This window comes from Strix uralensis, chromosome 1 (assembly GCF_047716275.1).
Source record: "Strix uralensis isolate ZFMK-TIS-50842 chromosome 1, bStrUra1, whole genome shotgun sequence".
In the NCBI taxonomy this organism is placed as follows: Eukaryota; Metazoa; Chordata; class Aves; order Strigiformes; family Strigidae; genus Strix; species Strix uralensis.
Window position 1 is genome coordinate 143,854,416 of NC_133972.1, and position 72,089 is coordinate 143,926,504.

The following is a 72,089-nucleotide window of genomic DNA, read 5'->3' on the forward strand; positions in this document are numbered from 1 at the left end:
ACAGGCTTGGGGAGGAGTGGCTGGAGAGCTGCCAGTCAGAGAGGGACCTGGGGGTGTTGATTGACATCCAGCTGAACATGAGCCAGCAGTGTGCCCAGGTGGCCAAGAAGGCCAATGGCATCCTGGCTTGTATCAGAAATAGCGTGGCCAGCAGGGACAGGGAAGTGATCTTACCCCTGTACTCGGCACTGGTGAGGCCGTACCTCGATTCCTGCGTTCAGTTTTGGGCCCCTCACTACAAAAAGGACATTGAATTACTTGAGCGTGTCCAGAGAAGGGCAACGAAGCTGGTGAAGGGTCTGGAGCACATGTCGTACGAGGAGCGGCTGAGGGAACTGGGGTTGTTTAGTCTGGAGAAGAGGAGGCTGAGGGGAGACCTCATCGCCCTCTACAACTACCTGAAAGGAGGTTGCAGAGAGCTGTGGATGAGTCTCTTTAACCAAGTAACAACTGATAGGACAAGAGGGAATGGCTTCAAGTTGCACCAAGGAAGGTTTAGACTAGATATTAGGAAGTATTTCTTTACAGAACGGGTTGTTAGGCGTTGGAATGGGCTGCCCAGGGCAGTGGTGGAGTCCCCATCCCTGGAGGTGTTTAAGAGTTGGGTCGACATGGCGCTTAGGGATGTGGTGTAGTTGGGAACTGTCAGTTTTAGTTTAATGGTTGGACTAGATGATCTTCAAGGTCTTTTCCAAACTTGATGATTCTGTGATTCTGTGATTCTGTGAATCATTTTCCTGTTTGCATACATGTCATTAGAAGGCTCTAACCTTCTACTACTTACAGTAGAATTTTTCCCAGAATTCTAGTGTATTGTATATGTCTTCTCAGTTTTATATTTAATATCTTAAATGACATGATATTAATTTCAGCTTACTTGTTCCTTTCACTAGATGTGGAAGAAGAATCTTCATTGTCTCAATACTTTCTACTCTGATCCAATAACACTACACACATATTTGCAAGGAAATCAAGTTCATTTGCATCATGACATTGTCAGCCTTTATCCTTTTTTTTATGAGTTTTCACTTGATCTCATTTGGCCATCCCGCTGTAGCTGACCTACAAAGCCACTTCAGTCTAACAGCAAGCAGCAGAAAACCAAATTATTTACTCGCTATCCTCTGCACTATTTGCGCTTTCACCAGATTCAGAGCCCCTTATTCAGTTCCACAGTCATAGCTTTCTGCTGCATATTTTGTGGGAATAAGAAGCAGGATAAACACCTTGTCTGCTTCAAGGACTGGAAAAATTAAGGGCTGGTTGTTGAAAGATGAATGTGAAAACAAAGATGAGAGCAAGTGTTTACTGGGAAAGATAGAAAAAATTGACACCAATGGGTAGAGGAGAAAGGATAAAAATTCCTGAGGCACCAGAGTTACCTTTGTAAACTGCGTGAAGGAAGTGCAAGGAAGGATACTTATACAGTGAAAAAAAAAAAAAAAAAAAAAGTAAGACTGTACAACAAAGGTCATGGTGGGAATAGATTCTGAAACAAAATTTATGGATATATGTGAAGCATAACAGATAATGGCGGACTTTGAAGGAATTAGGAAACTGAAGAACATTTGTTATTTTAAAACTCTATTTTATTCAGGGTTGAACCTCTCATTCTTCAGCAATGTTTAAATGACAACTGAAAATATCTGTCAACTTTTTTGTCTTGCAAATTTTGTCTCTGGTACAGGAGGGCTGAGGGAGAAGAACAACTTTATCTTTACCAGATATAAATCCAGACACATCCACAAAAATGTGCACATTAAATACCGTTGTGATGTCTCTCTACTCAAAAAATTCAGCAGCACAGAAATCTGCAGTCTCTGTTTTAAATTAGAAGACAGCAACTGTGTGAAAGGACACAGGAGTTCAAAAGCTAACAAGGAATCTCATTAAAATGACCCATACTGCAAACATTTTTAGTTGAAGGAAAAAAAAAGAAAATACCAAAAATAGAGTTGTCTAAGACTACTACTTTCCATAAAACCTCTCTCTGTGATGTGGATTTACCACAAAACTCGGATCACTTAGCCCTTCCTCTAATATCTAACATTGAAACATATTAAAACAGTTTCAGTCCACCTTACATCAAAGGAAGTTTCTGTTAACAAAATCTCCTCACATATATTTAGTCTTTAAATAAAGTTCTAAAGAATCTGCTGAATTTTCAGTTAAGGTTTCAGGCATACTAATAAACCCTTAAAAATAAAATCGTAATACTTCAATTACAAATACTACCTGAAAGGAGGTTGCAGAGAGCTGGGGATGAGTCTCTTTAACCAAGTAATAAGTGATAGGACAAGAGGTAATGGCCTCAAGTTGAACCAGGGAAGGTTTAGACTAGATATTAGGAAGTATTTCTTTACAGAACAGGTTTTTAGGTGTTGGAATGGGCTGCCCAGGGAGGTGGTGGAGTCCCCATCCCTGGAGATGTTTAAGAGTCGGTTTGACATAGCGCTTAGGGATATGATGTAGTTGGGAACTGTCAATGTTAGGTTAATGGTTGGACTAGATGATCTTCAAGATCCTTTCCAACCAAGATGATTCTGTGAAATTCTGTGAAATTACACAGCAGTACCAAGAGACTTAAGAGTTGTTTCAATATGAATATAATAATTCTATTATAGTCCTAATGTTTCATTACTTCATGCCTACAAGAAAGGGACTGAGCTTTTAGAACAGTGCTTCTTGCAGTCTGTGTCCGTGTACTCTGAGTCAGTCCATGGACCTAACATGTTCATGGATCTGAAAGATTAATATTTGGCATCGAAGGAAAGTAGAGTCATTATAGCTCAGTATTCAGAGGGCCAGTTCTTTACCAGGATAATAGCTGAAAAAAGTCAAAACATAAAAAGCTTGAAGACTATTGTTTAAGAGTATTTGCCCTGCTGTCTCACCATAAGATACAGGGAAGTCTCTACAGTGGCGCACCTTCGCCCCCTGCTTCCTCCTCTGTTCTTCCACTGACCTCGGTGTTCACACACATGTTCTCCTCACAGCTCCTCCTCATAACTCCCACAGCTCCTCCCAGGTTCCCCTTCTTAAATACGTTATCACTGAGGCACAGCTAATGGACCCGACCTTGGTTCAAATGTGAGTCCAACTTAGAGCCAGAGGAGCTTCGAGAAGCTTCTCACGGGGGGCCACCGCTGTAGCCCCCTTCCCTGATACCAAAACCCTGCACCACTCACTCAGACCAGGACAGATATACATCAGAAACCAATGAGGAGATAGCAGATAGGAACATGAAGACTGCTTCCTAATTATTAAAGCATTAAAGTTAAAATCAATTAAATTCTGCATAGACATGTATTATTTCTGATTTCTTTGTAACTTTGAGTTTACCAGATCTAAAAAGAAGGTGCCAGGCCACAATAGGAGATCCAAGCTGTTTTCTTCTACAGTCAGTTGAGACAGACAGCCATTTACTACTCTAACATCTCCATAAAGATTACCAAAATTTTGAATGGAAGGTACCTATGGCTTGGAAAGGGTAGAGGGTCAAAAAAGGGTCCTACCTATAGCAGGTGTTCAGACTTCCTTTCTGAAGCTTTGGCATCTGACTCAAGGGTATACATTAGATACCTTCATCCTGCTCAGGACACAGAGCTTGGAGTCCTGAGGAGAGAGCTTTAAAGAGCTTCTTGTTTAAATCACTCAGATGATATTGCCTGGGTTTTTTTCAGAAAAGCTGATTGACCATATTCACACTACAGGAGGAGAAAACCTGTGTGTTCCAGGATGCTACAGCCTCAGGTAATTTAATACCAGAATTTAATGTTCTTCTCCACCACGTAACAGGGTTATTTTTCTGAAGCTGGCCTGTATGTAGCAGATGATACAATATTTATGGGGCCAGAAGTAGGATGAATGGAAACCAACCTAATTAGCAGTCTAGTAACCAGAAGGCCCAGCTGAGAGTATGCTGGTCTGTTTTCCACTCATGACACCTTGGGATACATCTCTTTGTTCCCGCTATTGAATAATGTAAAATAGATAATAGGGAACAGTCCAAGTGCAGGGCCTAATGCTTTGATTCAGGCACTGTCAAGCTAAGGACAATCTGAAAGAGATCTTCTGCCTCAGAGAGTTTCCCTTTCATCACACAACGCTTGTGGACCAGGTGTGGAAAGGTTGGTAAGTAATCTGTTTTCAGTTATAGTTTGTTTTTACAGAAATACTATGTGATTGTACAGAATCACAGGAAGACTTGACGATTTTAAGTGAATTGTGTATTTTAGGTATCAGTATTATCTCTGAGGCTTCTCTTTACTTTACTGAACAACTTTTTCCACATTCAGATTCAATTCGTTTCCTACTCAAAAGCAATTTATTTTCATAGCAAGCTATGCTAAATTGAATAATTCTGGAAGAATTATGTGATTAAACTCTGACTTTCATCTTTAAAATGGGTGTTTAATTTATCATATTTTGTTACAGGTGTACAGATCTGTCTGGAATCACTCAAATAAGACAGGTAAGTTTTACTATCCCCAAATTTTATGTAAACAAACCAAGACCAAAATGAAATTCAGTTGCTTGCCTGAGATGATAGAGGGACCTGAATGGGCAGAATTGGAAATATTCTTTTAATTCCTAGCCCAATGCTGTTTCCGGAATATGTAAAATGGGTCTATGCATTAAAATACCATATCTGCCAGACACTCGCTGATCACAACATCAAAAGCAGGACTTTCTCACTGAAAAGGAAAGTCTGAACTAGTAATTGCAAGACTACTTGTGTATCAAGACTACAGAGTTAGGAGGGAAGCTAGATCATAGAGCTTTTTGCCTTTACGCTATACAAGATATTTACGTTGTCTATTTTCCCATTTTTTTCTTCTGAGGGTGAATAATTTCTTCCCTCAAGAAGTATACAAAGTCTTTGGTTAATCAATTCTCATAGAATGTTCTGAATATCTTCAGTGGAAGATGTATTCTCATTTGCAATGTTTCTGTACATTGGCAAAAAGTATAATTTGGACTTGAAAGCACAAGTCTTGGATTGTTTTCTGGTAACTCTTGGGCTTTGATAGGTCTTGGCCAAATTCAGCAGCTGAAAATGGGCCCCAGAAATAAGTATAACTTCTGACATCAGCTCAGACTCTTTCTTCATTATTCACAGAGAGCAGTTAGTGTTGATTGCTATAAATAATCTTAACTAATTCAATTATGTGAGCAGGGAAATCTATATCCAGTGCTTCCTTCCATATTTGCAGATGACATCAAGAAGCAGAAAAGCTTTCTAGTGATCAATAAAGCTCATTTAAACTTACTGATTACATTTATACACTTTCCCATCAAAAATGTTTAAATTAAATAACTCAAGTTTCTAAATCCATTCAAAATACTTCTGCTCACTCAGGATCTTATTAGAAGACCTATTATTATAATGGTTGGATACATTACTGGATTCATGGCCAGTGAATAAATCATCAAAGTATTGAAGAGGATGTAGATCAGAGTAGTGGACATGTCACTTAATATGAATTTGAAAAGGCTCTGCATGTGTTCACATTTTTTTCAGAGGTGATTGTTGATGGGAAATATAGATCCATAGTGTAAAAAAAATCTATGCTTATCCAGCAGCTTAATGCTTTATTATATTTATAACCTTAACCTTAATAATTTTGCATACAGCTGAACACACTGATGACAATCTCACTCCTACTGCTAATCATATTAAAATTTCTTCATATTGTCCAGTTTTTCAACATCAAGTACATCAATGCATTCCAACACTTTTCACCACATTTTTTCAGAATTTACTGTGATGAATCAACAATAGAAAGGATCACACAGTAGATCGTCAACAAGTGACAGAACTTACAGAGGCCTGGGAGTTACCACAAGTTTCCTCAGTCTATCCATGAGGTCCTGTATAATCCACCAGGACTGCAATACTGCTGACAGAGACCCTGCTATTTTGCTACACACTTTCCTTTAAATCTGCAACTTATGTGGAAATAAAATGGGAATTGTAAAGATGTCCTCAAAGATAGCCTTTCAGCTGTTTCTGCAACATCTGTGCTGGAGAAAACATTTTATGGAAGGAGATGAGGCTGTCAGAAGTTTTAGGACTGGGGATACAGATATAACAGTTTAGGCACAGAGCCCTACTGTGGGTTAAAGTATCCACAACTCCTTGTATATTTTTAAATACTGCTTTAAGTACTGTTAATACTGTGTATTCTCCCAAGTGAGACCACATGTTTTATCCTTTTTGAATATACAGTGGTAAAAAAGAATGGAATAAGGTTAAGATACTTTTTCCCTCTGAAGGGATGGAACAGTTGTAAATTAAGAGTAAGAAAAGTATTCTTTAACCACCAAAAGAAAGTTACTAAATGGAGTCTTTGATACTACATTTTGTCCTAGAAATAAAAGAAAGTATATTACTTTAATTGAGAAACTCTCAGGGCAAATGCAAGATATCATTCTTGTTGTTAAACTGATACATATGGCGGCCAATATCAGCTGATTTTCCAAACAGCTCTTTATCGCAGCTGGCCATGTTTCAGCAGGCCCACACACCAAATATAACTAAAACATCATGTAATTCATGCAAACTAATTTTATATCTTTATTGTGTTCCCATTTTTTCTGTTCCACTTATCCACCAAAGGAGAGGTAGAGTGGATCCATTCTGGTAGTACCTTCTTTACTTACCTAGAGATCAGTGAGACACTTTCTCTTTAATATTCATTTTCCATTTGTTTAGAATCAGGAATATTGCTTATTTTGCAAATACAGAGTCCTGTAAATCAAGTGTAAGTTGTTCCTGTCACACTGCAGTGACAGTAAACTACAAGTCCACCATCCTACATTACAGTAATCTCTTTTGTATTTAGAAGAGACAGTCTTTTCTGTAACTGTGTGTTATATAAGGAAATAAAAAATGCACTAAACTAAGTAATCTCAAACACATGTATTTATTTGCAGTGTCTTATTTTCGTTGATTATGTCAGACAAGCCTACAATTAGCAACTTTACAGGCAATTATATTTGTTCTATGAACTCTAAATTGAAATTGAACAATTTCAACTCGACCTTTTTTACCTCGTAGAGCATCCCTACCAGACAGCCTGCTCAGCACTGAACTCAGGTAACTACAGGCTTCTCAGATTCTGTTCTTCATAGTCATCCTTGCTCTTTCCTTATGATTGAAAAGACAGAGCCAAAACCAAGTAAGAGAGAGACTAAGCAAATTTTGTAGTCGGGCATAGCAAAAAAATACTTTCTTAATTAGGAGAAAAAAAAGGAGGGGCTCACTTCATTCACTACGTAGGCTTTTTACAGAAATAAGTCACTCTTAACAGTAGGGAAGAACTCATGACCAGATAGAGAGGAAGGAAAGACCAAGAGTTAAGAAAGGAACTAGAGTTCTTGGAGATTGTAGCCCAAATTTCCTGCTTGACCTTTCACAAACAAGTAATTTACAATGGTTGATGCAACTTTTGATTGCTGAAGATATCAAAAGACTGTGTAGCACCATTTGTTACTCTCAAGCAGTTACAATTTCCAACAAAGAAGTGGCTGCATTTCAGCAATAAGAAAACTGTTTTATGGTCTATATATGAACATCCCAGGGAACATTTCAAGGCAGCAAGCTGGAAATCAATTATGTGAGAAGAATTGGGTTGACTCATGTTGCTTGAGGCCAAGTACAAATGAAGACAAGATTTTAATTGCTCAAATGCTTTAAAGTTCTCTTTATCCATGACTTTTCAAACCTATTACAACTAAAGAAATAAGGAGATAGAATACAGGTAATTCAGGGACACATGAGTAAGTTCTGAACTGTTGGTGATAATATTAATTTGTGTCAGAAAATTAGATATTTTCCTCTTGTCATATAGGCTACCTAGTAATATTGAACCTTTGTTGTGCTATCATCTGTAGATTTTGAAATTCTTTACAATATTGAATATATATCACCATCAGATGCAGGAAAGCTGAAGCATAAAAAAGTGATGACTGGATCCGATGCCTGTTCAAGACGATGAGACTGCTTCTGGTGATTCAACTGGGCAGTGAATTAGACAAAAAGTATTTACTCAAGGTAATTCAACTATATTCAATGGTGGATGAAAATACTAATGAGTTTTAATTACAAATTGCATGGGATAATATACTGTCTGTTGCCTATTGAGGAAAAATTGAGTTAGAAAAAGAAACTTACTGTAAAAAATATTTAAAAAACAGAAAAGGCCTCTATTTATTTGTGCAACATCCTTTTGGCACTGGAATGTATTCTGACTGATAATTATTCTGACAGCTCAAGTGTTAGAGTCTACATTGCACATTCAAATCACAGTGGCTAAGACAGCAAAGAAATGTTGCTCTTCAACTTTACCACTATCTATTCTGAACTACATTTCTGCCATTGTTTTTCTTAGAAATCATCATTCTGATATTGACAAGTACCATTTTTTCAATTGTCAGAGGTGCCCACAGAGATTCTTAATGGGGTTCTTATTCTGTGGCAATTCTTTCAAGTGAAAGAAATTAAGGTTTTGGAGAAGAGGGTTACACTTAACAGAGGTGTGCAGAGTACAGTGCACAGAAATATACAACTTTATTTTGAGAACACTTTAAATGAAGAAACTTATTTAGTTTTCTTTTTCTATTCAACTTCAATACAAGCATTTGGAGAATTTTAAGTTATCAAATTTCTCCATTTTTGGTTGTACTTTTTTTTTTTTTTTTTTAATGTGGAGATATATCTGTTCTTTCTGATAAAAAAAAAAAAATGCATTGCGGAGCTTACAAAATAGATCAACCTTTCAAGATATCTTTGGAAAAAATGTAATTTAGTTAAATTCTGAAAACAAAATGCTTTTTTACCTATTTTTATAGGTGACCTGTGATCTCCAATTTTCAAGTTCACTTGTCACAATTCAGCGAAACACCATAGAATTTGAATCCCTTTAGCAGACACTGCATAGTCTGCTAATCTGGACAATAGTGTTGTGATCTGGTTCCTGACAAGGAAGGCATGTGTATAGAATTATTGTGAAAATCAGTTTATTGACTTGAATCGATGTCCTTAAAAGAAGAACCAATATCTATAGCAAAAACCCTTATTCATTCTTTCTCTGTGTTTTCGAAACTCTTGCAAGAGAGTGTGCCCCACCAGTTGCAAATAGGTGCACATTAACTGACTGTGTAGAGACTGAATAATCAGAATGTTTTTCATTAGGGTTTCCTATTCTCTGGACACAGTTTGAAGTATTTGTACTCATGAAGGCCAAGACTTTCAGCTTTCATGTCATGGTAACCTGTCACTTTCTGAGTGTGTTGGATTAACTGAATATTATGTGCCACAGTTAGTCCGTGTGTCACATGGGAGTATATTCATAAAGTGATGACATGGTGTTTCAGTTTGCACTGTGCAGCAGAGACAGAGGAATGGAGGAAGAGGAGGATGAAGAACATTTCATCAGAACAAAGATACAATGGATCAAAGTAGCTGTGAAGATAGCGCTCTTGCCTGCATCACGGGGCAAAAAACTTTTGAACTGTAAGTAGTAATGGGGCAATGTTGTCCCAATTACTGGGTCCACATATTCCAGTGGAAAAAAAAACTTGGGCACGGATGTCCTATTGATAAGTCATGGGAGTAAGTCAGAAATCAACAGACATCTGTAAGTTACATGAAAAGTTCTCAGAAATGCCTTTGTTATATGCATTAACCTACGCTATTTAGCATTCAGTGTTACCTTTAAAACATTTCAGGGTATCCATATTGTGGCCAGATAGCGGAAAATGTGGAACCTTTCACAGTATCTATTTATATTGTTGTATATCTATTTTGTGTTTTCTACAGTATTTGCCATTGAAGACTACCTGAAATAATTCAGTGACCACTCTGACCTTGTTTTTGACATTGATTCAGATGTTGATTGACTGCTTACAATTATGGATGAAGTACAGTATGAGAAGTGATTCAGCTCCTCAGGTAAGACTGAGTTTTGTCCTCTCAAATGAATTCTAAATTAATCTCTTGTCACACACCAAGAAATAATTTCAAACAACAGGCCTTTCAGATATAGCTATTGAATTACTGTCAAAGCCTATTAAACCATCTACTCAAAGATCTCACTACAGAAATTTTAGGGAATTTATTTCTTGGGCAAGAGAAGGAATTGAAAATTCCGCTGAGGAAGTGTCCACTCTGGTTATAGATTTTCTGTCAGGGCAAATTAATTCAACATGCCATTAAAATGTATGGTTAAAATTTAGCATGTTTTTCTCCTCTTCTTGGACCTGAAAACCAGTATGTTATTTTAGTATGAACGGCTAATGTAGGTTTATGTCTTTATTTTCTCTTTAATATTTACATAAAAGAGAAATTATTTCTTAAAATGTGCTAATACTGTGTAGATAGCACCAGAATTTTAGAAAGAATAGGTCCTAGTTTTAGAACAGTATTAATGCTGGTGAGTTAAAAGAATATGGACCAGACTTGTTACTACAAATTATTTGTGGAAGTTTAACACCTTGCCTGTACCCCAGATTTTTAATGCTTTTAATAATTATATAAGCCACTGATTTTTTTTATAAGAAAGCAAACTTTAAAGCTTCTACATTTTCAACATAACAAGAACTATCATGACTGTCATATTTCAAGAACTTCATAAGAATAAGAACAATAAGAATGTATACATAGCAGTGAATAAAATTAGGGAAAAAAATGAAAATTAAACAACTAGTAAGTATCATATTTTTGTAAGAAATTGGGATTCTCAGCAGAAAACTACAAAACATCCTATTAGAGAAGATGAAGTCATATTGAGTGTACATCTTGATTTTGTTGAATACTTTCTTCATACATCTCTCTATACAAGTACACATAGAAATATTAAGATGTGTGTATACTTACATATGTGAAACAGAAAACTAACACAGATGTAACTAGTTTACTAAAATAAAAGAATAATTTGAACCTCTACGAACCTCTCTAAATTGGGCAAAGTTAGCTTATTATACAGTTAAGCCCTGTATGATTTCTCTGGAAGTATCTACAATCAGTTCAACAGTATTACTCTAAAAATGGTGGGGCATCAGAGATGTGACTTTTGTCCTTACTGTCTGTCAGCTGGTTATCTGGTTTCCCATGCCTAAAACAGGTTACAGTTAATCTTTTTTACTCATACTGACTCACAGTTTTCTAGTTTTGTGAAAATAGTGTCGTCCATGATTAATTCCCCATTATTCTTGTTTTATTTTTTTTTAAATGTTGAGCATGTCATGGTTTTCTTTTCAGCAGAAATAGGCCAGAAGTATCTAATAATTTTGCCTAATAGCAGCAGGTTTATCTGTTGTATAGGGTATTTGGCTAAGGAAAGAAAATTTTCATCTACTCTGAATTCTATCACCACAAGTCAATATTCTGTCTAGTTTGCCTCCTGTGAAGTGGACTGCAGAGTTTTAATACATGAGGTTTTAGTCTTACTTCTCCAGTAGTTTTCAAAGATGTTCTTTTAAAAAAAAAAAACCAACTTGTCTTTAGAAATGCATAACTCAGGTTAGCAAAACCTAATGAAGTCATGAGAATACATCATACTGAAAGTCAATGGGATTCAGACTACATCTATATTTCAGACTGCAAGGACAGGGAAGAGAAAAGGTACTAGAATGTATATTTGTTATTTTACTGGAAAGTATTAGTCAAGGTTAATAGGTAGCAATTAAACTTTACTCCATCTTTCTCCCCTGTTGGACTTTTAGACTTGGAAATTAACCGAGTCAGCCTTATTTTGTACAGCTGCTGAAGTCCTGCTTTGATTTGTATGGTTAGAGCAATCAGTCCTTGTAGAGGCACACTGAAATCAAGAAAAGCAAGGAGACTAATACTTGAAATAGTTACTAGATTTGGAATATCAGGTGGCTGATCTTTTACTAACAAAGGTGCTTTTGTAATCCATCCTTCCCTGCATGGAACATGGACTGATCCATGTTTCCTCTTAATCATAGTTTTCTGTTTACTGTATCTGATTGTAGGGAAATAAGATGATAGAATTTAAAAAGTCAAACAGAGACATTGTGAATTAAACTTACTTAATCAAAAGAAGAAATTATGTTGTTAACCATCATTAAAGAATTTGCCTCTTTTCTCCTACCAGAACCATGCTTTCAAACTGATGAGAGGGAAAACAAAACTGACATATTTATCTCTCTCTTCGGAGCAGTTGTTTTCAATGATCAAACCAAATTGCTACTGGAAGAGCTGTTGGCTTTATTTAACTAATAATCTCAGACAGAAGGTCTTTGACATCCCACACTAAGCAGTTACTTTTAGATATGGAGTAATACTGAGTGAAAGGGAAAAAAAAACCCCAACAAAAAACAACCAAAGCAAAAAACAGAGGAAGGGAAAAAAGAGGAAGGAAAGAATTTGTGTTAAACTAAGCAGAAGAAACTCAAGCAGGCAAGAAACAGAGGCATTCACCAACCTGGCAAGTGTTAATGGTAGCAGACCTTGTATGCCTCAACACATTTAGGACAGGCACCAACTAGTTAACTACGGAGTCAGTATCAAACCTAAAAGAAAAGTCAGTGTATCTTTTCCCTCTGTATAAGTCTCTCACAGGTGTCTATATGCCATAGTTTTCCCATACAAAATGGAATTACCTCATCTCAAAAGGGTATAGGTGTTAGATAATAATAAAAATTTCTACTGTGAGAAAGGTACAAAGTATAAAAATTTTGAGACTGGGGGCTATATAGGAGCTCATCTGCAACCTGACCTTACCTAGAGTGATCAACTAAACAAAATATTGAAGACTCAGATAATGACAGATTTCTGTTTGCGCCTCTGCCTTCTGCAACTGCAGAAAATGTCTGTAACTGTATAAATGCACATCTAAATATAGATAGTGAAATATACACTCACTAGTTTATAAAAATTTACAAGCTCTGCTTCTCTATCTTTAAGATTGAAGAGCCTGTAAATTCCATAAACTGCATAAGGAATTTACATGTCAGGAGATTAAATACTTCAGAAGCTGGAAGAAGTTGTAAACTCCATAAACTGAAGAGACATAAAGGGATAGAGGGAAAAAGTGAGAGAAGGAAGGAAGGAGGAGGGAAAGGTGGGAAGGATGGCTGGGAGGACAGAGGGAAGGTGGCAGGGGAGGAAGGAAGGAAAGAAATAACACTGAGCTTTTGTTTTGCAGAGCTTAAATTACACATGTTTTAAGAGAGCATGTCTGCCTCTTCTCCCTCATTGTTTTTCTTGCTCTTATTGGTAATGATGAAAGAAGATGAGGATTGTCTCCCACAGCTTCCTCATTGCCACTGGTTAAATATTTTCTCTGAACATAAGCAGTGTCTTTGTCCTTTCAAATAAGCTTTTTCTGTATGCAATCCTGACACTTACTATTCTTCATGAAAAGCAGTCTGGACTAGAACACACAGCAACATCAGTGCAGTAGAGTTGAAAGAATAAAAGGAAGACATATTTTATTAATTATTAAAAAAAATAATCAATGTAGCCTACTTCTGAATAGTTTAAATGCTTTTGATGAGAATAGGGACATGTTCAGCATGTATAAAATTGTAAACATTTCAAGGACAGAACCTAAAATGTGTTGGCTTATGGTGTGTTAATATATGAATAGAGTTTAAACCAACTGAGGGCTTGGCCTGGTGTTAGCTTTCTTTGCTGCAAAAGAAAAGACCCCCAATGTCAGATAAGAAATGTTAAAAGATGAAGACACCTATAGCAGGACTTAGATGGAACTGAGAAAGTGGTTGCTGATGCTGTTGCCTAAAACTCACTTGAAGCCTCATTTAACTCTGAAACTCCCAATCTGTTTTTTGAGTTCTGATTCTGCAACACTTTCGGTTTGCCACAACTGAGTAATTTATTGTCATTCTCCTTTACTCACAATCTGTGATAAAGAAGTTAGTTTCTTCTCATTTCTTCTGTATTTGATAGCCTGAACATTGGGCACACAGGACTATCAGACTTTGGTGGATAATTGGAGTGCTGTGTATCCTAATGTCATCAGGGTGGCAGGGGGAAGAATCTGTCTGGATTTTTGGAATCACAGGAGTATTCCAACAGTTGGCTATGTTGGAGGCTGAGGTGAGCTTAGCAGGGAACAAGTGGCAGAAGCATCCTGTTGTAATTGGCCTGGAGGCTCCCTGTGTCCTTGACATTGACTACCTCAGAACAGGGTATCAGAGGATATAAAAGAGTACTGGTGGACCTTTGATGTAACCAATGTGGATATAGAAAAGATTAAACAGCTCTCTACCTTGTCCAGCCTCTTGAAGGATACTTCTGTTATGGGGTTGATGCATGTTGAAGAACAGAAGGTGCCGGTTGCTACCATGACAGTGCACTGGTGGCAATATTGCACTTACCAAGACTCCCTGGTTCCCATCATGACCTGATTTGTCAGCTGGAAAGCCAAGGAGTAATCAGCAAGACTTGATCATTCTTTAATAGTCCCATCTGGTGAGTGCAAAATCTGGCAGAGGGCGGAAGCTAACAGTGGACTACCGTGGCATGAATGAAGTCATGCTGCCATTGAGTGTTGTCATATTGAACATACTGGAACTCCAATATGAAATAGAGATAAAGGCAGCTAAGTGGTAGGCCCCACCTGATATGGTCAGTGCATTTTTCTCAGTTCCTTTGGCAGCAGAGTGTGGCCACAGTTTGTCTTCACATGGAGAGGTGTCCAATACACCTGGAACTGGCTGCCCTAACATTTTTCATGGACTGAGCCAAATTGTACTGGAAGAGGGTGAAGGCCCAGATCATCTGGGATACATTAATGACATTGTGTGGGGCAGCTCAGTGCAGAAAGTGTTTGGGAAAAGGAAAAGGATAATCCAAATTCTTCTGAAAGCTGATTTAGCCATAAAATCAGGGTCAAAGGACCCATAAAAGAGATCCAGGTTTTGGGTATGAAATGACAAGATGGGTGATCAATAAGAGAGCAACCATGTTCCTATCAGCTAACAGAAAGGAAACACAAACTTTCCTAACCTTTGTGGGTTTCTGGAGAATGCATATTCCACATTACGGTGAGCTTGTGAGACCTCTCTGTCTAGTGACCCAAAAGAAGAACTAATTTGAGTGGAATCCTAAGCAGAAACAAGCCTTTGAACAGGGTAAACAAGAGATGGTTTGTACAGTAGCCTTTGGGCAAATCCATACAGGACCAGCCATGAGAAACATGCCCTACACCACAGCTGGGGAACATGGTCTCACCTGAAGCCTCTGACAGAAAACCCCCAGAGAGACCCAAGATTGATGTCTAAGGTTTTGGAGCTGGGGATGTAAAGGATCCAAGCCTGACTACATCCCAAATACAAAGGAGATAATAGCAGCATGGGAGAGAGTTGAAGTTGCTGCAGGAGTAGTTGCTACAGAAGCACAGATCCTCTTGGCATTGTGATTGCCCTTGCTATGCTGGGTGTTCAAAGGAAGGGTCCCTTCTGTACATCATGCAACCAACACTACAGCGTAAGCATGTAGCACTGATAACACTGCAGGCTTAAATGGGGAACTTCAGCTACCCAGGAATCCTGGAAGAGATCATGGACTGGCCAGAAGGCAGAGCTTTTTGAGCATCATCTGAGGAGGTGACTCATGCCCTAGAGGGCCCACCATATTGTGAATTACCAGAAAAGTAAAAGCAACATTGTTTGTTTACTGATTCATCCTATTGTATTCTGGAAAAGCATCAGAAGTGTAAAACTGGTGTGTGGAGTCTAACATGAGGAGTCACAGAACCTCCTGAAGGAAAAGGTGAACTGAGTCAGTCTGTAGAAGTGAAAAACATCCAGCTAGCTCTGGACATTGCTGAACAAGAAAAGCAGTCAGTGCTCTGTCTCTGAATTGATTCATGGATGGTGGCAAATGTCCTGTGGAGGTGGCCTCAGCAATGGAAGTGGACCAATTAAGTGTGCATAGGTAAACATATCTGGGTTGCTCCATTGTGTCAAGACATTGTTGTCCAGGTAGAAAACCTTGCCGTAAAGTTCCATCATATAGATGTTTACATGCCCAACCAGGCTGCTGTAATTGAAGTGGCTTAGGTGGACCTGGACTGGAAACATGAGGGTGAACTATTCATAGTTCAGTGAGACCATTTAACATGGGGACATCTAGGAAGAAATGCACCATAGAGAAGGACTTGTGATTATCAGACCTGACCATTGAAGCCATCAGATAGGTTACCCATGAAACAGGCATCTTAATCATGTGAACCAAATGCGTAAAGTCTCCCTAGGACGGAAGATGGTAACTAGGATATCAATAAGGGAAGGCCTGACACATTGGTTATATTGGACCACTGCTGCAAACATGCTGAGGCAAGTGTCACATGCTTACCATGATGGACACCACTACTGGGTTGTTAGAAACATAACTGCCCAAAAAACCACTTTGGATTTTGAAAGGCAAGCCCTGTAGTGAGATGACATCCTAGAAAGAAATTAATTAAACAATGGGACTAATTTCTGAAACAACCTCATAGATACCTGGGCACATGGCATTGATTGAGTGTATCCCATCCCTTATCATCCACCAACAATACAATGGACTGTTAAAGACTACGCTGAGAATGATGTGTGCTGGGACATGGAAGCACTGGGATGCAATTTTATCAGAAGTCAAGCACTTGGCTGGTTAACATCAGAGGATCTGCTAATCAACCTGACCCTGACCAAACAAAACCCCTACATGCTATGGAAAGGGATAAGTTACCCAATAGGGTGCAAACTGACTGGGAAAGATAACATGGGTTGCTTCCTCCTTGAGAAAAGACAAATACAATTGTGGGACTGCTTTTGCTCATTGACCTAAATGCATTTGGTGGGTAATGTGGGAGGATGGGGAAATCCAGTGTGTACCTCAAGAAGATTTAAGCTTGGGGGAAAAATCTAACCCATGGTTTGAGCTGTGTTTTATAGGAAGTACTACAGCAGAAACCATCTGAAACAAAGGAGGACAAATACCACAAGAAACCAGGCAAGTGCAGCGATGATCTAACTCAAGCTGGCTTTGGTGCCTAATAACCCAACACAACGCATTGCCTCTCTTATCCTAAGCAACCACCATAATAGATGGAGCCCAAGTCATGGACTAAATGAATTGAATAGCCTGTATGGACATTTGAGTAGACATTTCAATGGACTTTTTGGTTGAACATTTGTTGGACATTTGATGAGGATGGACTGTTAACTAAAGGAATGATATCTGTGTATGTCTCAAAGGTCTGGAATGGGGATAGTGGCTGGTGAGGATGTATTGCATAGTGTAAGACTGGAACATGATGCAAAAATTATGGTAATCTGGAGTGGAGGTAGTACTGGCTCTGACTGAGATGGAATTAACTTTCTTCACAGTAATTCATATGGTGCAGTGTTTTGGATTTGTTGTTAAAATAGTGTTAATACAACGTTTGACTATTGCTGAGCAGTGCTTGCACAGCATCAAGGTTTGCCCTGTTTCCCAGCCTGCTACCACCCTCCTGCAGTAAGTGGACTGGGGATGCACAAGAAGCTGGGAGGAGACATAGCTGGGAGAGCTGAACTGGATAGGCCAAAAGATTATTCTATGCCGTGCTAAGAAATAAAAACTAGGGCAGAAGAAAAAGAAGGTCTGGCTTCCAAGGTTCTCATTGCTTATAGACTGACTGGGTATTGGTCTGTTTGTGGAACATTGTGAGTGATTGCCTTTCCATCACTTGATACTTTCCTCTTTCCTTCACCTATTAAACTGCCTTTATCACCTATTAAAGTGCCTTTAAATAAGTTTTCTCACTTTTTCTCTTCCTATTCTCTCTGCTAATTGAGTGGGGGATGGGAGGGAGTGAGTGGTTGTGTGAGAGACTAGCTGATGTCCAGCATCAACCCACATCACGAGTCACATAAGTCTTTGTAAAGAATAATCACTTTTATGTTTGTGCTCCATGGAAAAAGATGGAGCCATCTTTTGCCTATTCTAAAGATGTGTCAGTGGATTCAGAGCTGCAGTTCTTAGTGGTAAAGTCTAGCTTGACTTTAGCACCCCAGTTTTTGAGAAAGACAAAAGCATGTCTTGGTGTTTCTAGTTTGTGACTTTGAATATAATTTCTTCACTGTCTCACTACCCATGGTTCTAGAAGAAGGAGTGTAGATGCTTCATACAGGTTTCGATTCATAGAATCATAGAATTGTTTAGGTTGGAAAAGACCTTTAAGATCATTGATTTTAAACTCTGCCAGTAAACCATGTCCCTAAGTGCCACATCTACATGTCTTTTAAATACATCCAGGGATAGTGACTCAACCACTTCCCTGGGCAGCCTGTTCCAATGCTTGACAACCCTTCTGGTGAAGAAATTTTTCATAATATCCAATCTAAACCGCCCTTGAGGCAACTTGAGGCCATGCCCTCATGTGTATTGCTTGTTACTTGGGAGAAGAGACCCAAACCCACCTTGCTACAACCTCCTTTCAGACAGTTGTAGAGAGTGATAAGGTCTCCCCTGAGCCTCCTTATCTCCAGGCTAAACAACCCCAGTTCCCTCAGCCACTCCTCATAAGACTTGTGCTCTAGACCCTTCACCAGATTTGTTGCCCTTCTGTGGACACGCTCCAGCACCTCAGTGTTTCTTGTAGTGAGGGGCCCAAAATTGAACACAGTATTCAAGGTGGGGCCTCATCAGTACTGGGTACAGTGGGACGATCTCTTCTCTAGTCCTGCTGGACACACTATTTCTGATAGAAGCCACAATGCTGTTGGCCTTAAGTACTGCAGCCTTTTTCTTATCCTTTGTCACTATGCTTCCCCCCACATAGTGCTGGAGATTCTCTTTAGCCCTCCTTTTGCCGCTAATGTATTTATAGAAACATTTTTATTGTCTTTTGCAGCAGTAGACAGAATAAGTTCTAGTTGGGCTTTAGCCCTTCTAATTTTCTCCCTACATAACCTCATGATATCCTTGCAGACATCCTGAGTTGCCTGTGCCTTCTTACAAAGGTCATAAACTCTTTTTTCCTGAGTTCCAGCCAAAGCTCTCTGTTCAGCCAGGATGGTCTTCTTCCCTCCAACTCAGGTTTTGGCACATGGGGACAGCCTGCTCCTCTGCCTCTAAGATTTCCTTCCTGAAGAATGTCCAGCCTTCCTGGACTTCCTTACCCTTCAGGACTGCCTTCCAAGGGACTCTGTCAACCATTCCCCTGAAGAGGCCAAAGTGTGCCCTCTGGTAGTCCAAGGTGGCAGTTCTGTTAACCCCCCTCCTTACTTCTCCAAGAATTGAAAACTCTATCATTTCATGATTGCTATGCCCAAGATGGCCTTCAACCATCACATCACCCACAAGTCCTCCTCTGTTCATAAACAACAGGTCCAGCAGGGCACCTTCGCTAGTTGGCTTACTCACCATCTGTGTCAGGAAGTTATCTTCTGCACACTCCAGAAACCTCCTAGACTTTTTTCTCTCTGCTCTATTGTATTTCCAGCAGTCATCTGGTAAATTGAAGTCCTCTATGAGAACAAGGGCTAGTGATTGTGAGACTTCTCCCAGCTGCTTATAGAATATTTCATCTGCTCTTTATCCTGGTTGGGTGGTCCATAACAGACTCCCACCATGATATCTGCCTTGTTGGCCTTTCCCCTGATTCTTACCCATAAACACTCAGCACTACTGTCACCATCATTAGGCTCTAGACAATCAAAACACTCCCTAACACACAGGGCTACCCCACCACCTCTCCTTCCTTGCCTATCCCTTCTGAAGAGTTTATAGCCACCCATTGCAGCACTCCAGTTGTGCGAATCATCACACCATGTTTCTGTGATGGGAACTATGTCATAGCTTTCCTGCTGCACAATGACTTCCAGCTTCTCCTGTTCCTTGCCCATGCTGTGTGCACTGGTGTAGATGCAATTCAGTTGGATTATTGATCCTGTCACTTTTGGGGGGCAGAAGCAGTAATTCCTACATGACCGTTCTCAGGTGCTTCCACGGTTTCTAACACATCAGTAACCCTTGCATCTTCACTGCTACAGGGATCTCCATCCCCTGCCTCCACTGAGATGGCAGACCAAAGGACCTTGCTAGCACACCGTCCCTCAAATATTGGCATACTTCCCCTAGGCTTATCTCTAGTGAGAGATAAGTTTTATCCCTTCCCTCTTCAAATTTAGTTTAAAGCTCTTTCAGAGAGCCCTGCTAACTCCTGTGCAAAGATCCTTTTCCCCCTTTGAGACACGTGTACCTTGTCTTTTGCCAGCAGGCCTGGCAAGAAATTCCTTGGTAGAATTAGATACTGTGTCCTCTCTTGACTGTGAGCAGTAGTTCCTGTTTAAATCAATAGAAAGCCTTCCCAGGGAGTCAGGCAACACTGCAAAATAGAAACAAATTTTGTAATCATGTGATGGTTCCTCAATCAGGATCAAAGTATCAAAGAAGAAACAAAATTAATAAAACATAACTGTCTCCAGAAGTTATCACAAGGATATTAATTAAAGATTAATTTTTAAGACATGGAAGTATTTGGCTCAGGACTAACCTCTGCAATAGAAGTACAACCTGTTTTAAGCAAAACATTGTTTACTGTGATGGAAGTTATTTGAAAACAGTCTCAGCATTACCATAGACTGCAATGTATAATCTTCTCTCAATGTATTCACAATGTGTTAATCTTGGGAAGCCTAAAAGAACAGGGGGAAAAAAATCTATTTTGACAGATGGTAGTCAAAAAATTAAATTTCCTTTTTGTCTTAGCTTTTATTTTTCTCTTAATTCTACATCTTAAGTTGTTGAAAAACTCCCCGGCATGCCCCTTTGGGGGAAAAAAAAAAAAAATTCTGCAAAATTATTTCTCTTGGAATGGGGGAATTAAAGGATAATATAGCAAAATACTAATCTCAGGCATTATGATCTTCAAGACTGGTGTAAAAAGACTTACTTGTGAAAACAACAACACACATATATTGCTACTTCTGATAAAGTTTGTAAAGACTTTTACAAAATACACATTTAACTTTCCTTTGAGAAATACTGAAGATTACAGATCTTGAATATATTTTTGATTTACTAATTGAGATTTGTCTCAGTGTTGGACTTAAGTTAATTGACAGTCCAGAACAGTGTATTGCACAATGCTCTTTGAACGAATACAACAGAATTGGTTTTCTCTAACTTTAACTGTGAAGTCTTCTCTGCTAAAATTACTTGAGTCCCTGAATTAGATTCCATAAACATTGTACACAGCTTTACCTGAAACTTTTCCATTCCCTCAGAATCCTTTCCCTGGATGAATAAACACCCAAAAAAAAAATTATTTGTTCACTAAGTATCTGTTTAGAAATGGGTTCAACAGCTTTCTTCCTATCTTCATGCCTAAGAGAATTGTTCTTTTCAGCCTGGCCATTTTGTACTCTAGTCAGGAATTAGTTTGAGGACTGTTTTTTGTGCTCTCAGTAGGACATAATGGTTCTCAAAACAGAAAAAAAAAAAAAAGCTTCTAACTATATATATCAAATCATGTGAGTGTGTCACTTCATTCTAAGGAAGACTGCCTGAGTGTAGGGGTTAACACATAGCCATGGGCAATAGCAAGCTGCAGCTGTCTGAAACTGTGAGTTTAAATGAATACTATGCTAAAAAATAAATGAACATTTAAAATTATTTTTTAAAGAAACTGCTGAAATCAGAAGCAATTAAGGAAAAAAAAAAGTGTGGAATTGTAGGAACAGCAAAGATACGCACTGTAAACAAAAATACCAATTAGAAGAGGGTTCTTTTGATACTTGACACTGCTGTTGCAGCCCTCTACAGCTGAACAGTTCCTGTCCTGAAGGCAAAGTTCTGGGCCTGTGACCAGCACAATTTTGCCACAGAAAGATAAAAGAGAAAAGAATGTGAAGCTCTGGGATGGAGGGAACTCTTCCCATATCTGACAGAAGAGTCAGCTGGCTCTCCTGGGCCCTGGTATGGATGAGACAAGCAGGGAAAGCCAGTGGCCTTTATGTCATCAGTCCTTGGCAAGCTGCTGTGCTAAGCAACAGATGACTTTGCCTGAAGCTGGCCCTGCTGCTTGGCTGCTTGCACCTTTTCTGTGTACTCTACTGTATAATGTTCAAGACAAGAGAATCACACCAACTTGCAGTGATGTATCCATAGAATTTGCAAAAAACCCTTTAGTATCAACCTGACTCGTATTTCATCGATATCAGTGTAAGCTTTACATAGATAACTTCAATTGAAGAGTCAAGCCATTGATGAGCAATTTTGAGAATCCCATTTAATGAAATGAGTCTTAATTAATAAGGTAAAAAACATTTCTTATAATCTGAGGACTTTGGTCAACCTATGAACTGGGGTTCATGGGGAGCTTTTGGGGAAGCTTTATTTGAATGAGGTCATGAATCAAGTGATGTTCATTTAGGCTGTTTCTGTAGTGATGAATCATATGCAAATGATGTGGCATTTTTAAATGGAAACCTAACTGAATTGGCTAGTGGAAGCTAACTTTTACTGCATTCTTACAGTATTTTTTTTTTTTTAAAGTCAAAATAAAATTACCAGGAGTGTACTCATATGAGGGAAAACTGGGAAGCTTGTTTGCAGGACCCCTCATAAATTAATTTCTTCACAGTTTTAACATTAAGTAATTATTTAAAACTGAATACCAAACAAAAACTATACCTGAACTGAAGCAGAATTTTAAATTACTTCACAAAGTAAGGAGAATCTGAGAGCTATGGCGAGATAGGAAAATTACTTGTTGTACTTCCTTTATATTTTACTTAGCTGGTCTCAATTTTAGCTTCAAAAATATGAACGATAGCACATATTTCATCAAGATTTACACATTCCATATACAGTCAAGATGTACAACTATCCCTTGAACTCATGATTTGAACTGGAGAGAGCAGTTATATAACCCAGATCAGATGAAACTGGGAGAAAATATTGCAGTACAAATCCAGGCAGACAGGACTGACACAGTCTAGAGAGAACAGCACAACTCTGGCTAATTACAGCTATGCATCTCCGGTACTGCTTGAAACAGTCTGGGTAATTTGTGTTACTTGTCTAGCTCAAGTGTGCATCTTGGCACATATTACATGGAGTAACTTCAAGTTTTAGTAGGTGTGCTTATTTTCCAGCTATGTTTCAGAAATTCCTTTATGCCTGTTCTGGGTTTTTCTGACACCCGACACCCTTATTTTTTCTTTTTTTTTTTTTTTTTTTTTTTTTTAAATAGCACTACCACTTCAGGTGTAAACCTGAAGAATATTCTGTATCCCAGTGTTTCTGAATTCTGTTGCCCATCTCAGACAACTGGCCCATCCTACAACCTCTTTGGTCAAGGTTTTCAGATCTGAATGTTGTTACAGACTATTCCCAATTCTTCTCCCAGGATTAGAGAATTTCTAAAAGTTTCGTCTTTCCAGCTCACTGATTTTTGTTTGTTAGGATTTGGCTTTTACTTTTCATTATTCGTCCAATGTCTTTGTTAAAAATGTCTATATTGCAAAGGTGTCTATGTGTTAAGTCCCTTTGTCAGGTGAAAAAGCAAAAATCAGAAAAATTAAAATTAATAGCTGTCCTTGTTTTGAAAGATGGGGTCAGTCTTAGATTCACAGAGGCTGGTGTAAACATGTTTTTATCTCAGACATCTACTCTGTACATTGATGTTTATTTCTACTGCAATTCTAGTTCTTCATTCCAAAACTAATAGCAATCTTCTACAGACTTGTTCTTTCTGTCCTTGTACTACTTGATTGTCCTCACAATAATCAGTTCATTCTTTTCCAGTCAATACTTCAGACAAACTCTTGCTCTAAAGTATGATCCCAGATGTACCTGCTACATACCATTCCCTCCTGTAAATTATTCTTCTTTCACCGCCAAGGTCCCAAAACTCCATTCATTCTTTGGAATATACCCAGTGGCTAAAATAAACCTATAAATGAATACACTAAGCACAAATGTGTTAACCACATAAAATAATGCATTTCTGTATAAAATTCAAGGTGTAGTTTTTTCTTAAAATAAAATGAAAAAAAAGGAGGAATTTACTGATGGGCCATAGGTAAAGCAGCCCTGTTCAGGGAATCCATTAAGGATGTGTTGTTGTTCTGCCTAATTGCCCCTCAATGTAGTGTTCTTTCATTCTTTGTCATGTAAAACAGACTAGAGTTTACTGAAAATAGATGATACCACCCAGGGCAGAGCTGCAGAGCTGTGTGTATAGCAGCCATTATTTCTGTACTACCCATGCAGCCCAGCACAAAACACTGGGGAGTGGGAGTGAAGGGCAGCTGCCCCTCCTGCTTTCACCCTCCATCACACCTGTGCCTGCACCTAAACTCAGGGTCATCATCATGATCAGATTGGTTCATCTCTGCAATCATCTCAGGCCTCTGTCCCTGAACTGTCTACACAATATTTAAACAAGGATAACTACAGCCTTTAAGACATAACTGTGTTATTCCTGCCCACTCCCACAGCGTGACCTCAGATTCCTTCCGTCTTTACCTGATTTCCTCAGGGCATTTCTGCCCCATCCATTACCATATTTTACATAGGATACACTGCCCTCCCTTGCCTGCTTTTCCCCAGGCTGTTCCTGTTTCCTAGTTGTGAGTGAAATAAGGTTCATTGCTGTTGCTGTTGCTTCACAGCCTCCTTTGGGTGACCTAGAACAACTCATTCCTGGTCAGGTCAAGCTAGGAAATCCCATCTTTCCAATTGACTGAGAAAAGGCCTTTGAAAAGGGATATTTAGGTGTTCACAGATGGCTGTAAATTTCAAAGTCACAGAGGAGCTGTCATTAGAGTTAGTGTGTAGTGAGATATTTAAAAAACTCAGTATTTACCTGCATTCTTAGGTGTTCTAAATACCTCTAAATATCCTGTGCTATGTAATAGACAAAACCATACCATCCAAACTCCAGTTTCACATGAATCTCTGTAATACAGAAAGTGAGCAGTCAGAATAGATTTAGGACATAAAGCTATAATGTTTCAGATTTGCTGCACAGAGAGTGTAATAAGTGAGCTCTCATTTTCAATATGCCATAAACACACATTTCTGCAATGCAACAGAAGAAAAGTAGCTCTCACAAACAGTTATTCTTTTCATAAACTAGAAGCAGTTTTATATTTTAATGCTATCAGGTACTACATTACTTTCAGCATCTATTAATGAATTGAAATAATCACGAAGCATTTTCATCTACAGCATTCATATTTAATAGTGAGTACTTTTGGAAGAAAAATAAAAGCATATGTTAATTGCTAATAAATCTCAGATGTTTAAACCATGATGCATTACACCACTGTGTTAAATTGACTGACAGAATGCAGCCTTAAAAACATTAGGTGTGTCATAAATACCTCTATAATTTATGATATTATAATTATATAGTAATCATTGGTAGCAATTGACATCACAATGCAAAGAGGCCCCAATTTTACCTGAAGTCTTCACTCATAAGTTTGAATAGGAGTGCCCTTCTAGGGGTGGAAATCTTTCATGCTTTATTTCTGTTGAAGATCTGGAAGTGAGAAAACAGGTAGTGCAGTACTTATCAAAGGATGCTTTGCATTCTATATGACTTAGTAAGTGAACACCATCATCCTTTATTAGTTCTAACTCCTAAAATTAATATGAGTGTTTAATTTCTATATTAGGTAAATCCAAAACCGGTATTTAGAAGTGAGGCCAATTCTTCAAATTCAGTGAGAAGTTACAGCATTTTGAGGATACCAAGTCTGTCTCCCTGACACCCTGTAATCCCAGTATTTGACCCAACAGGGGCTGTGGTCAAGAGGAATGATGGGCCTCGCCCTCACCATTCACATGACAGCATGAAGTGCTAGGCCTTGGAAGATAGGCTTAAACCAGAGTTGACCTATAAGATGAACTCTGTGTATTTTTATAGTCAATAACTAGTGCATTAGGTTATAATAAATTGCTAACACTTTAAGGACTTTTTGCTGATACTTCAAGAACTAATGCCAGACCAGATACATTAAGGACTTTTGCAAATCTTGTGCAACTATTAAAATATTATGCTGATAGAATGTCTAGATGAGATATTTCAGAAAACCCTACCAACCACACCCTGGGGTCTGGCCAAGACCTGGTCTCAGTTGGTTGTGAGGTGAACCACCAGATGTTTCTGCTCAAAGAAATGTGCAAGTCATTCTGACTTTCTGATTTTTGATATATAAGGCTGGACCCTCTTGCCGCGACTTTGGATGCCTCACCTACGGATGGACGCATCGCGTAGGACTTCCCACTTGCAGGGAAAGGTACTTCAAATCCTCATTGTGACCAGGGATCCCCAGCGACTGCGGATCTGGATGATGGTAACATGTGCAAGTAGTGATGTATTTTTCTTAATCACTATTCTCTCCATGGTGTAGTAATGATTAGATGCATTACCTTGTATTGTTGTCTTCCTTTAAGTGCACTATTCTGTATTTTTCTTATTGCTTATTTTCCGTATTATTTGTTTATATCCTTTGATTATTAACAGTAAAATAAGCCTATTTCTTCACTCTGGTGTCTGAGTTTAATTGACATCCTCGTTCAGCAAAACACAGCTGAATCTGAAGCCAAGTCCTGGATCATCTACCCTCTAGGGGATAGACTTTTGCAAGCCTTTAAGGAAGGGGTTGTCTCAGAAGCCTCAAGGAAGCCTCAGGGAAGGGGCAGAGGACAGCATTCAGCACTAATGATATTCAGTCTGCCCTATCATGAAGATCTGTAGAACACTTGAACTTATCTGGAAGTTGCAGCACAATCCCAGAACGATATCTTCTGTAGGGAGCCTTAGAATCATAGACTCATATAGTGGTTTGGGTTGGAAGGGACCTTAAAGATTATCTAGTTTCAAACCCCCTGACATGGGCAGGGACACCTTCCATTAGACCAGGTTGCTCAAAGCCCCATCCAAAATGTCTTGAACACTTCCAGGGAGGGGCATCCACAACCTCTCTGGGCAACCCGTTCCAGTGTCTCACCACCCTCACAGGAAAGAATTTCTTCCTTATATTCAATCTAAATCTACTCTCTTCTAGTTTAAAACCATTACCCCTTGTCCTAACACTACATTCCCTGATAAAGAGTCCCTCCCCATCTTTCTTGTAGCCCCCTTTAAGTACTGGAAGGCCACTATAAGATCTTCCTGGAGCCTCCGCTTCTCCAAGCTGAACAGCCCTGACTCTCTCAGCCTGTCCTCAAAAGAAAGGTGCTCCAGCCCCCTGGTCATCTTTTTGTGTCCCTCCTCTGGACCAGCTTGAACAGGTTCATGTCCTTCTTATGTTGGGGACACCAGACCTGGATACAGTACTGCAGGTGGAGTCTCAGAAGAGAGGTGTAGAAGGTGAGAATCACCTCCCTTGACCTCCTGGCCACACTTCTCTTGATGCAGCTCAGGATACAGTTGGCTTTCTGGGCACGTTGCGCACATTGTTGGCTTACAGTGAGTTTTCCATCCACTGCTACTCCCAAGTCCTTCTCCGCAGGGCTGCTTTCAGTTCCTGACAACTTCATCTGAAGTACAACCCTCAGTTTTACTAGAGCTGGTCATCACTAACTATTGGAAAAAAACTCCACCTTGAAACACATTCTCAGATATATGAAAAATATATCTGAATATGAAAACCTAAAAGGCATGTCACTGGAAAGGATGATATTGCTAGAACCAAAGATAATAGTGGTGCCCAATAGACACAATTACAAAGAGATAATACTTCCTCTCCATCAGCTGAAAGAGATTTGATGAAACCCTAGAACTGACATAGTCCTGTCATCCTATTGATTACAGAGAAGCCCATACTAGTACCTCTTCTCAGGGTATATTGACTTGAGCACAGCATTGTCCTGATGTTGCTGTATGGCTTGCTGACAAGAATTTCTTTAAAGAAGGCCAGACTGGAAAACAGGAAAACCAGGTCTGCAGGTACTTGGCTGCTACCTGCATTCACTCTTTATGAACTGTCTCTCCCTGAGCTTTGCTTTATTCATTTTCATAATTTAAGTCCATCTAAGTGTAATTAAAAAGTCCAAATTAATGAATAGTAACAAACAATGAACAATTTTTCTTTTACTGAGCAGCATTAGAGTACTGTACATACTAAACAGAAGGGGCAGGCAGTGAAATATGATGCTAGACTAAAAGGAAATCAGAGAGTTCACTGCAGTAATATGTCATTGGTAGTAATTGTGCCATAAAATGAAAGTGTTTATTTTCAGTCTGATTCTTTTATTAAAATAAATCCTGTTGAGGGAATTTACCTACAAAAGTTATTTTTCTATGTATGCAGCAAATCTTTCTAATTATCCAGTTACTCCTGGGAAAACTAGCTACCAGTGAAATGCAATGATATGTTTGCAAAAACAAAGATTCATATTATTTTTCTAAAAGATAAGTCATTACTGACATTTTAATTACGTAATTCATCCTTAGACTTCTAATTTCAAGGGTGTTTCTGTATTTCACAAGGAAATTGTTATGATACTTCTGAAAACAACTTGATAATATATGTACTCAGTGATCACACAAAACAGGTCTGCATATTCTGAGCAGAGTGCTCATACATGAACCTCTGCATAAAATAGATATGGAAATAATATGAAAATTGCACGTCTGGATAATACTGACAAAATACAAATTTTGACTGTGGATAAATTGTTCCCCACAGGGGAGATCAGGAATAGATTTTTAGTTTAGAAATTGAGTGAAGGTATCAGGTGCTGTTCAGGTGATTTTGCTAAAAGCCCTAAAATAGACAATGAGGTCTTCAAGCTCTGGGTGCCATGAAAAGGGCAAACTCTCTTTCCCAGCTGGAAAACACAAAAGGAGGCTCTGTGAGAGCTATATTCTCCAGGGACAATAACAGGGCACTTCTGAGCCTGGGTAGTAATTAACAAACCTCATCGTCTGCTTCTGCAATGTGAAGTTTCTCTGTCTACACATTACTGAACTGTCTCAATCTGCAAATCACACTGAACCTGGGACCTCCAAAATATCTTTAATATGGTCTTGTAAAACACTGAGATGATTAATATCTATTTCCATGAAATAGCACTTTATTTTTATTTTTTAAGAAAAAACAAAAAAAAGGAAAATCTCTGAACCTTTGAAATCTACATGATGGGCAGAAAAAAAGAGAAAAGAACAAGTTGGAAGAGATAACCTTCATGTCCCCTTACTCACCCACTCGTAACAAACAAAATGGTTCTCTGAAATACCGAATCACTTTTTTCAGAGCATTTTTTTTTTCCTTTTTTTTCCTCACATAGATGTATTCTTTTATTAAAAGTTTTAAGGTACCTTAAAAGTACCTTAAAAGTTTTGAGTTATTAGACTGCTCAGATATATGTAGGACAAGACAGCAGCTGTTCAGTCTCTCCCAAAGTATGCCCTTGTCTTCTAAGCTTCACATCATTTTCCAGCATCTTCTAAACAAAAACAGCTTAAGGGATGAGCAGCCAGAGCAATCAGAAACCAGGAGGAGAAACAGACCAAGGCAGACAACAGTGTAAGTCATGCAGTGTGTGGGGTGATGAGGAAAAACTTCTACTACAGGTGCTGGCAAAGTCCCCACAAGTCTAAATCTGACTCAATCCCCAAACATTCATTGCTCACATTAGACACTGTTCAGGCCAGAGCTTTATAACATTTTTCCCAGCTTTACATACTGTTATGAATAAATACATCCTCATCTTCTTTTGCTGAGCTACTTGTGTATACTCAGCTGGAGTTTGATTCATGCTTCTGTGCACTTCCTATTAATCATAACTGAATTAAAAACTGAAATGAATGTATATGATATATCATCATTGGCATTCAAATGTTTTCATATTGCATTGACTTGTAAAGAGTGATGTTTATAGCTATGCCTTTAATTTACTTAACACCTAAAATCATGCTGTAAAGATCTGAGCCAATGTCTTACCAAAGTCAGAGGCTTCACATGTGAGATTGTCTACCTCTCAATCTTCCTTCTCATTTCTCCAAAGTTTGGTCTGGAGAAAAAGAATCTGATTAAATCAGGCCAAGTAGGAATCAAGGGGAAGGTTTTCCAAATAATCTTACCAGTCAGTGAAAATTAGTGGCTTAAATATTCTCAAAAATCATTCTCTGGGTCAAAGAAGAGATTTAAAGATCTGGCATTGCACAGTCACGATTTGTCTTTCACCATGCTGGAAGTGGTCCACTGCATATGGAAGGTAAGGTCAGGAAGGAAGCTTAAACAGATCTTCGCTTCTAAAAATATATAATGCAGAATTCACAGTCCACCTTCTACAACTAGTTAAGATGGTTGCTTAGGAAATCAATGATGCCACACTCCAACATCATTGAATCTGTGTCCAAATTGAAAGTAGAAGAAATAGCTAGCAGGGTACATAATTTTCAGCATTTCCACGGACCACAACATAATCTCTCACATTCTGGGGACAAACTGTTACTATCTGTGTTTGTATAATTAGTGAACCGTGAATTTTGACATTATGTTAAAAAGCACGTAACTGTCCATCCACATTCTGCACTAAACTACATTGCTATAAATGAGGGCTATACTGAGGAAGATCCTCTTGTTTAACATCAGTATAACTGACAGCAGGCTATGAGCTTTGGAATTAGGAAACTGTAGTTCTTGTTATATTTTTTTTTTTTTTGGAAGACTGATTTAGTTTCACATTGCAACACTTTAGCTCATTCAATTTCTACTTAACAGAAGCTGACTTCAGTGAACATATGGAATAAGAAAACAATGCTTCAGACTAAGATTTGCTTACCAGTTTGTTTAATCTAAAATAAAAACATTTTTTTTCACAATAAATTTAACATTTTATGGGACCTATTGAAGGAAAATAATCTTCATTTATTTTTTCATGATCTCCAAATTAGGAATTACACAGTCTATAATATTGTGGTTTAAGGATTTATTTCCTGGTATGATGCAATAATTCTATGTCCAGAGAACATTGTCATCAAATGGTCAGAAGTAGTTCTGAAGACTCATAAAACTAAATACAGGATGTTGCCTTGTTTTTGTAATTGTTTCTCTAAGCTTTGGTTGTTAACATTTTAACTCCTGCTGTAGCCACTTGACAGCTTCATACCAAAATAGGGGATGCCAGGATGACATTGTCCAGTCTTCTGAAATAGGAGTCACTCGACTAAAGGCCTGATCTCAGTAACAACCATACTTTGTGCACAGGGAAACCTTCTTGGTTTCTGTGACTTCTTCATCTGTCTTCTTCTTGTCATTGGCAAATGGAGGGTGAGGTGTCTGAAGCATTGTCAGTGCTGAGACAGCCAAGTCCCCTGGCATCTACCAGTGGACATCTTTTGGTGATGCATGGGCCTTCTGTGGGGAGCTGATGGCTGAAGGCTGGCTTTAAACAACACAATCAGAAAATTTCCCTTTTATAAATAATCTTACCATTCAGGGAGTTACCAGAGAAGTGGTTCAATTGTTTGTCTAGGATGACGTGGTCCAAAATAGCTTGTAGGGGCTGTTCATGCAGCAATATCTCTTGGGGGCCACTCATCTGGAAAGGAGCTTGACAGAAAAGGCCCTGGGGCTCCTGGTGGACTCCAGGTTGAACATGAGCCAGCAGTGTGGCCCTGTGGCAAAGAAGGCTAATGGTATCCTGGGTGCATTAGACAAAGTATTGCCAGCAGGTGGAGGGAGGTGATGTTTTCCCTCTACTTATTCCTGGTGAGGCCATATCTGGAGTGCTCTGTCCAATTCTGCGCTCCCTGGTACGAGGGAGACATGAACATGCTGGAGAGAGTCCTGTGAAGTGCCATACTGTGTTGGATTAGTCCCTGCTGGGGTCTGAGACCATGCGGCTGCTGCCCCTCCCCCACAAAAGGAGTGAAATAGAAAACCCCAGGGCTGAGATAAGGAGAGGTTTAATACAACAGTGCAACAGCAACAAAACAAACAACTACAACAATAACAGTAATAACAATGAACAGAGCAAGATATCTACCGATACAGCAGTGAGAGCAGAGCGATCTCAAAACACACACACCGATTCTCCCGCGCTTCGACGCCAGGACTTGACGACAGCCTGGTATATGAATAACCCGGCTAGACCTTCCCCTCAACTGCTGGGGAAACTTAACCTTATCCTAGATAAACCAGGACACATACAGATGATAAAGGAACTGGAGCATCTCTGCTATGAGGAAAGGCTGAGAGAGCTGGAGAAGAGGTGGCTCAGGGGGGATCTCATCAATATATAGAAATACCTGAAGGAAGGGTGCAGAGAAGGGTGACAGGACCAGAGGCAATGGATACAAACTGAAATATAGGAGGTTCCTCCTGTACATCAGGAAATATTTTGTTACGCTGAGGGTGACTGACCACTGGCACAGGTTGTGAAGAGTTTGTGGAGTCTCCATCCCTGGAAATATTCAAAAGTCATCAACAAGGTCCTTGGCAACTGGCTCTAGGTGGCCCTGCTTGAGCAGGGGGCTTGAAACCAGATGACCTCCAGAGGTCCCTTCCAACCTCAACCATCCTGCAATTCTGTGATTCGGTACAGCAAAGAGTGGTGTCAGAGAAAGAGATCTCTGGGCAGGGCCCTTAGTCCCCATCACCATGGATTTACTTGACCATCCTGGGGCCATGTGTGACCATAGTTCCCCTCACCGGGACTGATCCTGACCCTTATCCACAGGCTGACATCCCAGCCCAGTTTCAGCCTGTCCCTGCCCCCAGGGAAGTGCCCAAAGATACCCCCAGTGCCCCCCAGCTTCCCTGTTCCTGGCTGGGATGTTGGGATAGGTGCTGACGGCCAGGCCCAGCCCTGGTTGCTGGATGGTCTCCTGTGAGTTAGCAGATTGCCACAGAGAATCAGAAACTGTATCTCAAAGTTTGTAATCCTCTGTTATATAAATAACAGATTTATTCTTGAAGAACATGCTAGTAAATGGCAGTAAGGCATTCCCTCCCCTTCTACATGCAAACATGGATAGTGCAAATTTTAAATTTTGTCAAACTAACACGTCCTAACAGACTTGTAAACAGCTTGGAGAGGCCTCAAACTTTTATTCAGCTCAAATTGTTGTATTTTTGTGTTCTGAGTGATAAATCTGCTTGTTCCTAAATTTGAGGGTACTTTGACAGCCCTGCACTTCCTAATGCTTGCTCATCCATGTGGCAGGTGCACTCACCCAATGAAAACAGAGCTTCTTGGCTGCTGAAGTGTAGCAGCTCCTGATTGCCTTTGCTCTCAGGGCTTCACGGTAGTTGGGGCCTTTGGCCAATGGGAGCCGCTATTGACTACAGATCAGATTTGGCCTGGGTATAAATGGAGTCCCCTGGGGAGCCATTTTGAGCTTGTCCCCTGGAGCAGCACGCTGCAGATGAGGACTTGCTCCTTGGGTCAGGATGCCACCCAAGGAAACTCCTCAAGGTGCCTTGGGTTGATAAGCTGCCCTGAGCAGGTCCTCGAAGTCGAGAGTCCTCACTTGTCAGGTGAGTGATAGAGTGTTTTGGGTTGTCGTTAAACCTAGGGAGTGGGGCTTTATTATGCATTTTGGATTGTCATTAAGCCCTAGGAAGTTGTTCTGTTCTCCTCTCAGACATTCGAGCCTGTAATTTGCAGAGTGTTAGTTAATTGTGTTGACAATAAATTTTTAATTTTTGGTGGTTGGTTGTTTATTTGAGAGCCTCTGTTACAATTCACCAAATTTAAAAATACCATGATCCCTACCTGTGAAACAGATTTTTCTGTTCATCTATAAGATAGCTATGGAAAAGAGAACGCAGATGAATCACAGTACATGTCGCTGATGTTTGAGAATTTGAAAGGCTCTCTGAAACCATATGATAGCCATCAAGTTCTTTGGAGAGAAGGTGTGGATGATAGCCATTTTCTCAGCTAAAGGATATGGCTGAATTCAAATAAGATATGATGATCCTGAATGAATTATTAATTTTATCCAAATGTCATTATTCCTTTTTGAATTTTAATGAAACAGTAAACTGTTTGCTATGAATTTGTACAGTTCATGCCACAATGTATGGTACATACCACAGGAAAAGGTTCTAGATATTAGAGCAAAGACAATAAAATGAAATGTTTGCTGTAAAAGTACAGTAAACAGAACCTGGATTTAAGTTTGCTTCTTCAACATTTTTTATTCTTTCAGGACAGTACAATTCAGACATTCCTGAAGACAAGACAAATAATCTGAAACATTAGGCAACATTAGTCCTAATTTTGTATATTGTCACGGCTAACAACTATTAATATATAAATTAATGTAAATGTTATGTTTTAACATTGATGAACATACTACACTAAATTCTGTGGCTAGAAGACTTCCTTTTCGCGAGATGGGAATGAGATTTGAACTAAAGTACTGAAGTTTCAATTAAATGGCATCATGTGTTTTGGCAAAATAATATTCCTGTCCTTCATGAGGATTGAAAGTTTGTCAGACAAGTCAGCCAAAAGATAATTATCCTATTCATACTGGAACATTTCCTTCAGTGGCAGTACTGAGTTGAACCTTACCCCAGCCCCTGGTGTTAATCAAATCTGTAAAAAGTTTAAAACTTTGAAACGTTTAGACTTTCATTAAAACTGGACAGCAAGTTCAAGCATTATGAAGATGGGTAGATGTACAATCAGCAGTGAGATTACATAGGCCATATTTTTGTAGGAAATCAAAATAAAACCAGTAAATTCAGGCTCATATGAACGAGGCATCAAGCATCCTTTGAAAGTAGAGTATATGCTTAATAATATTCTTTGGTGTTTCTGTCATAATATTGAGGAGTCATATCTACAGGCATTATTCTAGATGTAGTCTCATTGATGTCAGAAGCAGAAGATTTATCACCTTCCTGTTCTATAATGATGCCTCTGATTATGAATGTGTTTTCCCAAATTCCATGGTTTTTGGTGGAACTGTATCACGTTTCTGTCTCTGGTTTTATATCTATTCATGCCCTACAGATTATATCAATATTTCTGCCTCTGAGGTTTTTGGGTTTGTTTTTTTTTTTTTTTTTTTCCTTCCTTACTCCATAGCTGAATTTATAGTTTTCCAAGGCATATTAACTCATGGTTTTCTCAGACTGAGTCTCAATTTAGGGTTGCTTACAATCCTAATAATTGAAAAAAGCTCTGATTCTTTAGCAAGTGAGGTAGAAGAAATATGGATTAAAATGTTAGCTATAATGGTGATACCACATGTTGTTTTATATAAAACCAAAGTATTTTTTAAAGTAAGAACCTCTGAAGCTGTGAATATACCAGCTTTATTAAAGTGCAGTTATATAACATGTATTTCATTTCTTTAATTCAATATTACTCAGCTTTGTCTTTGTCTTGGGTTCAGGAGTGTTTATAGGATGCACTGAAATGGCTGTGCTACCCTTGTGGAAAAAGTGACATTAATACGGAAAGACACATAGCAGTTTACAAATAAGTAAATTACAAGGTAAGTTACTATATTATTTGGATGAGAAAGAATGTTAGATGCAACGTCTCAAGTGAAGAAACTTTCCAAACACATCATTTGTTGTAGAAATGAAAATAGGTTTCAGTCTCTCCAATGTTCTTTATTAATCATAAGGAATATGCAAATAAGAGAGAGGATTTCATTGTAGGTCTCCAGTGCATTTGCATGTACCACTTGCCTTTGAATAACTGACAGCTGTAGCTGTCTCTAAGACTCTACATAGGTGTCAACATATTTTTTCATGGGAAGCCTGGGAATTAAGGATTTTCTCTTCCTTTATTTTCATTATGTCACATTTATGTCTGAGATATTTGTCATATTTTCTTAGCAGGTTAAAGTCTGCTTAAAGGTTGAATTTTCTTGAAGACTGGTTTTATTGTGTAATCAAATTTCCACATTAATTCAAATGCCATGTGTAATCCACAGAAACTTTTTTTTTCCCCCTTTTGTCCTGTGTGTCTACAGTTCATCACTGCAGAATTTTCCAAAGGGAAAGGAGAAACGTGAGTCTCACCTTTTCAGCTTTGTGACTTCCCTTGTTCTTACAGGAGAAAGCAATTTTATTTAGAAGGTATGCTACATTGGAGAAGTACAGAACTAAAGACTGACATAGAAAGTAATTTATCCTGTAGTTCAAAGTGTGTCCTTGAAACTATTTGCCACAAAAAACAAAGCAATGTTTTATGTTCATACCAACTGCATTAAGACATCTCGTAGGAGCACTGAGGAAAGAAAATTTACTGTATGTGAATTGAACTCCCATATTAAAGTGTTGAAAGCCACGTGAAGTGATTCTAAATGTTCTAAGTTTAGTTTTTAAGGGAAACCTTATCCTCTTGTACCTGACTTTCAACATGCTCTGCTCATTTTGACCTCTTAACAGGTTGAATTCACTGAATGAAGAAATAGTGAGTGTTCACACAGCTACTATAGCAGAAAAAAAAGTTATGATTCCCCAAATTTTACATGTCTTATCATGGATTTTTATGAGATTTTGTTTTTTAACAAGTCATGCATTATTCATTATTTCCCATCTACTATTCATTATTATCTTATTAAAATTTTTAGTCATCGTATTAGGGAGCAGAAACAATAAATAAAAAATGCATGTGGGAATCAGAATTCATGTCTGACTGATTAATGAATAATGAAGGAAGGAGGCATTCTAAAAATCACCAATGCCTGTTAAAGAATATTCACAAAATTATTGTCTTCTCTGAAAATCTCCTTTTCATCAAACCAAAATCAGGGTTTAACTAATCTGATAACCAGAAAGGAAAGATATCTGTAATAGATATTTTAAACATTGTACAGAATATTAATAATGTAATACTACATTGCATTATTCATAAAACCACATTAAAAGTTCTGAAATTATTCTTGGAATTTATTTTTAGTGTGACCTGTCCCTTCTGAACCTTCACATTAGCCTGTCTCAGACCCCTGCAGGGACAATATCACTCATTCATATAGCCTGTTATTTGTACAGAACATTCCTCAGATTTAATTGTTTATTAATCATACTGTTTGATGAGGGCAAAAAGAAATGTAATTAGCTCAATACCTCATGCAGTACATGCCAATATATAATGCAACTATATAATAAATTAAAATTACTAGAAAAATGTTCCTAACCTATTCCTAGAATTTAAACTTCTTAGCAACTAGTCAATTAAAAATTGTATCACTACTCTGAGAAAATATAAAGAATAAAATACTCCTAGCTGAAAGCTCTTTTAGTGAAAACTTTAACCATTCTGTTTTTAAGAACTAAAAGCAAGACCAGCACTTGAAACCAGATTTACAACAGACACCTTTCAACTAAGGATAAAACTTTGTATCACGTAAGTAACCGCATGAACTGAATATCTGCAACACTGGTCAAGAAACTGATTTCCTGAGTGACTTTGTTTAGAATGTATTGATTACTCTTATTTAGAATTAGAATTTTATATTTCAGAAAAGTGAAGAAAAACCAGATATCAAACTATGAATTAAAGAAAGCTAGCAAGTTATCACAGAGGATTATACCTCAAGTTGCTCTGAAGTCATCATGCAAATGATCACCTTATTTTTGTGATTCCAAAACACTTTCATAAGTACTCATTCTAGTAAAGTAAGTGGAGTATTTTTTATAAGAATAGTGAGTTTAAGAGTTACATAATGTTTTTCTGTAAACATCCTATTTGTCACCCAGTTACAACTTTAGAAAAAGAAATCACAGTTATATAAAGATAACAAGAAATACCAATATCAATTATAACACCCAAATATTACAGCTGGGAAAATGGATTAGAACAAAACAGAAGGTGTAGCTAATGCTTTTTCTGAATTCTGAGCAAGAGGGTCATCTTCTGTATATAGCACCTAAGAAGCACACAGATGCTCTACCTGCTGTGACAAACACTCATCTGAACACTTTCATATTTTCTTTCCCCCTGTTCTTTGATAGTAACACTTGTTTGAAGATCATAGCTAAAGCTCTAAACAGGAATTCTCTTGTAATATGGAGTTGCTATGCAATTTAGCATACCCTAAAAAACCTGCACTTCAGAGAGTTATAGATTGAGAGTGGAGATGGTGGGACATAACACAGATTCATTTGGGCCCCCCCAAAAAATTGTTGCAAAAGTAAAGAAGCTGAAGGGCTTAATTTCAAAGTTTATTAAGAGAGAAATGTAAATATAGTTGTCCACCTCTCCAGCATCTATCTTTATTCATCCTTCAGTGACTCAAGCCCACAACTTCACTTTATTAAGCTTTGCTGATGCTTTTTATGGTGATATATCTGGTTTGACATCTACTTATTATAATTTTATACTTTACTAGGGATTAAATATAAAATCAAAAAATGCAAAATATTTTCTGTATCTTTAGGATATTCCCATGATGGGTTCACATTTCCAGTGTTTTCTTTTGAATTACCCTAATCCAAGATTCAGTAGACTTCATGTGGATTGTCTCTATGCCTGCTCAATGTGAGGTTGAGATCATAAACATGTTGAACACTAATTACATTTAGAAGTAAAGTTTGTTGATAGAAATTGTGGTGCTCAACACAACATAATACAAAGAAAAAAAAATCCTTAAGTATTTTCTAAATATTTTCAATATTGCTTACAGGAAGTCTTTAAAAAAACATTAAAACACGTTTTTGTTAATTCAGGATATAATTTTCAACAAAAGATGTTGTCTTTTCCTCTTGACTATTCAGGTTATGAACAATACAATAATTCTTAGCTACCACATAACCATTTTTTAAAATCTCTGATAGTTAGATACACCTGAGTTATTTTTACAGATCATTAAGATATGTAACATTCTGACATTTATTTATCACTAAGAAACAAGTTCAGGAAAAATGCAACATGATTAACCAGCTAGAGTTACTTAGAAAGTTTTCCTAAGGCATAGGAAAAGGAAATGTTAGCGAAGAGTTTTCTTTCCCATCTTCCCTTTTCTAGAGAGAGGAATCAGCTGCTGCAGAAGGAGGAAGGAGTATTGTTCACAGTACTTCATTTTGGTACTTCTCATTTCCTCTTACACTGTTGGTTAAGTGACGATAGGCTTGAAATTTTGAGTGGACTTTTGTGACTCAGATGTGGCACTTAGAAATATCCTGGCATTAAGGAAAATGTATTTATGTATTTTTCAAACCATACACAGCCCTTTACAGGGTCCCAGGCTTACAGAGTATCAATTTCTCATGTAAAATAATGCCAGTCAGAGTCAGATCCTCTCTGTGTATGTGAGCAGAATGGATGCGTGAAGCCACAAGCACAAGGTCATATGTGACCTGCATGGGAATCTGCACCAGAGCCTGGCTCTTTCAGGCACAAAGTATCAGCCCCTCATGCCTCGGCTTCCTCCTTGTGCTCAAGTCAGGACTGCAATTTTTTTTTGAAGCATTGCATCCTACACCTTAATCTTTCTCTCTGTCAGTCAGTGAGAGGGAATATAAGCCATATACTTAAAGAGCCAGTACATTTTCACAGTGCTGGCATGACTCAAAGTCATGGACACTTCAAAGTCATGTAGAGCATGACTTTGCAAATGACCTGTCTGTCACTTTTTGCAGTTTTGTTCGTACAATTCTACCAATTCCAGATATAAACATTTTTCTACTTGTTACATTTATTTTGGAAAAGCTGAAGTGAAAATCCAAGATCAGAGGCAGAATCAAATCCACCTACTTAAAATACAGGTTGGTGGTATTTCCTCAGGAAAATGATTTGTATTTATATATGATGGTAAGTGTCAAGAGATGCCCACTGATGAATTATTGTTATTCTGTCTAGTCCTTCAAAGTATATACGGAAGAATTTAACAGCACTTTCAGTAGGAAGAAAAAAGATGTGGTAGAAAATCTGACAGAGATTTTGTAAACAACAGTTATTATTCTCTGAGGAATGGTGAGATTAGGAAGCTCTGCAGATGTCGATACAGTTTCCATTACATATGACAGTCATTCCAGTATTTCCATGGCAGTATCTCTTAACATTGTTGGTATAGTAAGATTACAGAGTAAATGTGGTTAGAAATAGTTACACAGGGCTAGATTTTTACACCTAGCTCATAATAGGTGTGTATTTAGATGAGAGACAAAAGAAAATTTGCTCTTTGCTTTAGGTAGTGTGATCTAGGTTCCCTGTTCAAACATGTTTGTTGTTGAATCCAGATAAAAGAGAAGGAAAGCTCCTGAAAGCATGAAAGCAAAGAGTTTTATGCCAGAGCTCTTTCTGCAGAGTCACTCAGAGAGAGAAAAGGAAGAACTCAAGACTTTGCATACATTATAGACACATCTTTAGCTTGTAAGGAAAAATTAATGTGTTCCTGACCCAAATGCCACCCGGCATCTGAACAAGGGGTGGAAATAACCCTCTCCCTCCCACTGTGTCCTCTGTGACACAACTGGTTACAGTGAGCTGTGTGGGATGACATCAATTCCTGTGGTCTCTGAGTGACAACCAGGCTGAATCAGAGCTAGCAGAGACCCATGGTCATTTTTCCCTCTTCAGCAGCCTATTGTCTTTTGCTAGAATCAACACTGGAAATACATATTTAATTGGTGTCAAACCTGGTCTATAATACCAGAAGAATATAACATTTTTAATTTAGAAATCAAACAGCTCGGGTGCTTCAATGTCACATTAGCCTAAGAACTTCTACTACAATAGAGAGTTAAACTTATGTTGTAGGAGGCAGATCCTTATCCTGGACTATATTAAACAATTTTCTCTTGTACTCACATGTCTAATTAAAACGTCTGCTGTGTTCAAGACTGAGTAAACACCATCTTACTTTGGTAACACAACATCTTTTTTGGAACAATAAATGCATATCTGAAGTGAATCTGTTCACTGCCATTTTTAAACCTGAGTTTAAAATTTAAGCTATAATTCAACCTCCTAAAGGGCTTTCCTTAGAGCAAACAAGACAATCATAGTGTAGACAGATGTGGACAGTACCTGAAGGAAAGTATGTGAGAGACAGAAGTAACTTTTTCATTATGGCTAACTTCTCTCTTCCACAGAACATATATTTCATAAAAGTTGCAGATGAGAACACATTAATTTTAACACTTCTCAAAAGTGAAAGATAACCATATCAAATGATTATGGATACTGACTTTATTAAATATATTAAACAAAGGAGAATCCAGGCAACTTCAGTCAACGTAACAGTTTCTGGGAAGATTATGGAGCAAATTCTCTTACAAGCTTGTTCTACACACCCAAGGGACAAGAAGGTGATGTGGAACAGCTGACAGGGGCTTACTGAGGGCAAATCAAGTCTGACTCACCTAGTAGGGTGTCTGACTCTGGGGGCAAGGGAAGAGCAGTGGATGTTGCATACCTTGGCTTCAGCAGTCTGCTTCAGTCTCTTTATCACAAAATTAGTGAGACAATGCCTGGATAAGTGGACAATAAGGATGGTTTGGAAAACTGGCTTGACTGCTGGGCTTGATCGCTGTTGTTATCACTGGCGCAAAGTCCGGCCAGCAGCCAACAAATAGTAGCGTCCCTCAGGGATCAGTACTGAGAGCAATATCATTTAATGTCTTCATTAAAGACATAGGTGATGGGATGGTGAGCATTCTCAGCAAGTTTGCAGATGACACCAAATTGCGGGGGGCAGCAGTCAGCATACTGGAGGACAGGGCTGCTACTCAGAGGGACCAGGACAGGGTGAAGAAATGGACCAATGTAAACCTCATGAAGTTCAACAAAGACAAATGGAAAGGCTTGCAAGTCTTTCAAGTCTTACATCCTGGGGTCCATTAATAAGGATGGAGCCAGTAGGTCTAGAAAAGTGATCTTTCACCCCTATTTGGCATCTCAGTTGGAGCTTGGAGTGTTGTGTTCAGTCTGGACAATCCCAGCACAAGAAAGAGAGAGTCCAGAGGAAGCCTGTCAAAATTGTTAGGGGGCTGGACCGTAGAACATGTGACGAGAGGTTGGGACAGCTGGTGTATCCAACAAGGGGATGCAGAGAAGATGGAGCCAGACCATGAGGGTGATTAAATACTTGAACAGGTTGCCCAAAGACATTGTGGCATCTCCATCCTTGGGTGTATTTGGAACTTGACTGGACCTGAGAGATTACTCTGAGCAGTAATTAATAAGGCAGTGAAATGCATTTGCACTGGTTTCAGCATTTATACACAGTCATGTAAAGACAGTGACCATTCTGACTCTTTGAACTTGTATAAATTATACTGCAGTTTGCATGCTTGCAAAGAAAAATGACAGATCTTTTAAGTGAAAGTTCCCCATTTAGAAGGGGGACAGAATAGATGCTAAGCATATGTGCCTCCTCTGTAAATACATGATGATTCCCTGAGACACATGTATGTAAATATGCTTACTAAATTTATGCAAAATGGCTGTGAAACTCATGCTTTCCTTGTTAAAAATACAGCTATTAATAACTGCTTATGAAAAATGTATTTAGGATAGAATAATAAAAACGCTATCAAAGCTGCTGTGAAACCCTTGTGTGAGGAAAAGGTACAGATAACAAATACTGTCAGTGTTGGCAGATGGAGCTTTATTATATGCAGCAATAGGTTTATCTTGCCTGTTTCATCATGTGGCATTTCAATAATCTGCTACAAGGAGAAAGCTTTTCTATGCATCTCTTCTCCCAGACATGTTCATAGTACCCAGAGCAGTAAGCATTCAGTCTACCGACTCTCTTTTGTTTCAGCTGATATTTTGGAACATGGGTTTTCAGACATCCCCAAATGGGAGGGAGGAGGACAACAAAAGATGGTATTTCCATACATATCTTTTTTCCTTGCTTGATCACAGCACATTACAGAACCATTAATACAAATCAAAAAAGTACCTTCAACCTGAGAGGTTTGCCATTGATACAACTCAGCTCATAGTTTAGAGTTGCACAGCCAAAGACACTTCAACAATTGTGATGCAAATATTCCAGATATGCAGCAAAAAAAGAAGAAATAATAGCACAGAATAATAAAACACTGATACTGAAAAGATCTTTGTTTGTATTAATTTAGTTATCACTTTTCCTGATAGTGTAATGAAATCTCAGTAACTATAGTATGAATGCTGAATGTGTATCTGAAAAAGGAAAGTCCTTATTCATTTTTTAACATAGTTCAACCAGGTATGGGAAAAATATGAAATAACAGAAACCTAGAATAAACAGCACAATACAAAATAACAGAGGTAGAGTACAGTGATATTGGATCATAATTTTTCTCTGCACAAAATTCTTATTATATTGAACCTCATCATTCACTAAGTGCTGCCTTTTAAAAGGGACCCATTCATCCTTTTGAAGCTGAACTGCTTTTTAGTTGTGCAGAGCAAAATGTCTCATAACCATATGCTAATTATGTTCTTAGGTGTTTACTTGATATATATTTATAATCACAATGTAAAAAACACTTGAAATGGGCAGATAATTACATAGACAGTCCATAAAATTGCTTTTATGTGTTAACTCCACATGCCAATGAATGTAATAACAAAAAGTGATACATCTGGATGTGAGATGAGTCTAATACAGAATAACTCCTTTACATTAGAGGTCAGCCAATATCTTCCCTATTATAAACAAATGGAAATCAACAGAAAATCCATCAAAGATAGGACTGGTAAATCTTATGTAGATCAAATGAAAAGTGCAGAACAGTCCATGATATTAATGCATGGCAATGTAGTGAAGAACTGAGCATTCACTTGTTCTTTGTCAGGGTTGCACTACAGAAGCTGGGTTTCCAATCTACCCAATGTTAATATTTCTCTAGGATCAAAATGTTCCTTTTTATGCTTGCTTACCTCTATGTTCCTCAGCAATATAAGAAAAATTAATTTTTGCTTTCCAAAGAATAAAGACTTGATCTGGAGTCTTCCACTGAGGAATGGAAAGAAAAGGGAAGAGATAGAATGAGGGATGGAAAAGAATCTCAGGGAAAACCCTGAATAGTCAGATTTATGACTTGCTGGTGGCAGGTGAATGAGAATGACAGAGGCAGCAATACCTGCTGCCACTGGGAGCAATAGTCCCTACACCTGTGTCTTGCTGGAACTGCAGCATTATGCCTATTTTTTTCAAATATCTAGCTGTATTGCTAGGGCCTGAATAATAGGCCCTGAAACAAAGCTGACCTCTAGATGAAGCTCACAACCAAACATTATCTATTATTAGTATCTGCTAATTAGTAAAATCTTTATTGCCATTAGTGTTTATTAATTAGTATCTGATTATTATCAAAATATGTATGCTCACTAGTGAAAGACGTAGCTTAGACAAAATATAATCAGCAGTGAGAATGAAACGTCGTCAGAATGTGTATCCAACTTCCCTTGTTTAGCATTGCTCAAGGCTGAGAACCCAAGTGTTTGGCCTTGTTAGAAACTCCCTTGGTTCTCCCCTCCATGCCCTGGCCAGGCTTTGGGTGGAATCCAGCAGGAGTGTGAGACCAGATGTTTCCACTCAAAGAAAAGTGCAAGTCATTCTGACTTGCTGATTTTGGTACATAAGGCTGGACCCTCTTGCCATGACTTTGGATGCCTCACCTACAAATGGACGCATTGCATAGGACTTCCCACTTGCAGGTAACTGATGAGGAAAAGGCTAAGGTGCTTAATACATTCTTTGCCTCAGTCTTTAATAACAAGACTAGTTGTACTGTGGGAATGCAGCCTCCTCAGCCAGAAGACAGACTGGGAGAATGACCGCCCCAGGAGGAGGGTCGTTCCTGACTATTTAGGAGGAGATAGTCAGTGACCTACTGAATCACATAGACACACAAGTTTATGGGACCAGATGGGATACACCCGAGGATGCTGAAGGAGCTGGCTGGGGTGCTTACCAAACCGCTTTCCATCATTTACTAGCAGTCCTGGCTGACTGGGGAGGTCCCAACAAATTGGAAATTGGCCAATGTAACGCCCATATATAAGAAGGGTCGGAAGGATGATCCGGGAAATTACAGGCCTGTCAGCTTGACTTCGGTGCCCAGGAAACTGCTAGAGCAGTTCATCCTGAGTACCATCACACAACACATGCGGGACAACCAGATGATCAGGCCCAGTCAGCATGGGTTTATGAAAGGCAGGTCCTGCTTGACAAACCTGATCTCCTTCTATAACAGGGCGACCCGCTTATTGGATGAGGGAAAAGCTGTGGATGTTGTCTACCTTGACTTCAGTAAGGCCTTTGACACCGTTTCCCACAGCATTCTCCTGGTGAAACTGGCTGCTCGTGGCTTGGATGCGCACACGCTTTGCTGGGTAAAAAACTGGCTGGATGGCCGGGCCCAAAGAGTTGTGGTAAACGGAGTTAAATCCGGTTGGCAGCCGGTCACGAGTGGTGTCCCCCAGGGCTCAGTTTTGGGGCCACTCCTGTTTAACATCTTTATTGATGATCTAGATGAGGGGATGGAGTGCACCCTCAGTAAGTTTGCAGATGACATCAAGTTGGGTGGGAGTGTTGATCTGCTCGAGGGTAGGGAGGCTCTGCAGAGAGATCTGGACAGGCTGGAGCAATGGGCTAAGGCCAGCTGTAGGAGTTTCAATAACACCAAATGCCGGGTGCTGCACTTTGGCCACAACAACCCCCAGCAGCACTACAGGCTTGGGGAGGAGTGGCTGGAGAACTGCCAGAGAGGGACCTGGGGGTGTTGATTTACATCCAGACGAACATGAGCCAGCAGTGTGCCCAGGTGGCCAAGAAGGCCAATGGCATCCTGGCTTGTATCAGAAATAGCGTGGCCAGCAGGGACAGGGAAGTGAACTTACCCCTGTACTCGGCACTGGTGAGGCCGTACCTCGATTCCTGTGTTCAATTTTGGGCCCCTCGCTACAAAAAGGACATTGAATTACTCGAGCGTGTCCAGAGAAGGGCAATGAAGCTGGTGAAGGGTCTGGAGCACATGTTGTACGAGGAGCGGCTGAGGGAACTGGGGTTGTTTAGTCTGGAGAAGAGGAGGCTGAGGGGAGACCTCATCGCCCTCTACAACTACCTGAAAGGAGGTTGCAGAGAGATAGGGATGAGTCCCTTTAATGAGGTAACAAGCAATAGGACAAGAGGGAATGGCCTCAAGTTGCACCATGGAAGTTTAGACTAGATATTAGGAAGCATTTCTTTACAGAATGGGTTGTTAGGTGTTGGAATGGGCTGCCCAGGGCAGGAGTGGAGTCCCAATCCCTGGAGGTGTTTAAGAGTCGGGTCGACGTAACGCTTAGGGATATGGTGTAGTTGGGAACTGTCAGTGTTAGGTTAATGGTTGGACTAGATGATCTTCAAGGTCTTTTCCAACCTAGACAATTCTGTGATTCTGTGATTTTGTGAAATTTGCTCCAAATCCTTGGTGAAACCAAGGCTCCCCACAACTGCAGATCTGGATGTTGGTAATGTATGCAAGCGGTGATATATCTTTCTTAGTCACTATTCTCTCCATTGTGTAGTAATGATTAGGTGCATTACCTTGCTTGTTCTTATTTTCTATAACTAACTGTATGTAGTAATAATCAAATGTAGTATTCTGTATTTTTCTTATTGCTTATTTTCTGTATTACTTTGTTATATCCTTTAATTATTAACAGTAAAATAAGCCTACTATTTTTACTCTAGTGTCTGAGTTTAATTGGCACCTCTGAGCAGCAAAACAATAGCACAAAATAAACTAGGATAAAAGAGGCTTTTCTGATAGTTGTGGAAGTCTGTGTATGTAACTGCCTACAATGACAGTGTTTATAACTATACTAGGTTACAAAACATCTCTCTCACAACAGGATAATCAGCCAGAGAGGGTCATAAAGTTACTTTAGAAATCTTTCAGTGGAGAAATTTCAGTTTAACATCTACATCAGTAGGGAGCTCAGACCTGGGAAACAGTGTATATGAATTTTTTTTCAGTCCTGTGTTGCACTATGTCCTGAGCTACTGGACATGGCATTCTGTGGCAGCCTCAGTAAGGAAAAGGTACATCTTGTTTTTGAATCTCAAACTCAGTGCCTGTGTGCAGGTGAGAATTCCTCTTTAGGGTTCTCATTTAACTCACAGGATTTTTTCTTTCTTAATTTCATCAACAACAGGAACACTTATAACAGGCATATCAAATTAATCAATTATTGGTATATCACCCTGCACAGATGTAGTTCATACAGGGCAATTCGTAACTGGCCCAATATTTGCCTGTGATTTGTTCTTGCATATTCTTTTTGTGCTTTAATGCTGTTAAGATGTGTATTCATTTAATAAGTACTTGTAGGAATAATAATTAATAGTTTATATACTGTATAAAACCCAAGACAACTCTGTGCATAAGTTAATAAGCTTATCTTTGCTATCCCCAGGTAAGCATAAAGCCAAGATATTCATTAAGTTATTATCACATTTTGTATATTTCAGATGAGTCTTACCTTTAAAGTATTATAAATCTACATTTTACCAGCAAAATGTAGTCAGCGCTATAATTGTTTAAATTTTTATTATAAATACCAGCAAATAGTTTTCTAGATTTTTTTTTTAACTTTTCAACTTGTCATCACTGAAATGATTCACAGAGTTGATTTTGAGAGAATTATCAAGGACCCCAGGCATCCTCAAATGTCTGTTTTCCAGCCCCTGTAAACATGATGTACGTTACATAAAACTATAGAGTTTCATCTTAAAACATTTCTGTACCCCCACTCATCTTAATCATTCCTCTTTGTATCTGTTCTGCTTTCATTTAATCTTTCTTGAACGTATGTAACTGATATTAAACACCCAGGTTCAAATGAGGTCTAAACTCTTACAATGGCACGAATACTTTTCTATCTCTGCAGGAAAATCTTCTTTTGGTACATTGCCTGCCTTTTTTAGAGTTATAACACATATTGAAATTCACAGTGGTCCACTGACCGGCAAGGTGGCTCTCTGTTCCAAACTGACCAGGCCCAGTGTGTAGAGAAATATTTTGGGTTTAATTTCCAAAAGTATGAACTTGCACTTTGTAAAACTGAATTTCATACCACTCCTATTGTTCCAGGTCCAACCCTAAATATCATTCATCTCCTTCTGTGTAATATTCAGAGCCATCTTTCCTTTGAATGTTTCATATCTTGCTAATATTTTGGATAAAGAAGATGATCAAAATTTTGACTAAGTTACCAAGTTTCCAAGCCCAGTCTTCAGTATATTCACTAAAATAGCATCTCTACATGCTAATGCCTCAATTTTTGAAAGCTCTCCATTGCCAGATTTCCCTTTGGATGACCTTGCAGTTTTACCTAACTCCTTGTTCTCCAGCTTAATATATACATTTCTTTCACTGGTATATCAAACGCTTGACTGGAGTTCACAGAGATGAGATTTGTGAATGTCCTTTGTTTAGAAAACTGTCACTGAAAAAAAAGCTATTAGATTAGTTTAGCACATTCAATGTTTGTTAAACTGGTTATTGTATTATATTACATTAATCATATAATTTCATATATTATATTATATTAATTATTTTATATTAATTATATTATATTATATTTACTATCATAGCATGTCATATCATATGCCATTATATTATATGCCATTTTATGTATGCCATATTATATCATATGTCATTTTCCTTTAAGGACAATTACAGTAATTCCCTTATTACTGATATGCAGGAATAATTGATACTTACTTTATTCCCTTCTTATATGTAGACATTACTTTGCTATTCTTCATTCTGATTGCACTCTCCTTCTCCAAAAAGAATTACCAAAAATTTTCATTACCAGATCCACAATTTCAAAATCCTTTTTTTATAATTCTAACATGAACATTATCTGGTCTCCTCAGTCCTCAGGGGATCATGCTTTTCCCTTAGTTGTGATTATTTCCATTTTTATATCTTTCTTGCTGCTGTCAGTCTTGCTTTTGTGTCACACTGTATGAGATTAAGAATTTGCTTAATTGGGGGGCAGTGCTAAATTTATCCGTAATCTTATTCTTTCCTCATAGCAACTGGTTTCTTCCTCCTTTGCTCTATTTTTATATACCTTAAACTGAAAAATCTCCAATGATGTTTTTAAATGCCTACTGCTAGTCTAACTCAACTGAACTTCAGGAATTCTCAGTCTGTCTCAACACTTACTGACTCTTAAGGCATAATTTTGTTTGTAATCAGCAAAGACTTTCATGGTCATTGAAATCAGTTGCTCTCACCACATTCCCATTTCTTAAACTGGAATCAGGAAGATCTACATTAATTTTTCTTTACATGTCACATTAAAAAAACTATATACATAAGAGGAAAAAAAAAAATCAAGCACATTTTAGTCCACAGTGCAGTGGTCTGTCTGAACATATTTGGCATCTAGGGAAATCTGGCATTTCAGACAAATGCATTATTACTATTAGTATAAAGAATCCCAAACATTTACTTAGGTACAACAATTTTCAAACCATCACTTATAGCAATCGAATAGTTTAAGAGATTGCTTTTACTATGTAAAAATTGTTGATTGCAGACTTTTTCTCTATATGTTTCCTTTATAGTAAATGTCCATAGACATTTCCTTATATGTTTTCATTCCATAAGAATGAGCTGGCCTTCAGTCCTTCTTTACACCACACACAGAGCTAAGATTTATTTTAGAGAAGAATAAACATGCAGAGCTTCTTTTGCTGATGAAGAAAATGATTGTGTTCAGGACTGCCTGTGGCTCTCTGTTTTGGGCTGCAGTTTATAAAACAGTGGTCAGGAAATCAGCATCACAGAGTCAAGCTGACTGGATAAATAAAATACCATTTGTACTTTGCAAACAATTTCTAACAACACAAATGGGAAAGTAATGAAAGATAGCAGGATCAAATCTTTTTCGATCAGCACACAACAGTTTAGCTTCCTCCTTTCAGTAACTGATTAAATTACTGGCCTACTATGTGTACCTAAAAGAAATTAGCTGTAAAACTCCCAGAAAAGTGGAACATTATTTAGTGTCTGAGAAGTGGCTCTGGTTACCTAAGTCTTTGTCCTATCGTATTTACTGCAAGGCTTTGCTTGTTTTTAAATTTACTATAGACAATTTTTTGCAATGTGTTCACATCTGTTAGCTCCAGTTTCTAACTTCACATTTAATTTTTCTCAATATAAATGTTAAGGTTATCATTATCTTCGTTTACATCCTGTTGCTAATGTGGGTTTATGAATTGAAAAAAACACACCAATGACAAGTGAGGAAACAGAGCCAACAAAACACTCAAAATATAGACATCATCCTTCATTAAAGAAAGGTCTAAAAAAAGCTGATGGCTTATCAGGGGTGACCTCTTTGCTTTTCTTTTTCTTTCTATTTTAAAAGCATAAGAAAACTTCTGTCTGGCATAAAAGGATAAGAAAACTGTTGTCTGTCAACAGAGACACAGTTAATTTGCAACAGTCCTTAAAAGTGTAAGTCAGGGCTTAGCCTAAAATGAAGAACAAAGAATGTGCAAAAAAGAGTACAAATGTTGAATTGGTTTCATGAAAACCTAACTCCTGTATATGCAAAATAATGAGGTATGAGGTACAATGTATTAACTACAATTAAACATGTAACACTATCTTAATCTGCTTTATTATAAGATAAAAGGTAATGAAGGGAAAGAGGAAGTCTGATGTCTGTTTTAGTGTCTGTTAGGCTCAGTTCAGAAGATATCTTGCTCAGCTCACCCTCTACTGCTCACCACACCTTTCCACATGAACATTATTATGCACCTTGGATCTGCATGCTGGAAAGCAGTCTGGGTTTATTCTTTGTCACCCATCAATAACTGGTGTTATTTGGAGTATAGTGGACAATTCCAAGGAAGTTAATTTCTTGCTTGCTTATCCTGTAAGCATACGTAGCAAACCTCCTAGCCAGCAGCACTGCAATTTGTTCCAAAGCAATTGCGTTCAGGTAATGGGTAGTTAGGAAGATAATGCCAATCTTGTAACTCTATTTCGAAGGATCCTGAGGCAATTAAGAAAGTTTATGCAGTGTAGCTCTTATTCACCCCCATCACAACCAGTCACAAGAGGAGGCTCGGAATGACTGGGCTCTAAATGGTATGTATTTTGTAATGTGATTCTAAGTTAAGAAAATTGTGAAATAAATTGTAGAACATCCTTACCAGTCCAAACTAAAACTCTTGGAACTATTTGGAATTTTTCTTTTTCATGTTGTAGATTCCTTTCTCTAAATGGTGTGTTAATATTAGGAATAATATGATTGCTACTCCTAATTAAGTTTTGAGTCTTATGTCCAATTCCAATAAAGATAAGATGCTTCTAAGAAAAGTACAAGAATCATCACTGTGAATGAGCCTGGGATGATCTGCTCCCTTGAAGGAGAGCTCTAACTCTATAGACCCGAAACATGAGAATCTTTTTTATATTAACTCTTAATGTTCTGGATTATTTCTTTTCCCCAACTAAGATCTAATCTCTCTATGTCTCCCTTATTTTCTGTGAAGCTCAAAGTGAATCTAATTGTATAATAGGTGAGTATATAATTCCTTTAGTGTAATCTTTTTCACATCCTTGCATATTTATGTTTTTGCTCTTTGTCACTTCTCTCCTAGGTAAGGGAACTGAGAAATATGTAGTGACAAATGTGTGAGGATGTCCATATTCCACCACTGACTTTAGTCTGTTCTCTTCCTACTATGCCATCACACTGAGGAGGAAGCAGAAATCTGATGATTATCTTGTGTAACAAAAAGCTGGATGGTATTTTCTAGGGGAAGAGGAAAACTTTTGTAAGAATCTTCACATAAAAGAGCCTACTTTATACGTGTCTCTTAACTAGATAGTCTAAATCTACAGAGAGCAGAGTGGAAAAATCACAATGAATGAGAAATTTTGTTTAGCTATTTTATAGGAACTTTTGTTTGCTGGAAGCAGGACGGAGAAGTAAGAGCTCTGGGATACAGATGTGCCCTTGTGGAAGATCTCAGATCCTGGAACAGGCATGAATAGCATGACATGCTAAACTCATGAAAGTTTAAACAGCTTTATGTGAGGAAATACAGAAATTAGCCTAAAGGACAGGAAACAAATTACTGTATCTCTAAAACCTTTGGTGGGCCAACAGAAATACTGCAGGTATTCTGAGTTTGTAGTTTACCCATCCCCCAGCTGACTCCTTGCTGGGCTTTCTCCTGGAGATCCGCATAGCATCAACATCTCTGTTCATTGGTGTGCATGTGAGCACAGTGAGTGCCAAATGTGCTACACCTGCTGTGTGTGCACAGGAGAACCCTGATAAGCATTAGTCTTCCCTGATGTTAGAAAAAAACAACTGTCCCTCCTGACAGAATTCAGGTGGTACTAACTTACCCTGCTTGTTAACTGTATTCCACAGGGCCATAGCACAAAGGTAGGTACTGTGGAGAGTGTAAGAAAAGTAGGTAAAAGAGTGACATTTTTAAACTATGGGTAGTACTCTTTTTATGTTTATTTTTGTCTGGCTTTATATGAAAAGCAAAAGCTAAGAAAATACAGAGAGGCTGGAACACAAATGTATTCAGATTTCATTCAGGTCCATTTGAACATAAAAGTTACATTGAAATGGAAAACTAGGAATTTTCATTTTAAAATGTGAAAATAGGAAAAAAATCTTGCTATGATGACTTAGCTGATTGGATCAAAAAATGTAATAACATAAACTTCATTGTTAAAACTGATTTTATGAATATAATTTAGTCATTAGTAGAAGTATTTTTGAAAATATCAGTTTAAGGAAAGGATTGAAATAGTCACTTCAAACTTTTCAACCATATATGAAAAATTGGCTTTTAAAGGAATATAGTTTATACATGCTCTCTGGAACACAGTGTTTTCCACAAATCAAGGGAAAAGCATCTAATCAAAAAAGATTTTCACCAAACCTAGTTGTATGAAAAAGGGGACTAAAGATCTTTGTTAAATTTCACTCGGTTGTATTTTATGGTTTATTATACTGCCTTTTATTTTTTTTTTTTTGGTGCTAGCTAAAGACAATCACTATACTTTATATTTTATTGCTTGAAGTTTTCTATGGCCAAATATATTTCCAAGTTCATATTTCCCCAAGATACTCTGTATTAAGTTCCTGGGACCATGCACACACCCCTCTATGTATTTATGCAGATATAGATTTATAATGGTTCCTGTTTTATTCTTTACTCTTTAGGTTTCTTTTAATTTTTTAAAGTATTTTTAAAAGTAGCAGTGAATGAAGGAATCCTTGAACAACATTCCTTTGAAGTGATTAAATAATATCTTTATTTTAGAAATACTAAGACAGAGAATGGTAGTTACTTGTTTTATAAACTTCCTCGACTCACATAAATATTATTGTAAAAAAGCAGAAGTTAAGTCTCCATGAACTATCTCTGTGATGGTCCCTAATGGCAGTCACTTTCCTTTGAAAATTCACTTATTTTCATGTACTAGACAGGCTTGTCCATATCTAAAACATCTACCTGTAGTCTGCAGTTGCACTTACCTATGATGCCTCTACAGAAAGACTAAGTTTAAGACAGATTCTGCAATCATGTTTGAAAACTGTAAGGTTGGCAACAGTCATTCTCACTTACAGATATCCTACACAGCACAGGAAAATACAGTTGTAGTGTCCACAGAAGAATAAATGATTGCTCTGTCCAGTGCAGACCCTCTCCTCAGAAAAAGATCTAAATTAAGCCATAGTCAATATTCAGTATTCTTTATGGCTTTTGTGGTCTTCCTGGGAGTTTCTGCTGCTTCTAAACATCTTCCAAACTTGTCTCACTCTGCCACTCAAGCTCTCATATAAAGCAAGTTTCTGCAGCAGGGATAATATCATTTAGAACTGACTTTTTATTCTCTGAATTGAGTTGATAGGGTTTTTTCTACTCTTTAATCCTTTAAAAGAATACATTTTGAGGGGCTAATCCAATATATAATCTCAAAAAGCAACTGGAACGAGCAGCTAAATGTTGTTTCTTTGGTTACCCCGAGGCTAAATTCACTGTTTTAGAACACCACACTAGAAAAGGGTATTTCATACACTATCTGTTCACTAATGCAGCTCTAGCTTGTCTCTTCAGTAAGGTTATAATGTGAAGTATTTAAAAGTTTAAGAATTGAAACATTTGAAATATCTTCTTAATAGCAAGAAGCTGTTGTCACTCTCCTAAATCTTAAATTGTATTTTCAACAGCAACAGGAAAACAACCTGTCAGAGTAACACCTGAGGCAGTAAAGGACAACGTATCAGCCACCTGCTTATCATGTGCTCCAATGACTCCTTGAATAACTGTATAATAGGTGGGAAGAAAACAAAACAAAAAACACAGGAAAACTGGAGTTTGTCTTGATGTCTTTTCATTAACAAATGACAGTTCTATTCCTTGATCTGTCCTCTACTAATGCCCTTCAGAGAGAAGTTTTTTGCTGGATCCTTTGGCTTGCATGACATTAAAAAAATACTGACAAGGGATATTGCTTCAATATAGATTGTACTGAAAAGGAAAACTGTTAGATAGGTGATGGGAGAAAGAATACATTAGTAATATCCCTAGTCAGTGTAGACAGGGATTAATTGTACCATATGACCACTTCATAAATCACCTCATTAATCCACATGTACCTACATAGGCCATAACACACTTCCTTTACTATCAGAAAATTAATATGAGGTTTCCTTGTTTAGAGAGTAAGAGAACTTTGAAGACTTATGAAGTAACTGCTCACAGTGTGTACTTTGTACAAAGACACCTTGGCTATATGAATGCTGGTGAATAAAACAGTGCTAGGCAGTGAGACTGAGCATTGGGCAACTGATTATCCACACTGCTTTATACCCTACTAAATAAAACAGGAACAACCAATGGCTCCTGGGCCCAAGAGGCAATGTCCAGACTGCATTGCATTTGGCCTTCTGGGCTACACACAATGTTCCTGGAACTGTAGTATGTAATTATTATTTTCTGTGTGCTGTTTTCATTCCAGGATTTGTAGAATGGAGGGACAAAAGGTGACTGACATTTGTTCATACTGTGCACTGGGAATGATTCAAGGTACCTGATATTCTCGCTGTGTGGTTGGACATTTTCTCAAAAATGTTTTTTGGCAAAAGTCACAGAGGGAATCATGCAAGCAGATATGTAATAGGATTGGAGCAGGTGAGCAATTGAGTCAATGTCCTGGTTCTGTTCAGTGTAGTGATATAAACAGTCTATTGGTCCCTGTCAGTGTTCTGAAGGTTAAACAAGCCTGTTATGCTTTAAATGTGAAGGACAGCACACACTGTTTTACTGTGTGAGATGTTCCAGAAAAAAATGTGGGACCTCAACATGCAAGATTCCATCATACATTTTTTCTTTGCTGCCTCCCAACAGGGCAACCTCTTGTCTCTGTTAGTCAGCGCAACAACCACCCTTCTCTATGAAGTCTCCAGCCTTGTCTCTGCATATATAGTCTTTTAATCTTGAATCAATTCACTAATAATCTAAAATGCACATGATCATTAGCTTATTATTAATTAAAGCTAGATTTGTGGAGACCTGTGTCAGAATTGAAGTCAGCTGGAGTTTGCTATGCCACATATGTTCCCAGTGGTGACCCACTCAAATTCTGGAAAAGATTTTCTGGAATTTAGAAATATTTTCTCTGTTTGAAAATTTTCTTGTGGCAATCAGTTTTAGAAGCAACACTATCCTACTAAACTTAGGATTTAAAATTCACTTGCCTTTGTCAAAATGAGGGTGCTGAAGGAGCTGGCTGGGGTGCTTGCCAAGCTGCTTTCCATCATTTACCAGCAGTCCTGGTTGACTGGGGAGGTCTCAACAGATTTGAAATCGGTCAGTGTGACGCCCATATATTAGAAGTGTTGGAAGGATGATGTGGGAAATTACAGGTCTGTTGGTACCTGGGAACCTGATGGAGCAGCTCATCCTGAGTACCATCATACAACACATGCAGAACAACCAGATGATCAGGCCCAGTCAGCATGGGTTTATGAAAGGCAGGTCCTGCCTGACAAACCTGATCTCCTTCTACGACAGGGCGACCTGCTTATTGGATGAGGGAAAGGCTGTGGATGTTGTCTACCTTGACTTTAGTAAGGCCTTTGACACCGTTTCCTACAACATTCTCCTGGCGAAACTGGCTGGTCACAGCTTGGATGGGCACATGCTTCGCTGGGTAAAACACTGGCTGGATGGCTGGGCCCAAAGAGTCGTGGTGAATGGAGTTAAATCCAGTTGGTGGCTGGTCACGAGTGGTGTCCCCCAGGGCTCGGTTTTGGGGCCACTCCTGTTTAACATCTTTATTGATGATCTAGATGAGGGGATGGAGTGCACCCTCAGTAAGTTTGCAGATGACATCAAGTTGGGTGGGAGTGTTGATCTGCTCGAGGGTAGGGAGGCTCTGCAGAGAGATCTGGACAGGCTGGAGCGATGGGCTAAGGCCAACTGTAGGAGTTTCAATACGGCCAAATGCCGGGTGCTGCACTTTGGCCACAACAACCCCCAGCAGCGCTACAGGCTTGGGGAGGAGTGGCTGGAGAGCTGCCAGTCAGAGAGGGACCTGGGGGTGTTGATTGACAGCCGGCTGAACATGAGCCAGCAGTGTGCCCAGGTGGCCAAGAAGGCCAATGGCATCCTGGCTTGTATCAGAAATAGCGTGGCCAGCAGGGACAGGGAAGTGATCTTACCCCTGTACTCGGCACTGGTGAGGCCGCACCTCGATTCCTGTGTTCAATTTTGGGCCCCTCGCTACAAAAAGGACATTGAATTACTCGAGCGTGTCCAGAGAAGGGCAACAAAGCTGGTGAAGGGTCTGGAGCACATGTCGTACGAGGAGCAGCTGAGGGAACTGGGGTTGTTTAGTCTGGAGAAGAGGAGGCTGAGGGGAGACCTCATCGCCCTCTACAACTGCCGGAAAGGAGGTTGCAGAGAGCTGGGGATGAGTCTCTTTAACCAAATAACAAGCGATAGGACAAGAGGGAATGGCGTCAAGTTGCGCCAGGGAGGTTTAGACTAGATATTAGGAAGCATTTCTTTACAGAACGGGTTGTTAGGCATTGGAATGGGCTGCCCAGGGAGGTGTTGGAGTCCCCATCCCTGGACGTGTTTAATAGTCTGGTTGACATAGCGCTTAGGGATATGGTGTAGTTGGGAACTGTCAGTGTTAGGTTAATGGTTGGACTGGATGATCTTCAAGGTCTTTTCCAACGTAGATGATTCTGTGATTCTGTGAGATGAAAACAGTCATATAAGTTATTTAAATGTCCTTAAAGGTACATAGTATTTGAGGGGTAAAAGTTCTGTGATGGGTTATTTTTTAATGATTATATAAAAAATTCCCAAACTATGATATACCTACAAGTCATTATAATAAAGTTGTGTGTATGTTAGGCATGTAAGTATGTGCATATGTTAATTTAAGGTAATATGCCCCTTGTAATTATGCTCGATCTATTATTGAAACTACGGGGAAACTAGAGTTAGTGTTAATCTGAAAAAAATCCAAACATTTTTAAGATCAGTGAATGGATGTAAGAATATGCAGACAACATGGAGTTGTACACAGTGATAAAATGGAGTATGTGCAGCAAAGGCGAATTAACTGTGCATTTCAAAATATTTTTTTTCCTAATGTGGATTTGCAAATGCAGAAATATCTTAATCATGATAATAGGGTTATCTCTGGTATGTTTTTCAGATCTTCACTCAGACTGTTTAATGCCTATGTATTTCTGTAGTTCAATGTGTTTTGATTTCTTCTAAATTCATCTTCATTTTGGAATTTCTGAGTTTGTTATATCCAGGTTTATAACAAACATTGTTATTGTTTTACCTTATATGTATTTTCCACAACAATTCCATTCTAACAGATGTTTACCTCATAATTCAAAAATATTTTTTATTCAATTTCAAACTCTGTAAAAAGTTATATTTTTAAAGACTTGCAATATAAAAAATAATTACAAATCAGGGAACTGTCACCATAAGCAAATCTTTAAGATGGTTAAAGATACCCACTTCTAATAAACAGGATATGACTGCATATATGGTATTTCAAAGAGCTTCTTTATCTGGATAATACAAAGATTGAAATGGTTGGGAAATTGAAATGGACAGGAAATTTTATGTAAAAATGTACTATGTACTGAAGAGAATTTTTTTTCCTTAGAAACAAACTAGCTTTCTGCTTGCTAATTTCTAATATTGCAAGTAGCTCATTAATGTCATTATAATTTAAGCTTTAGCTATATTAATAATGTGTAGGAAATAATAGAAAAAAATTCCCCAGACCTGAAACTGTCCCAACAAAAAGAACAAGAATGATGTTGAAACTGTAATCTACACCACTAAGAAAAAAATAATGAAAGTAAAGTGAAGTTGTGACCATTTTCTTGGTTAGGAATTGGAGCTTGGTTTTAAGAAATAGCTTTTACAGTGGCTAAAAGAAATCTTTGACAGCCTGTAGGTAAAAACTGTACTTGAGATTGTTTGGGCTAACAAGCTCTCCATTTTGAGAGCAGTAGATGAAGCACACTTAGACTATCTAGTGAAAGTTTTACAGATCACACTATATACATCCAGTGAGCAAACAGATTCTTAGGACATTTTATGGATCTGAGAGATCTGGCATTACAAAACTTTAGATGTTACAAAAATATGCATGAGGTTTTGAAGTTAATGGTATGAAAAAGAACCTAGGAATTGATACTAAAATTGCTAGAAATTTGAAAACTAAAATCTGAATCTTTCACAGATTATTTTAATGACCTTTTATCTCTATCAAGTACTCCTGTATCAAAATTGCAAGGAGATAAAATATCATCTTGTACTGGCAGGACATATTGATATATATATAAATATAGACTAGATATTAGGAAGTATTTCTTTACAGAACGGGTTGTTAGGCATTGGAATGGGCTGCCCAGTGAGGTGGTGGAGTGCCCATCCCTGGAGGTGTTTAAAAGTAGGGTCGACATAGCACTTAGGGACATGGTGTAGCTGGAAACTGCCAATGTTAGGTTAACGGTTGGACTAGATGATCTTCAAGGTCCTTTCCAATCTAAATGATTCTGTGATTCTGTGATATACTGATAAACAGTGCAATTAACCACTAAAAGTAATGAACTTTACTAATAAACTCACAAATACTTATTACTAATAAATTATAACATTTTGAAATTATTTCAATAACTAAATCTTTTCCTTTTAAATATAACTGTATTTAACACCAACTATTTAGTGAAACTTTTTTAATCCAACATTCATTATAACACAGTTGACCCTAAGGCAAAAGACTATTAGGTACCCATCTATCATGGATAGCAAACATGTTAACTACCTGGGATAGTTTGGGACTATGTTATTTTGTTGTCCCAGGTACCTCTAACGTGTTTTCTACTCTGCTGCATTTTGGACATGTCCATGGCTCTAACAATGTTATAAATGTTTGGATTAACCTTAGCTAACTCTGTCACTAACTGCCAGAGGGTGAAATTTGGTTGTGTCCAGAAAGTCCGTGAGGGAAGGTGCATAGCATGAGTGCTTGGATATGCCTAGGCACAGCAGTCAGAATTACACTGTATTTTCAGGATGATTCTGTAGCCTTCCACACCCACACTGTCTTCAGCAAAGATCTACCTCTTGAGCGTGGAAATAGCTCTTGGTTGTGGCAATAAACCTTTTTAGACTGTGTCTGCTACCCAAAAGATATGGTAGAAAAAGAAAACAGTGAAAATAACGGTGAAAACGATGAAGGAACAACTGTGGAGGAACACCAGTAGCTCCTGGTACATAGACCGAATAAAATAAATAGCAAATACAAGATGCCTGGTGATCCATCTCATACCATTGTGTTTACTTAATACACTAAAAAATAAAGAATAAAAGACCATGAAGTTTTTTAAAGTGCGACACAGTCAGCTACAAAGTAGCTGTTAAATGTGTCACACAGTAGCAGAGTTATAACCTCCTCTCCTTAATTAAAATTAAATGATAACACCAGAACATTAAGTTATATATTATTTTTTGTTTAATAATATATTTTACTGTTTCTATTAGACTCTTGAGCCAAATACATGTCTGGCAAAGTTTGAATTCATTAAAGTCAATGGAGTTGTTCCCGCTAACATTCATGTGAATTTGTCTCTTGATCTTCTAAATTGGCCATTCCTCTAATGAACATCTCTGAACTAAAAATGAAGGCTCAAATCTAGTCCACTTTGTCTCTGAACTCAGGAGAGGTTCTAAAAGTTAAGGAAACTCTGTATGTAAGAATCTGGGGAGGAGGGGGTGTGGGATTTTTCTCTTAAATCTGAATAGCAGATATGAAAATTCAGAACTGAAGACAAATTATGATTTTTAGCCTGACGGTGTCGCTTTTAAATATAGCTTGTATACAGGCTTCAGCTGATGCCTCTAGTACTGTTTCACTTTCCTTATATCCAGTCTAGCTTACAGCTCTTTTGACAGTGCATGGACTGAGTACGACGCTATGTATTTTTACATATTGCAGTTCAAATAGGTTGCAGTTCAGTAAAAAACTAGACTGTAACCTAAATTCTTCTTTTTCTGCTTAAGTCTGAGTGAAGATGTGCAGGTGTTTAAGAACGTTAAATCAAAAACATGGTTATACTTTCCCCCCCCCCCCCCTCCAATTTTCATCAAACTAAATAAACATGAAGAAAATTAGTGCCAGATTTGGTAATGTGAAGTGATAAGGCACTTTTTGTGAAGTACTTTTGAACTATAAATGCTAATAATGTCTTTAGGCTCTTCTGCGGTCAATAGAGAGAAAAAAAGAGGTTCTTCTTGGAATACCTGAATTAAGGTTTCCCAAAATCTCTCTCCTTCTCAAAAAACCCACAAACCCTACAATGCTTCCAATGACTGCAAAGGATATCTGGCAAAATAGCTATACTTGACTACAGCTATTGTAAAAATGCCACCTAAGTTCTTTCATTTTTTTACTGAAATTACACAATAACTTTCTGGATAGTTGGACTATAGAGAGGGTTGGGACCCTTTCCCTACTTCAGAAAAGTAGGTTGTGACTAGAGGAAATATCATGGTATTGGCTGGTAGTAACTGAGCATCTTGCAAGATAAAGCTTGAAAGGCAATGTTTTCTTAAAAGCAGAAGTAACCTGAATTATTCATTTCTGCCAATGAATAATCAGGAAGGACAGTCATGAAAAACAGAAAGCATTTGACTGATAGTGTAAAAATAGGTTGCAGAATTTTTCCTCAAATTGTGGGTCTCATTAACTAGGAATAATTGTATTTGATATTGTGTTAAAAGTCTATTGAGAAAGAGTTGTTTAATATCATGAAAATTTAATTTTGAGAGAGAGATCTGGAAACCTGCTTGGAGTTTTGGCAAACTGCAGCGTGGAAGTCCAAGCAGGGAAATGAATTCTTCTTTAAATGATAGATTGACTCAATTTTTTTTTAAACAGCCCTCATCTTGCTTTAAAAAAAAATTACTAAGATCGAAATATTTTGTACTGGATACATGTCAGCACTTTTTTAATTGGATAATTCAGTGTGTTTCCAGTCTATGTCCATATTCTCTTATGATAACACCATTGAAATTCACTTTATATTTACTTTTGTATAAAAAAAAGTTGTCCATATTGTATGGAAAGCTACCTATTCATGCATTGTTTTAGGCATTTCCTTGATTCTAAAATACATGTTTGGATAGTTCTAAAATCAAATATTGGCATTCCTGGAAAAAGAAATTCTGATTCTTGTACAGTTCTTGTAGTTTGTAAGTAGTAAGCATTTTCTATATCTCCTGTTAAAACTAGAGATTTTGCTCAAGTAATAGTTACCTTTCAAGATTATTTAAATTGCCACAGTCAGCCAACAGCAAAGATTCCTTTGGAAGGGAAAGTTGAACAGAAACTGTGTGATGACAGACTGGAAGACAGGCAAATCATTTGAGGATTTCTGTTTTCTAAACAAAAGACTGCTGCTGAACCCTGTAGTGCTGAGTGCAAAGCAGGTTTATGATAAAAGCAAAAGAAGGAACCTGACTACAAAGAGGACTCAGAATGGTTAAGGCTAGGTTTGTGTACCTTTACTTTACTCATTTTAGGCATTCTTCTCTACTTCTCTAACCCTTGATGGAAAAGGTCAACCAGTAGCTACTGTGCTTCTTTGGGAAGAGAAAATGAATACATGGTTTGGCTGCATTCCTTTGTAAAGTATGGAGAGTGTTTTAAGCCATGTCAGTTATTCAGCTACTAATAAAATACTCCCAAGTATTCCCATACTTTCTTTATCCATTCTCATAAATTGATGCCTCAAGAACATGAGTTTCTAATTTCTCTCTAATATGATATCTACAGTATTTTCTTTCCCCTCTGCCATCAAAATACATATTCTGATTAGAAATTGTTATCTTTGGTATTTTTTCCTTCAATATGAATGAAAGGTTTCCAGAAGGATTGTATATTTGAGTACACATCAGTGTTTGGTGAGTCTTGGATTGAAAAATAATATTCTTTGCAATTTGAAGATATTGTTTATGCTGTTGTTGAGCTGGTTTCCATAGAATGTATCTTGTGCTCACATTTGGAAGACAATCAAATCAAGAACATTAGTGATGAAATAATGTAACAAAATATTTCCCTGAACACACAGATATCCTTTAGATGAATGTGGAGAATACTTGGTGTAAAGTAAGTTTTCCAACATAAATCCACAACAGGAAAGGTTATATCTGATGTTATTTAACATCATCCAAATAGTTAGTTGTGTAACTGTGAATTTTGAAAATCTGGAATGAAGTTGTTGGTGTAGGACACGAGGGTCAAATTCCATTATATGATCTTTACAGAATAGTACTATACTGCTACTTCAATTGCACTTTTTTCTCTTGAATTTTATTTTTGGAAATCAAGTAATATTACTTCCTGGTTGGTGACAGTGCATGTTAAAATACATGTTCTGCATAATGAGTAGCTATAATTGATTTCTTAGTTGAATATGAGAGACAGGACTGTGCTTGCCTTCTATGAAGCTACTTCCCAGAAAAGCTTGGCTGGTGAAGGAAGGGATAGATTTTATTAGATTGTTTGATAGCACACCTATCACTCTTTCTGACCGAAAGTCATTTTCATTTGCAATGAGCAATTTCAGTTACATGGTACAGTTCCAGTTGAGTTCCTTTGCTAGTCCAGTGTGCAGCAGCAGTCAATGCTCTTTAAAGATATATGCTGTAGTGAAAGAGGCAGATTTAGTAAGACAAGACATTTTTCCTCTGTGGGCTTTGTGATACATAAAAGTCCTGTCAGTTTGACATTTGCTACCTTTGCTTTATGACTTTTTTCTATTTTCCTCTTCTGTACCTATGCTATCATTATCATCCTAGTTGAATCGTTCTTACTGCAAAGTAAGGTCAGAAGGGAGAGCTATATGTTGCCACACTGCTCTGCTTTTTACTAGGTGATAGGAAAAAAATCAGGTAGGGAAGGAGTATTTTTATTGTGTTTTGGTTATTACAGTACTGTTAAGACATATTAACCATTTTCTGTATAATCTTACTTCCAGTCACTGATTGCTCAATATATATTCCTAAATGTCAAAGACAGTAATTTATGACCTTGTCATAAATCCTCTTACAATTGAAGAAAAAACCCCCATGTTTGTAGCATCAAATGCTGTTACCAGTAGTTGGAGAAGCCTTTAGCAATCTCAAACTCTATGTTCCCAGAGGAAACTATTTAACATATCAGTGTGATCAAGCAAAAAGCCCGTCCCTATCACTAAAGTTCTAAGATTAGTTCACAAAATTTGAACTGTTGGCTAGGTATACTTTCTATTTTTCAGAGAAGTTGGCTGCATCCATGAAATAAATTTCATAAACAACTTCAATGTAATTAAGGCATTTATCTCAACCCAGCAACAATTTCTAATGTTGTTGCTGTAAATTCAATTTTGCAAGAAAAATGTGCTTAGTCACAGAAATTCGCAGCAAAAATGTTATTTTTTTCTCATTATAAATAGCCAGTTATGGAGTCATTTCATACTGAAATGTCCAAGAACAGTATTTGTATAACATGTAGTCAAAGAGAGCAGTTTTCAAAAAGCCATTGTGGGGAAAACTATAGGCAAAGGCAGCCAAGGAGATGCTTATTCATCCTCATATATGAAAGTTGTTTTGATTTTGTCTTTTGATTATTTAATCAACACATTTTACATCTTTGTAATGCTTAGTGCAAGTCAGGCACAACCAAAACATGTCACTGGAGTGTAATCTAAAATAGAAAACTGTATGTATATCAAACTACTTTCCACTTAAAGACTTTGACGTGGACAAATTTGAACTGAGTCCCCACTTAGCTCCTGGGACATGTCATTTTGCAACTTTGCAGCCTGTTAAGCTCACAGGATTGGAAACAAACACAGAGAAATAATGTGGAAAGGATGACAGAACATCAAGTGTAAATATAAACACTCTCAAGTCTCCCAAAGGCACTAGGAGATGTGAACTTACTAACCATCTGAGTTAATCAAATGTTAAATTTAAGGAGCAGAACAGAAACGAATACATTTTTTACCTCCATTTAACTAAAACGGTTACATAACTTTAATGAGATATCCATGTGAATAGCTGATAAAACCATGTGATGTTGTATAGTAATATACCAATACCTATAAAATGCTGCAGCCTGTTGTGAACCAAAATACAGTTTAAAAGACTATAATACATAAAAAAACGTAGATGTAGTTTAAAGTCACTACTCACGGGTTGAAAAATTCTCACCAGGGGCCTATAAAAAAGGACAATCTATCCCATTCTATTTTTCAGCAGTTTTCTTCTATGCACTTCAGCCTTATTCAAATAAATATTGGATATTGGAGTCAACCTCAGGAGTTACTGCTCAGTCTCTATTTTATACAACAAGCTCCTTTCAGCGGGAGCTTTTCCAATGCAAAGATTGAAAGACACATTCCATTTTGTATACGTTTACATATTTCACTGTGTTATTATTATTATGTCTCATTAAATCTTATCTATGTAAGTAATGAGGGATAAACACATTTATTTCTATTGTTAAGTATGCACTGAAAAAAACTACTCATTATGTATAACACCACCTTGCACACAACTTAAAGGAACATTACCTGTGTGTGACACCCCTTGTTTGTCTCACGGGTCTGCATTTACAAATAGTGAAGGACTAAATGCCTTGGCCAAGGCTGGGCAGACAGTCAAAATTATTTTTCAGCATTTATTGTCATTATTGAAATTTATCTTCCTGCAGGGATCCAGAGTGGAATGTTTGTTTAACTCACCACAAAAAGAAGGTTGTATTAAACCTTCTGTTATGCACTAAAATTTCTGGTTTGCCTTTCATTTCTTCACATGAGTAGATCCCAAAGTCCTGGTAATTTTTTATTAAATTCCAAAGCTACTGCAAATAACTTATTTTACTGTTCAAAGCAGTGAAAAAAATTGACATATACTAGCTTGACTTTTCTACTCCTGTGTTTAAATCCTGTGTGTTTAGGGTATTTGGGCCCAGACATTTCTTATTCATATTGCTAAACCTCAGCCTACTTTTTCTCAGTGAAGAATCTTTATATAGAACCAGAAACTGTGATAAAATCAGTCCTAGTTCATGGTTTGGGCTTATCTATGGGCACAGGTCATCCTTCAGCCTGAACTGAGTTCACTCACTTCTTCAGTCCACTATTGCCAGTGTTCTGGAATTATTCACTTCTGAGGCCTTCTGGAACATCTCTTCTGTCATCTCTTCATCCCGAAGACTGTGAATGGAAGCTAGTATCCCTCCTGTAACTGCTCTGAACAGCTCATATATAATGTCCCTTCTGTGATGATGTTTGTTTTCATAGTGAAATGTACTAATTGGAAATATTCAGTGGTAATTAATAAAAAATTAATTTTCTACAGGCATGACTCTATATCAGCTTTTGAGATTTCAACATTGAATGAAAAAAACAAATTCCAGGGCAAAACTCTTGTGCTGTAGGAACTTCCATGTTTGTTACTATGGTTGAAGTTATGTACCAAAAAGAACATCCTGACGAAAACTTGAAAGAAATGAATAAATTTCATTCATCAAAAATATTTACCCCTGAGGAAAATAAATTTTGTCAAGAAAATTCTGAATAACCTTACTCAGAATAGTCCATTTAATGTAGAAACATAGTTCCCTCAATCTGCTGCTTTTTTTTTCCCAGTTAAACTATTGTTCTAAAGTGATGGTTTTTATCTTGGCAGATCCCATGAAACATTATTTATTAATGTAATCAACATGTATTTCTGCATCTCAGAGATCTGCTGTCTCTTCAGAATTACTATTTTTTCCCTTCCTTATGGATTTCCCTAGCTGAAACACACACAGAGACAGTTTTGTGTATTTATAAATTGAGGAGTCTAAAACTTACAGAGCTTTTGAAACAAAAGCAGAATTTTAATGCAAACATTTTTTGCAATAATGTTGCTTGTACTGATAATAGATCAATACTAAATTCAATACATGATTTCATTGCTTCTGCAGGCAAATTATACTTGTCAGTTGTAGTAAGTGAAGAAAGAAAAGTGAAAAGCTCATGACTTGAGAAATGCAATTCAAAAAAAAACTTCTTAAGTTAAATCTTATACTGAATTGATATTTGTGCCAATAAGGGAAGATTTAAATTGAAAAGTTAAGGGTTGACAATGTGTCTTTTAAATTGACTAATTCTCTTTTAGTATCAGATCAATGAAATGTGTATTAAGGACATGCTCCTATTGTGCAAAAGAAGCCCTACATCAACTGTGCATAGACATGATGTAGTTTGTTGCATGACAAGTTAAAGGCACTGGATCTTAGAAAAAGAAATGAATCTCATAAATATTGCATAATTGTAAGTATGCTATAATATATTCTGAACTTAAAAGGTGTCACAAACAAAATCACTATGTTCACCATCACACTGATTTTTTTTGCTTCTTATTCTAAACACTATGTCACATTTCTAATTGCATTTTCAGCAATTTATTTCCTTTCTCTCTCCTACCAAATTCGTTCAATGTCACTGTTATTATGCCACAGTAAACACCATGAACTTAAATTATTGCATTTATTTACACTTATACTCCCTAGAAATTGCTGAAGTAGTACATTTTAAAACATAAATGTCTTTTTTCAACAGTTTGGGCTTTTTGTTCTCATTATAAATTGCAAGAAGAAAACACAGCTTGCTTTATTTAGCTAACTCATGAAGAATAAAATCTCCACAAATTATTCATTGCATATTCTTTCATAGAAAGCTGTATCTAACAAGACAGATGGTGTTCCCCTGATTCAGAAGGTCTAATAAATATTATTTGTATCATATTAACATGACACAAGCAGGTAGACTGAATCTGTCATAGAGAAAATACAGGGGTGCCTGATATTTTCTACTCATGTGCAAATATCCTTTCCCAGTGATGTTCTTGTGCATTTGAATAAGGAATAAATGTTCTTTAATGTGAATAACACCTATCTAATTACAAGATGAGGGAGACTGATATTGTAGAAAGATCTATCTAACAGTAATTTTCAATTTCATTCAAGAAGAGTATTTAAAAACTGTCTGTCATGAAAGAAAAGAAAAAACAAAACAACTGTTGTGTAAGAAAATAACAGTGGTAGCTGTAGGTATTTTCTAGAAAAGGGAAATAAAATTGCTCTGAGTAGTGTTGTCATGTTTTCTGTTTTGATTGAAGTAAACATAGCACATATTAATTAGCCAACTGGGAAATCTCAAAATTAAAACTTAGAAGAGAAAAGAAGCTCTTTCTCATGGTGAATTTCAGTAGTTTGAAATGTTTTATGATGAAGTATCACTCTCCAAACTGTCTTCTGAATGCAAAAGCCATTGATTACCCATATTTAGAATTGTTTGCTAGGCTGCTTACCTCTGAGTTGAAGACCTGGTTAGATCAGCAGAGAGCTAAAACACTAGGAAGATTTGGGCAGACCAGTTTTAAAATGGCTGTTTTTGTGGAGATTTCAGTTTTTACAGATTCCCATGGAAGACTCCTCTGTTGCAAACTGTCCAGTAATCTGTACTCCAAGCTTTCTTTGAATAGGAAATGCTCACTTGTGCTTCCACTACTGTCACTTAAGGATCAGTTCTTGGGTCTACACTATTGATAATTTTTCTCGGGTAGCTGATAGTGCCATAAAAATCATTACTCATAAAATTGCAAGAAAAGGTAGATTACTGAGAAGACAGGTCCCACTGACACGCAGTGTCAGCAAGCTGAAAGCAGGAAAATTATACATTTTTCTTTTCCTTAAATGAAGATGTCTTTGTTGAGTTAAACAACATCATATCCACACAGATATATTTTTAGCACTTGAGTCCTCTATTCCAGCTTGCTCTGTTACTGTATTGTTGTCCCATGAGAAGGATTATGACATCTTCTGGGGTAAGCATGCTTGATTTTGAGAAGTAATGACTCTGGAGAAGCCTCTGAGGGCTGGGTTATGAAGAACAGTCATGTATTCTAACCAGCAGCACAACAGCAAAGGTGAGGTTTCCTGTGAAGGCTGTGTTTATGCAAATGCACAAGGTGCTAGGAGAGGCTCGGGAAGCCGGTGCCGCTGTCTGCACACCCCTGCCACTTCCTTTGCACTGCCTGAACTGTGCTTATCTTCTCAGTAAGGTCATGCACTAAGTGGGCACAGAAGTAATCTGACCCCCTCAGAATGTTTTTTTCTGGTTTAGTGACCTGAAAACTCACCAAAGGATCAGCCAAGCAGCAGAACTTGGGAAAAAAAGGAGAAAGCAAACCTTCTGGCAGAAGCCAGCTATTAGATTGCTTCAGACATCTTGAAAAAAAATTGGCTTGAGTCAACACAAGTTAATGATATTTTCAAAGAAATATTTCAGCCCTCCTTTCTGTCACTGGCTGGCTGTCTATATTTATCCATTCTTCCACCTAAGCAAGGATCTACAGAACACCACAGTAGCTTTTTTGGGAAACATACACTTTAAGCCAATTGTGGACTTTAGAACATATTATTTGATTTTACCAGGATTATTTTGCTAACAAAATTCATAACACAGCTGCACAAACATTTGTGCCAACAAAAATGAGATGGTGTTGGGAGAAATGTCTAGGAAGAACTTCTTTGGCAGCAGATCTAATTTGTGCTGTGCTACACTAAACTGCAGTTTAACCATAAAGCTAAAAGGGCTAATGCAGCCATAGACCATTTAAACAAGGTATTCTTGATTAGGAGGAAGGCTATGTGCATAATATTGTAATATTTTGTCCAACTCAATTTGAGAAAGAAGTTGCAGCAACAGTGTCGGCAAAGAAAGAAGTTCTGAGAATTGTTAAAAAATGAGGAAGCATTATGACTATTACGGTGACCAAGTGAACTCAATCTCTTTATTTTAGCAGAAGAAAGAGATGACTGCAGTCTATATGACTTTTCTTAACTTTTGAGTGTTTGATTTTTAATCTCAGTATTCTCTTAAAGCACAGACTTTCATGTGTGCATGCAGACTATTCTCAATTTTTTTTTAATATTAATTTTTTGCAGCTGGATCACTCAGTTCCACATCTGTATGTAGAACATTTCCTTATTCATGTAGTTAAAAAGTTATATATATAATTGGATTTACATGCAAGATCATTGTATAATATCAACAAAATGAAATGTAAACTGTTTTAATCTCTTCAGGAATAAACCGAGTTAAACGGAACTATGATATGAGAAGTAAATAAAATACTTTCCAGTCACATATTTTTTCTTACATTTAAATAAACATGTTAGGGAGGTAGAGTACACACCACAAATAATAATTTAAAATATTAATAGTAATTATTTTTATTATTAAAATATTTTAGGAATCTTTCAAGTGCTTCCTCTGAGGAGGCAGAGTATTAAAGATGTTTCTTGTTAACTTTTGTCACTTCTTAACTGATAAACAAATCTGGTTTTTGTAACATCCCAAATGTTACATCCCAGTTTTGTAACATCCCAAACATCTCCACATCTTTTAACAATAGAAGTGCAATTAACTACAAGTAATGGTACAATATGTAGGTTTTCTTCATCCTTGCATTGTCATTAAAGATTCCTCACTTATGCTTTATGATTTACAATAATTTACTAACACCTATGTCTTTCAGATTTTATATATCAAACAAAATACAGAATGCTAAAACAAGATGGATTTCTAGACTGTGGAAAAAATTCCAGACTGTTCAATTACATCTGGATTTGCAAAGCAAAGTCTATTTCTTCTCTTCAACACTTTCAATGTCTGTTGTTGAACAAAAGATTAAGTACAAGTTAATGAAAATGAACATTTCATTAATAAGAAATGGAACATGAAATATTATTTTCAGTATCATATTTAGAAATATAATTGTAAGTATTCCTAAAATTCAATAAAGACAAGTTTGCAATAACCTAAGTTTACCTATACATATATTATGGCTTTATTTATTTTGCAGGTTTATTTTCTACAGAATATTAAGAGGAGAATTACACTATATTGTCCTTTTAAAATGAAGTATTGCTGGGAAAGAGAATGAATATATCAATAACTGAAAGTACTGAACTGCAAAACTTTAAGTGCAAGTGGAAGAAATAAAACTGAAATGAGATCATAAATTGGTGTAACAGTCGAAGTGGAGAAAGAGCAAAAGAAATTCATACACCAAAATATAGCAGGAGACAAGTGACACCAGGTTGTTTGTTTATGTCTTTCATTGCTTTTAAAAACTAGAACAAGAACTCTGAAAACATTTTTCTTTGTGGACTTTAAATGCAGTTTAATTTAATGAACATTAAAAGACATTTTTTAACCAGGGTAAGTAATCCAAAATTAGAAACTGTGTGGTTTCCTTAAGGGTCTTAACTGATAAAGGCTGTGGAAGCTATGATTCATCATCATCCTAAGGGCTAATATGGGTGATAAGAGAGCTGTATTCTGCATTCCCACCTGATAATACCATCTGAGAGAAGGAGGCAAGATGGGAGAAATATGAGGCTGCCTGAAAGTTGGGAATTTTCTTGTTTCTTTGTAAGGTTGCCCAAAGACCAATGCACAACCCACCAGCTAGTCAAATGTTTCTTATCCTCTTCGAGAAAAGCCTTCAAACCAAATCTACTGGATATAGCATAAAAGTTGAAAAAATAGATGTGTTAAGCACTACTACTTTTGAAGAAAATGCCTATCACATCCAAGGACTTATAACATTCAGAATACGATGGGATCAAACAGTTTAAATCTTCTTTCCTGCCCATGACAACCAAATGCAGTAGCTCTTCTCCTGTGTCATGGGCACTACATTGTATTGGGTAATATCTATTATTAACTGTTTAGGATAGGAGGCAAGACACTACATAGATTAGACCCTGTAACTACATGTCATATTCTTCCTTTTCTTAACAGTGGCATGGGGCAGGGGAAAGAAAAGCAACAGCAGTCAGATGAATCATCAGCAAGCCTGAGGGAAAAATCAGAAAGGAAGTGAGACAGACACTGTTCCTTCAGATCTTTGTTTCCTGTGTTATGCACTTTCCTCATCCTTAAAAATCCTTTAATCTGCTCTATGCTTCTCCAAGATGCACTGTATCAAGAAGTAATGCATTTGCCTGTACATCTAATAACAAAAACTTGGTTTACCTCTACCAAAAAACCTCTCAGGATCTCCAGTTCATAGACATTCTTAAAACGCTCTTAGAGTACAGGATGGAATTAGCCTTTTCCCAATGTGCATTTGTGGACAGAACATTCTTTTAAAACATCTCCAGAAGTGGTTATAGCAGCTCCATTTTCTGTGATAACCTAAACTAGAGCACTCACTCAAGAATTGATTTATATGGTTTTAATTCCTTTTACTTCCTGAGGGAATTCAAACTTGTACCATCCAGCAGCCCCAGAAAAGGTTCCTATCATGGGGTTACCTTGAGGTTAAAGCACTCACCTTGAGGACTCAACAGCAGCAAACAGGATTCATGAGTTACAGTTCCCGTTAGGAGGATGATTCCTGTATTAAACTTTCAGCAGTCACGGGTGAAACGTGTATAGTAAAATTAAATTAAACATTCAGTGGTTCATAGAAAGGTGATTAAATATTCATTAGGCAGAAGATGGAAATAACTTCTGCAAG